This window comes from Gymnoscopelus braueri, assembly GCF_963280865.1.
Source record: "Gymnoscopelus braueri genome assembly, chromosome: 11".
NCBI classification, from domain to species: Eukaryota; Metazoa; Chordata; class Actinopteri; order Myctophiformes; family Myctophidae; genus Gymnoscopelus; species Gymnoscopelus braueri.
The window spans coordinates 23,762,252-23,834,340 of record NC_137613.1 but is presented as its reverse complement, the minus strand read 5'-3'; the positions used below and the strand labels follow the sequence as shown (position 1 = coordinate 23,834,340).

General features: G+C 41.8%; 3 protein-coding genes across 3 annotated transcripts in view; 2 read left to right on the top strand and 1 right to left on the bottom strand.

Annotated features, from left to right (window-relative positions):
• LOC308095540 (bridge-like lipid transfer protein family member 2) overlaps nt 1-4,839 on the top strand; it is a gene marked incomplete at both ends in the record, with an annotated part of 7,113 nt that extends 2,274 nt beyond the window's left edge. The window contains one exon of the mRNA XM_080442595.1: nt 1-4,839. This exon is cut by the window's left edge and continues 1,467 nt beyond it. Within this exon, the coding sequence (XP_080298721.1) occupies nt 1-4,839 (4,839 nt within the window).
• Nucleotides 4,840-8,491: 3,652 nt separating this feature from the next.
• On the top strand, nt 8,492-9,979 carry LOC308094976 (phenylalanine--tRNA ligase alpha subunit-like; the record flags this gene model as incomplete). The annotated part of the gene is made up of 1 exon (XM_080441809.1): nt 8,492-9,979. One exon carries the CDS (start codon nt 8,492-8,494, stop codon nt 9,977-9,979), a length of 1,488 nt encoding a protein of 495 aa, XP_080297935.1.
• An 8,093-nt stretch (nt 9,980-18,072) lies between these two features.
• Nucleotides 18,073-58,794, bottom strand: LOC308095539 (complement C3-like). The gene is made up of 32 exons (XM_080442594.1): nt 58,689-58,794; nt 57,558-57,750; nt 56,781-56,901; nt 55,939-56,015; nt 55,277-55,343; nt 55,055-55,155; nt 53,064-53,184; nt 52,847-52,962; nt 50,601-50,747; nt 46,102-46,293; nt 44,479-44,634; nt 44,201-44,330; nt 40,381-40,591; nt 39,006-39,097; nt 38,619-38,758; nt 37,058-37,274; nt 32,037-32,243; nt 29,900-29,972; nt 29,682-29,811; nt 27,946-28,038; nt 27,032-27,185; nt 26,665-26,750; nt 23,783-23,864; nt 23,510-23,558; nt 22,151-22,241; nt 21,835-21,924; nt 21,504-21,606; nt 20,782-20,871; nt 20,530-20,643; nt 20,342-20,425; nt 19,310-19,451; nt 18,073-18,496 (listed from the first exon to the last, which is right to left on the bottom strand). The coding sequence occupies exons 1-32, from the start codon at nt 58,775-58,777 to the stop codon at nt 18,352-18,354; spliced, it is 3,903 nt and encodes a 1,300-aa protein (XP_080298720.1). The 5' UTR covers nt 58,778-58,794; the 3' UTR covers nt 18,073-18,351.
• Nucleotides 58,795-72,089: the final 13,295 nt, after the last annotated feature.

Here is a 72,089-nt window from a genome sequence, read left to right as displayed (position 1 = left end):
GACAAGAGTCCAGAACAATCCCATGTAGTCTCGGTGTCTCTGCTTAGTGATGAGACTAACCACACTCCATCCTCTGTCCACCTACCCTTGCTTTTCAAACTGAAGTGTTGTCTGGATGATGTCAATGTGTTCACATATTCTAATCTGGCAGGTGCTGTGTCTTTGCGGGTTGACACGTGTAGGGTCCAGTGTACTGGGAAGAGTTCCAGCGTATCTCTACAGGGTGTTAGTTTGTCTCTACTGAAGACACTCACAGAAAACATGGAGACTTGTTACCCGGCCTTGCAAACCTCAAAACCTGTTCTCCAACTTACCGCCATAGCCTTCGATCATAACTCTACCGACTGGACTTTAGAAGCTCAATGTGAGGAGGAGGAGCTCAGTGTGGAATGGACACCATCTGACCATATGTTGTTATACCAGCATGTTACCGAAGTGTGTGCCTGGTGGACTATGCTTTGTGAAGAAAAGGGTGCGGAAGATTCAGTCAAACTGACAGGTATTGAAAGGTCATCAGGCCAGGGCAGGGACCTTTGTGTGTGTGTCTATCTCGGTCACACACACCTGAGGGCCCACCTGAGTGAGTTGCACTACATCATCCTGCACACGCAAGCCCTCTCCCTCTCAATGGATGCCAAGTCCGTCCACATGCACTCATCTCACCTGTACCTCAACTTTGATGGCAATGACATATTCTCTTTCAAAGAGCTCGACGTCCAGACGCACCAGGAGCCACCAGCAGACATGCAGCTGCACAGAGACCCCTTCCCTTTACTCACCACCCCGCAGAACCGCATCTGGGTCTTCACCTGCCCAAGCCTGGCTGTGGAGTTCCCTTACAAGTACAACTTCTCTGACACGTTCGACAAGGCCATCAGTGTGCAGAAGTGGCTTAAGACCATGCACAGCTCAACAAACCCATCCACAATCAACCAAAGCCTGCCACCTGATCTCGTTTTCAAAATCAGCCAGTTCTCCTTCGTCTTCCTGGACAACATTTTCGAAACCAAGCTGCATGACAACTACGAGCTCATGAAAGATGAGAGCATGGAGATCACCAAGCGGCAGCAGCTGCTGGACAAGGAGATGCGCAAGCAGCACGGGCAACTGCTCCCTGCCAGTACAATCAAAGAGGTGTACACGTTGCTGGACAAGGAAAAGATTGAGGTCTACATTAAACGCTCACGCCTTCTCTATGCTAACACGTCCATGAGGAAGTCCCTCCTAGACTGGAGGGTGTCAGAACTGGAGCTGGTGGTCCTGGCTGACGACTCACTACACGGGCCGGAAAAAGTGAGGCATCAGCTGAGGGACATCGATGGGATCAGTCCCTTCCCCAGAGAGGGACTCCCTTTGGTCGTCCAGTGGTGTCGTGTTGTCAAGTTTAAACTCGGTACCTTCATGGTGACAATTCGGGACTACCCACGCAACCTGTTTGAGATCCGAGATTGGGAGCTGTCAGGACGTCTCATTGGCGCACAGCAGGATGGACACGGACAGACTTATTGCAAAGACGTTTTGCCTCTTGGCTCACCGTGGGGAGACGTGACAGTCAACAGAAATTTGCTGCCACTCAAGTTCTACCACGACTTCAAATCTAACATATCACTGTGCACTATTGTGTGGGGACCATGTTGGCACCCTGCTTGTGCTCTGATGGGCCAGTTGCTTCAGATACTGACAAAACCCTCAAAGGATCCTTCACCTCCCCTGGCTTGGTGGGACAAAATACGTTTTCGGCTGCATGGACGATGGGTAATGGATATTGATCATTTCAACCTTCACCAGCTGGCTACAAAGGACCCATACAATACAACTGAAAATATGCACTGGGAATGTAATGAGTTTAACTTTAACTGGAACCCTGGGCAGTTTACTTTCAAAGGGGACATGGATATTAATGTCAGGACAGCCTCAAAGTATGATGACATCTGTTTACTACACCTGCCCAATCTACACATTACCCTCAACCTGCTGTGGCTCTGCCAAGGTAACCCCCATGACCATCATGCTGTAATGCTCTGCTGTGCAGAGAATGTTACATATATGACCTCAGGAAACTGTCATGACTCCTACAGAGCCTTCCGCTCTGAGAACCTCAACCTTGACATCTCCATGGACTTTAACCAACACTCTGGTACAGAGCCTTATCAGCCCAGGATCCTCCTGTACAGCAGCACACTGCAATGGATGCAGACATTGTTGGCCACTTGGACCAGTGTTTCTTGGCCGATCTGCAGAGGCAAGCTCTTCCACAACCTCACGCCCATTGGGAAGAAATTAAATCAACTTTTTAAGCAGTTATCCTTCACTGCTGCCTTCCCTCAACTACAAGTGTGTTACCAGGCCTCCCCTGCCCAGCAGAATGGTATCCAGGTGGAGTGCAAGAAAGGACATGTCTTCACCACAGGAGCACAGACACTTATCTCACCGAGTAGTATTGTGAAAAGAAGACCGATCTCAGAGTGGAAATTGACCCAGATGGTTAGCGAACTAACAGAGCTAACTGTCCACCTGATGGCCTCCACGTTGGATGAATTGGCTGACCACCAGATGAATGCCCAGGTGAACAAGTCTCACCTGCTCAGTCTGTCCTCACTGAGCTACCAGCGACAGAGAAACCAAATGGAAGAGGTGAGTGTTAGCGATGAGAGCAATGCCTACATACACAAGCTGTGCTTGGTGGACTTGCGTGCCTCCTGGACCACCACAAATAGGAACATAGCCATTGGGCTGTTTGATAGCTATAGAAATGTGGCCGTGTTGAAGCGGAACCTCTCCACAGAAGCTCTGAACAGTCTTTGGATAGCCAAGAAGCTCAAATGTTCCAAGGGGTTAGATGGGTCTCTTACCATAGCCCCCACTAACCCCTCCCTGCCTACGGTCAGCCAGCGAGAGAAAAGTCAGAATGAAGGAACATCAATGCTCCAGAAGCTGATTGAGGAGCAGACTGATAAGGTTGTGGTATCCTCAGAAGACGACCCCTGTGTGAGCGACCAGCTGTGTGGCATCGCAGCCTCTCAGACTGACGACATTTATAAGCGCAACTGGCTAATTGAGTTGGTCAACTGTCAGATGATGCTACGTGGCACAGAGACGGCAGGCAGCGTACTGACTTCTGCAGCCAAGGCACAGCTGTTTCAGCGTGAGCATCACCCAGCCTGGTACAGCGACACTCTCAAGCAGAAGACCACCTGGACTTGCATGCTGAATGACATGCAGTACTTTGCCACCATGGAGCCCAACCCTTCTGAACACGAGGAAAGGCAGCGGTGGTTAGAGGTGAAAAACATAGAGAAGCACAGGCAGCATAACCTGGGCTCTGTGCTAGAGTTGATAGACAGTGGCCAGGCTGTGCGAGGAATAGTCAACACCACCACAGACTTGAACCAGCCATCCCAGATCAAAGAGGCCCAGCAGTTGCAACGTATAATCTCCCGCTGTAACTGCTGTATGTACTACATCAGCTACAGCCATGACATTGACCCAGAGCTGGCCACGCAGATTAAGCCACCAGAGCTACCGAATAAGCATGAGAAGGAGAACTTGCTCAAAAAACAGGCCCGGGCTGTGGACACCATCACCCTCATCCATCATGACCTAGAGATTTCCACTAACCCATTCCAGTATGCTATGATCCTGGATATATTAAACAACCTGCTGCTGCCCGTCGAACCCAAACGCAAGGAGCAAAGTGAGAAGGAGCAATGTGTCCGTTTCCAGTTGAACATCTCCAGTAACCATGAGGAGCAGCGCAGCAGCATCTTGCACCTCCAGGAGGAGGTCAGGCAGCACATTGCCCGGATAAGATTCCTGGAGAAAAAGGTTTACTCCAACATCAAGGCCCAGTCTGAGGAGCTGGTAGAGATCAATTTGAGGAAGAACCAGCTCAATGAGGAGAAAAACAACATGCAGAAGAAGAGCGAAGAACTCAACATCCTCATCAGGTGTTTTAAGGACTTCCAGCTTCAGCTGGCACATAAACTGGAGCTACCAAAAACCCCAGAGGATGTCAGTGTGGTGAGGAGAACTGAGATATACTTTGCCAAGGCTCACTGGTGTTTAACTGAGGACGACGGCCAGCTTGGCATTGCAGAGCTGGAACTTGAGAGATTCATGTACAGCAAGTTGAGCAAGTCTGATGACAAAGCAGAGCATCTCCTAGAACTAGGCTGGGTCACAATGAACAACCTGTTACCCAATGCTACATATAAGGATAAGGTAGTACTTCGTCCTCAGAGTCCTTATCTATCAGGCCGCCAGTTTGCTTTGCGAATCTTCAGCAAAGTTTGCCCTCCTGTGGGAATTTCTGTCAATGAACATTTTGAGGTGAACGTGGTGCCTCTCACCATCCAGGTCTCATACAAGTTATACAAAAGGATGATGGGATTTTTCTTCCCAGGAAAAAATGTTGAGGAGGAGGAAGATGAGGAGGACAAGTCCCGAAAACATCCAGAGCATCCTGTTGATGACTTTGATAAGATGAAGGAACGGGCTGCTATGAACAATTCTTTCATCTACATTAAGATCCCTCAAGTGCCACTTAGAGTCAGTTACAAGGGAGTGAACGACTTAAACCTAGTTCTGCCTGATCTGGAGTATTGCAACAAGACCTGGACCTGGCTAGACTTCGCCATGGCTGTGAAGAGGGACAGTGTGAAAGAACTTGGTAGACAGTTCCTTCATTCCTCCATTAAGAAACTACGTTTACCTGCTTCTGGTTCTGATCCTCAGGGAAATGCATCTGAAGGGGCGGAAGCTAGGAAGGCCAGCCTCCTCGGGGTTGGCACGACTGACAAGAGTGCTAGTAAGAAAAGTAAGAGGAACCACGGGAGGTAGCGCAGTTGCCTGGGAATCATAAGGTCCTTGGTTTCTGATTTGATCCCAGGTAACTGTCGAAGTTTGACACAGAACCCCTATAATTGCTCCTGATGAGCAGTCTGGTGCCTTGCATGGTTTCTGCCGTCGGTATGTGAATAGGGGGATGTAAAGGCAAATGTAACTGCACCATTTACCATTTGTCTTCAGCTTTGACATACACATGCACATTCTACAGATTATTACATCCCTTTAGCTCAACAAAAAAATACATATTTCAATTGAGAAAAGGGAGCCACATCTACACATCTTTTTTTCTTTATATTATATAATAATAATATATTAGAATATAGAATATTTCAGGCAATTATGAGTTTATTAAGCTCATTCACACTTGCTTGAAATGACAGTAATTTACTGGTATATTTGATTTCTTGTATACAGTACATCCTATAGTCAAATTGCGAGTGTATGAAGAAAAACGGTTGTTCTATCAACAAAATGCGTCATAACAACAATGTTAGTGTATTGGAGATACTGGAAAAAGCTCTTGTATGCGTTCTGTAGTACCACTATTATGAAAAGTAAGTAGCCTCCTGTACACCGACAGTACCAATGAGAACACTCACATGACGGCACTTTACTGTTAAGGAGAGCTTTATTCCCATCCTACTACTATAATTGAAATGACCTCCAAAAGCACGTCCGGGGTTGGTCAGCACACGATCACTCGATTTGCCTCCAAACTTGCCACAGACTGTTGATCAGTGCTCTGGCTAATACCTAGGCTTCTTTCCCCGCCTTCAATGTACTTACATATTGTACAGTTAATATAAAACTACATTTTAACATTTAGCCGCAGCACCTTTGTTTTGGCCGCTAGGACCCCAGCCTACTGCACATCTCCATATATGGCCAGTTGGATCACTGGTGAAACGTAGCTGTGATGTAGCTGATCGGGTCTAGATGTGAGGGCCGCGAAGCAGCCCAAATCTCTAGTTTATGTAATGGCTTTAAGAGTAAACACATTTAGGAGAGTGTAGAGAGACCGGAAGCTGAGAGCAGAGAGATAAGACATGTAACATGGCTTTTTTTCATTCATTTCTTCAAACAACAATGGTTCATTTATATAGCACCTTATCCAAGGAGATGATGTTCCATTTCTCAGCACTGACATTATGGCCAAAATCCCATTTCAAGGAATTTCAAAACTCAACTCAACTCATTATAGAGCACATTTAACTTGATCAGGTCAACCAAAGTGCTGTACAGGTTAAAAAACAAACAAAAAACAATGCAATTGTCGGCCGACCTCAGGGCTCTGGTGGAGAGTAGTTGGAAACAAGCTTTGCAAGGGATGGGGGAGCCAAAACAACTCAGAGATCACCAGGGTGACCTATTCTCTAAGTAAACAGTTTACGCCATTACATTTTCACGTTGCATATTGCATATTGTCTAAAACAAAAATAAAAACAAAGAAAATAACTTTATTTCTTCTTGATTTACAAAGTTACCACTTGACAGTTTTAGCTTTTCATTTGTGGTCAGGAGCATGTTTATCTGCTGGCCCAGATACTGGATGCCAAACTTGCTGCACCTTGAAAACCACTTGACCTGTTAGATAGTTAGATTAGAAACACAGGACAGCATGATTTTGTCATTGGGTCATTATGTGACTCATGACTCCTTATGATTGTAATTTTGACAGGAAGGCCCATCCTGTATTAAAATTGGCTTAAGGGAGGACGGGACGGTGGACCGGCCGGTAGGTCGGCGGGCCGGCAGACATGACGATGTCACCATGACTCAGCCATAACCATATCAGGTTTTCAAAATGCAGCTACGACCAAATATGGAGTGTGTTGTCTAACCTCACCATATATGAGCATAAAAAGGACTGACAGAGATCTCCATATATGGGCATATCAGCCGGATCGGCGGTGCGACGTAGGTAGATGTGAGGGCCACGTAGCGGCCCGAACCTCTAGTTACTATTATTAACAACTTAACAAGAATTAATTGGATTATATATATATATACATATACACATAATCCAATGTGAGTGTGTGTGTGCAGTGTTGTAGTGCTACTTTTAGAAGTGCACACACATTTTTGCGCACGCGCGCAACACACGCGGACAGGACACGCTCACAATAAAAACATGCAGATGTTTACTGTGATTATGGTAAGCTCACATTTCATATAACACACACCATACAGTAATAACTCCACTAGCACCCCCCAAAAAATATATATATATTTTTTATTTTCATATCTTTGATTCGCGGGACATTGTTCCGTTCCAATAACTCATACCAAATATCGACAACCTCCAAATATCAACAACGTTTTAGAAACAGGTACAAACCGCAACCACCTGTCTTTACAAGCACCTTCACAGAAAAACAAGGGCAATGCTTACAATAGGCAGACATGGCAACCAATCACCCGCCCCCTTTTCACAGCCACACCCCCACCGTATATATATGAACAGAAGTGCACGCCCACAATTCAGTCAGGGTGTTTATCAGAGTCAGTGTTTACCCCATAGAGTTAAAAAATAATAGAGAGGGCATCGGATATCGCCTCCCATCCACTTGCATTGAGTTGCTCACCCAGCGCATGAGGCGAAATCACCCCTTCTTCCGGGTTGGAAAGTGTGATGGGCGTAGCCTATTTGGGGCCACTGTGACACGTTCTGCGTCACAGAAGTGACGCGTTTTACGTCACAGAGGTGCACGGCCCCGTGCACAAGCTTGTGCGCAAACTCGTGAGTCGAGCCCATTGGTCGAAACCGTTTTCTCTCGTACATTGTGGAGTGGCCCCTTCCGTTTAAGCTGCAGTACCTATGAATGGCCAGCATGTCCAATGCGCTTCAATGCAACCACTAGGTTCTGGGGGCTTGGTTTACACACACACTCAAAACCCCTTTTTTTTTTAAACTGCAAAAATAACCATTCCACAAGCTCACTTGTTTTGAAAATTGTTGAAAGAAGTTTGTCGAAACTTTCAGCTGGAACATTCAGTTGACTTACTGTACATGTTATTGCAGTGTTATTGTGTGTAATGATTGATGTTTTGTAGTTTTAACACTGAAGCACTTTTTAAATAGTTTGAAATATTGTAAGCATGGTTGTTTCTGGTAAATTACTGTTCTGCTAACCTGTTACTTAAGTCCCACTTCTATTGAAATAAAATAATTTATGTATAAATTATGTATTTAGCTTTTTATCAGAATGGATTCATTCCCTTTTCTATTCGTTCTGTGCTACATCCAGCTAACAATCAGAAAGACAGAGACAGATTAGTCACAGCTTCAACTTAACAGTAAAGTGCCGTCATGTGATTGTTCTCATTGGTACTGTCGGTGTACATGAGGCTACTTAATTTTCACAAGCACTTGGCGGCCAGTTTATGACGTCAGTCTCTCATAGGACTATGATGTCAGGCATCATCACCATATTTGGGCATATTTCAGCTCAAGCCGCCTGTCCGAAACACCAGTCCCATTGATCTCTGCTGCCATAGTAACCATGACGGCATCAAAATTTGGGGATATGAATAACTGTGTCAGAGGGCTTGCGCATCAATCTTGTCGGACAGATACTTGCGTGTTTCTACAGAGCACTTTCACACTGATTCTCCTTCGCCTTATTTAGCTACGGCACCAGGAATGGCTCACAGCAGTGTGGTGGAGACTCTTCTATGGCAGATTGAGAAGGTGGACGATGGCGTTGACAGCCTGGATATCGCCACTGAGCTTGGGGTAGACCACCAGGTCATTGTTGGAGCCATGAAGAGTTTGGAGGCCCACAGGGAAGTTATCTCATATGAGCTACGCTCCTCTAAACACTGGGAGTTGACCTACGAGGGCAGCGAGATAGCCGAGCTGGGCAGCCATGAGGCCAGAGTCTTCGGTTCCATCCCGCTGGGGGGTACACCCAAGACTGAACTCATGAAGCTAGCCTTTGGTAAGGTGGGCTTTAACAAAGCTATGGCAAACAAGTGGATCAGGGTGGACAAGAAAAATGACAGTATAGTCAAGGCTGTGGAGAACATAGAGGACCAGGTGAGAGAGAAGCTGCTCCTGGTACAGAGAGGCCAGGCCTCCCAGCTGGACGACAAGGAGAAGAATGATCTGAAAAGGAGGAAGCTGATCTCTGAAGTACTGGTGAAGTCTTACTGGATCAGCAAGGGTAATTCCTTCAGCACCACCATCACCAAACAGGAGACAGAACTCACTGCAGAGATGATCGCCAGTGGCAACTGGAAGGAAAAGAAGTTCAAGCCATATAACTTTGAGGCCATGGGCATAGCCCCAGACTGTGGTTACCTTCACCCGCTAATGAAGGTTCGAACCCAGTTCAGACAAATCTTCTTGGAGATGGGTTTCACTGAGATGCCGACCAACAATTTCATTGAAAGCTCCTTCTGGAACTTTGACTCTCTGTTCCAACCCCAGCAGCACCCGGCCAGAGACCAACATGACACCTTCTTCCTGTCTGACCCAGCGCTGGCTCATGAGTTCCCTCCAGAAGAATATCTGGAGAGAGTCAAGAAGGTTCACTCTGAGGGGGGCTACGGATCACAAGGGTACAAGTATGACTGGAAGATCGAGGAGGCCCAGAAGAACGTCCTGCGCACACACACCACAGCAGTCAGCTCACGAATGCTGTATAAGCTTGCACAGCAGCAAAATTTCACCCCGGTCAAGTTCTTCTCCATCGACAGAGTGTTCCGTAACGAGACTGTGGATGCCACCCACCTGGCAGAGTTCCACCAAATAGAGGGAGTTGTGGCTGACTATGGTCTCACGCTTGGGGATCTTATGGGCATCCTGCATCAGTTCTTCACCAAGCTAGGTATCACCAAACTGCGCTTCAAGCCTGCCTACAACCCATATACTGAGCCCAGCATGGAGGTGTTCAGCTACCATGAAGGCCTGAAGAAGTGGGTGGAGGTGGGTAACTCAGGCATGTTCAGGCCAGAGATGCTGTTACCCATGGGTCTTCCTGATGATGTGTCCGTCATCGCCTGGGGACTGTCCCTGGAGAGACCCACCATGATCAAGTATGGCATCAACAACATCAGAGAGCTGGTGGGACATAAAGTGCCCCTACAGATGGTCTACGATAGTCCATTATGCCGTTTGGACTCTTGAGTTTTACTCAGCATTCAAGTTTGTTTAGTTTAGTTTTTGGACAGGTCAATTCCTAACACACGTTAACTGTTCTTTGGCTGCAAACCATGTGGACTCCCCTTTATTCGTAAAATAGAACTGGAAATAGAACTTCCCTTGGTAACCAAGGAGATCCAATCATCTTTTATTCTTGGTCCCTTTACCCTTTCAATGTTAATACCAAATAACCTACTTTTACAGGATAAAAAATATAGCCTTAGCAATATTCAAATAAACACTTTCAATACACACAATCGCCTTTCCTGCTCAACATGCATTACATTGCTGCTTACCTACCTGCAATGACAGCCCCGCAGGCCAAGGACATTAAAACAAAATGGTGTCTAATAACAGTGTGACTTCCCTGTGAATCTCTGACATCAGATTTAGCCGAGATTGATGTCATCGATATGACGTCATCAATCTTGGCTAAATATGGAGGAACAGGTGGATGTGAGCCTATGAATTAACAAAACGAGAGTTATGCATATAACTAAGGTTCTACGAATTCCGGATGACCGCCAGAGGCAGTGTTTTCAACACCTGGATATCCATCACGCGCTCGCGTATGGGTCGAATATTAATACCAACAAAGTCACTCGTGACCTGTGTGCACGCACGCCACCTATATAGGGGCGGGGCACACAGCGTTCATCCTCATGAAATCTTTTCGTCGAGAATGAGATTCCGAGTGACAGTCAACTCTGGCGGTCATCCGGAATTCGTAGAACCTTAGTTATATGCATAACTCTCGTTCTACTTCATTCCTACTGACCGCCAGAGGCAGTGTTTTCAACACCTGGATGACTAATACCAACATAGTCACGAGGAATCTGCGCTTACCGAAGTCGGTTTGCAGATAGAATAAACAGACAACACCACAGCCGTCGCCACAGGATGCGAGACGGCCAGGTTGACTATATATAGGAGCGGGCAAAAGCCCATGAAAGATGAAGCCCAATCGGCTGCATCTCCTGGCCTGCTCCAAGCCTGTATCACTGAGGGAGAGGCTCTGGCAACACCCACAGTCAAGAAAGGCCTTGGGGGAACCTAGAGGCCCCCTGAAGACGTACATTTGCCTGAACGCAGCAATGAAAGTCTCCATTAAGCCAAGGCACAGCTGTGCCCTTCCTCACAGACAAATACAACCAAACTCCAGCCATCACGGCTATGTCCTGCCACAGAGCCCGGACGGGACACAATAGGCAGGTACTAGAATGCAGTTGCTCCACCTCTGGTTGAGGAGCAAACTAACAAATCAACAGGCTAGCTGACGTGAAATGCAGAAAGCCTCTGAGGACGTGAGGAGGGGTCGGCCATATGGTAAACCCCGACCCATCGGAATCCCACTTTAACAGTCTCTGGCAATGGCCAGGGCATGAAGCCCATCTACTCACTTTTGCAGATGAAGCAGTGAGGACAAAGAGTACTAGCAGATAGTCATCTGAGAGCAGCCCGATGTACCGGCTGGGGACAAAGCTTCCAATACCACAGGCAAGCATCATGAAGGCACCCATGCCACCTGTGGGGGCCACACGCGGAGAGCATCTCAATGGTAGAGAGGCTGAACCCTCTATCTAACATCATCCGCAGATATCTAGGGCAGCATAAGCACAGAGCAACGCTCCAACCTATGCAGTGGCCCTTGTCCCGACTAGAGCACAGTCTACACTCGCTGGCGTGCAACGCCCTGGTGTACGATGCACAAAAATCCAGTAATTTTTGGACAATAGTTTTGAATTTCAGTGGTCAATGACGCAGCCGAAGGTTAGGAGTGAGGATGCCACATGCACCTCCCCCCCTAACTGTGACAGGAGATCTTGTCTCTGTGGAGAGGCCAAGGCACTTCATTGAGAAGCTGCAGTAGGCCAGAGCATCTTGCCCTAACGGACTGGTCTGCCCCGGAAGGGAGACCTACAGTCAACAACGCGTTATGCCCTCAAGGCTAACGGTACTACCGCTCTGCCATACCTATGCCCGTGATCCGAACTGCTATCGGATCCAAGAGGCTTCCAGTGGGAAACATGTCCGCAGCCTGGACTGTACACCCAACAAGCTCATTGCTATGAAATTTGCAAGATGAGGCAAGGTCCACGAAAGGAGCTTCCAAGCCTCCTGCAGAGACTGACTGGGTCAAGCGCCCCAGAAGGCAGACTGTTGACATATTGTGTTATTGAACACGCCATAACATCCTGAGGGCCAGGTGCACTGCACGCAGGTCCAGTGCATTAGCGACACTGGCTGGAGACCCTCACCATTCTGTTGCAGTCTTGGGGTTCGAAGCCCAAGCCACAAAATATATATGCACATTTGTACAAGCGTGAAATTTGTCCGCTGTATTTATTTACCCATCCTAGAACTACTAGGAGCAGTGAGCAGCCATTCTCCGGCGCTCATGGGGCAATTAGGGGCTCAGACAGGGACACACATTGACCCACTTCTGGCCTGGCGTCAAACCCGGGACACCCAGAGGCTCTGGCTCATTACCAAAGTAGACAGTGCCAATTCTCTAATCATGCAAGCAACCGCCTAGAGTGATAGGCGCTGTATAGGCGCTGTATAGGCGCTGGGTAGGCGCTGGGTAGGCGCTGGATAGGCGCTGGATAGGCGCTGGATAGGCGCTGGATAGGCGCTGTGTCTGCGCATCAACACTCGCATGCCGGAGGGCCAGGGCGAGGTAGTCAAGGGAATGTCCAATACGTCACATTCCAGCCGCTGTGGCATGGCTTTAGTTAGCAGACCAGCTAAAACTGTGGCCATGAGCAACGGTCATCCAGCTCAACAGCTTCATCAAGTGACACCACCAGAGAAGCAATGTTCATAGTTTAGGCGTTTAGCAGGCGCTCTTAATCCGGATCGACTTACAGTAAGGTAATGTAAGTAAAGTAAGCAATGTTGGCATCAACCACTAGCCTTAGGTCTAGGCCATATTGGGCTGTACTCCCCATGGCTGACCAGTCCTTGGTAAGAGGTTCTGGAACTGGCCCACATGCCAAATCTCATGATGTACGGCACCGAGGGTGTACAACGACGATAGTTGTTGGACGCATCCATTTAGGCCAAGCCGTTATATGGCCAGCTGGGCTATGTACTCTCAACGCTTTCGTCCAGCGACAAGCAGTAGCGGAGCTACACACTCCCAATGCCAGCGGTATATTCCAGTGGGCGCACGCCGCAGTGGCGTGGTCCCTCCAAAAGCGGCAGAGCGAGACACACTCTCAACGCTAATACTTTCCACTCCTTTCTTCCAGCGACAAGCAGTAGCGGAGCGAGACACACTCCTAATGCTTACGCTATATGGCGGTGGGCCGCCCGTCATGGTTTCTCAAAGCGGCAGAGCGAGATGCACTCTCAACGCTAATCCTTTTCCCTTCTTTCGTCGATTGACAAGCAGTCCCCGAGACACACTCCCAATGCTAGGGGTATATTCCATTGGGGGGGCACACCGCAGTGGCGCTTACAAATGCAAAATACAGCATGCAGCTGGTATAACATGACTGTCAGTCATTATTTCTTGTTTCCTTTTTTCCTGTCCTCATCATGATTTGTGTGCATGGGGATCTCATCTTAAACAAGCTCAGTGCTTAATGAGTTTTCCAATTTAGTAGACCTTGTACTGTGAATTTGTACTTCCATGTACTGCTTTCAATACAGTGGCCAAGAGTTCGTCATCCTGACAATTCCTCTAGCTGAGAAAGCATCCAGAGGGCTCAATGCTAGCATCCCTGTGGGAGGCAAATCCGCCCCAACCAGGCCAACCCAGTCGACCTTTCTGCCAGCAGTATGCCGCTGCAATTAGCCAAATATTCACAGCCATAGCCTGTGTCAGGCACCATAGTCAGGACATGACCGGCACAAGTAATGGACCTTCCCTTCTGGGACCAGCAATTGTTGCAATAATCCATGGGCAACAGCAACAGAGTGAGACACTCAATACTACTGATGACGTAGCCGTAGCAAAAGCGAGAATCATTCAGGCTACAGTGTCAAGGACACAGTATGATAGTCAAGAAGTGGCAAAGCAAAACACACTTCAATCGTCATATAGAATTCTTTAAGAAAATTTCACTACCAAGCACATAGTATTATCTGGATAGCAGCAGAGTGACATACACTCAAGCTACGATATCAGTATTCACAGTATACTGCATATGTTGAATAGCAGTAGTGAGTACCAGGTACACACAGTATTAGTGGGTAACAGCAGCAGAGTGAGATACACTTGTGCTATTGGTAACGTAGCCATAGCAACAGAGCGAGAATCGTTCAAGCTACAGCGTCAAGTACATATGTACTTGTTAATGTATTGTGTCTTGGACACAATTAACACAATTAACATTAATGTTAATTAATGTTGTCTTGGACCCCAGGAAGAATAGCTGCTGGTTTCCCTTTTTGCCGCAGCTAATGGGGATCCATTGCCATTCATAAACAAAGCTTATTGATTATCAGTACCCAGAGTACAATGTTACTAATATGTAACTTTGTCGTAGCAAGGAGCGACAACCACTCAAGCCACAGTGTCAAGTCATGTGTCAAGTACCCACAGTATGAAAACCAAGTGATGGCAAGGCAAGACACACTTGAACCATACCAGTATTATAATTCCATTTTACTACCAAGCACAAAGCAGTATAACCTGAATAGCAGCAGCGAGTCACACTCAAGCTATGATACACACTCAAACTGTGAGGTTAAGCACACACAGTGGCAGTATTGGCATATATGCTGCTTAAGTCAGCTGTCATTGATCAGCGAGACCTCTTTTATCCCATTAAGACCTGGAACTGTGTCATTTTTAGATTTGAGCTAAAAGCATTATTTACACTTTGGGCTATTCAAAAATAGCAGATCTACAAGCTCATAGCGCGGCCCAAGTACATGTAGTAATAGGTACACAGTATATCGTCCAATAACGACAGAGTGAAGCACACTATGGATGTCCTTTATTAGCTGCAGCTAAATTATATTTGGACTGGTTAAATTGGGGTTTGAACCAGGGACCTACAGACTTGCAGGTAGACAGTGTACTGACTGAGCCGGATAGCAATCAAGCTAACACGCGCCATATGTCTGGTAGATAGAATGTCTGCGTCAAAGTGAGAACCACTTTCAGCAAAAACATTCACAGAAGAGCGCTCATACAGTGGTGTAAAGTAACTAAGTACATGTACTCAGTACTGTACTTAAGTACAATTTCGCTTAGGTATTTGTACTTTAATGGAGCCCAGTTATCTGCCACTGCGCGCATTAACGCCTTGGTCGTCTCCTCGAGGCGAAAGAACACCTTCTATGAGACACATTAACCAGTCAATCTGGCTCCACCGCCGTCGTGTCATCGAGGCGAGAGACGGTCTTCTCAAAGCGGCAGAATGGGATACATTCTCAACGCTGAATACTTTCCCCTCTTTTACTTTATTTGTCTGTAAACAGCACAATACATGCACTCACCGTCGCCAATGCACAGCTATGGCTCCATAGTTATCCGTGCCAGGTTCAACAACAACGGTGGAGTGGGGAAAGTCAACGGTGTTATTGTCGTTAGCTCCAATGCTAGCAAGCAACCGCTAACTCCATTCACCGTCGCACTTTTTTTTTTTGCTTTTTTTCCCTGTTCCTTTCCGACAGCCCCTATAAACGGGGTAACGTAATTCCATGGTAGCAGGCTACGCAGTCTCTGGAGGACGGACCGTAGTCCGTAGCCCCAACCGTGTTGGTTACGAAACTTCACGCGCAGCTGCAAGTATCGACCTACGCTCTTGGAGGCGAAAAGATGAAAGAGGATGAACGCTGTGTGCCCCGCCCCTATATAGGTGGCGTGCGTGCACACAGGTCACGAGTGACTTTGTTGGTATTAATATTCGACCCATACGCGAGCGCGTGATGGATATCCAGGTGTTGAAAACACTGCCTCTGGCGGTCAGTAGGAATGAAGTAGAACTCTCCTCTCCTCTCCTCTCCTCTCCTCTCCTCTCCCCTACTCTCCCCTCCTCAAGCTGAGGGTGTAATTGGCCTATCAGGAAGGCCTGCCAATCAATCAGTCAAGCTGAGGGTCTGATTGGCCTATCAGGGAAGCCCTGCCAATCAGTCAAGCTGAGAGTCTGATCACTGGGTAAAGAAGCCATCTATTAGCCAGAGCACTGATAAATAGTCTGTGCCTGTGGCAAGTTTCGAGGCAAGTGGAGTGCTTGTGTGCTGACCAAACCCGGACGTACATTGGTGAGGAATACGTAATAGGAAGGATAGGATAGGATAGGATAGGATAGGATACTGTTTTGTTGTAAAGCGACTTTGGGTACAGAGAAAAGCGCTATATACATTTTATGTATTATTATTATTAATATTACTAGAGGTTCGGGCCGCACATCTAGGCCCGATCAGCTACATCACAGCTACGTTGCACCGGTGATCCAACTGATATGGCCATATATGGAGATGCGCAGTAGGGTGCGTTCCTAGCGACCAAGAACAAAGATGCTGCGGCCAAAAAGAAGGAAAGCTGCTGTGGCTAAAATGTTAAAATGTAGTTTTATATTAATTGTACAATATGTAAGTACATTGAAGGCGGGGAAAGAAGCCTAAATATTAGCCAGAGCACTGATCAACAGTCTGTGGCAAGTTTTGGGGCAAGTGGGGCGATCGTACGTACTTTTACCCCAGACGAACTTTTGGAGGTCATTTCAATTTTTCAATTATAGTAGTAGGATGGGCATAATGCTGATCATCATCAGGGATCTCCATATATGGGCATATAAGGAACAAGGACTGACAGATGCAGAGATCTCTATTTATGGGCATATCAGTCAGATCGGCATGAACCTCTTGTTAAATAAATTATGAATACAAAAAAAAAGTGATTTCTGCCGATGATGTCATAGCCTTCCTCGAGCAGCCAAATATTTCAATCCCTATTCTAGGTTAACAAGACCAGGAGACCTGGTTCTGCCAGACCCAGAATGAAGTCCTAGTATGTAACACACCTACAAACCACTTTATAACTGAAAAGCATAAATCATTTTATCATTTTTGTGACATAATAATGATGTCATGAATAGTTCGTGACGAAAGGGGACGAAAGGGGGACAGACTTTTTTGGCTGGGGCCGGGGGACAAAGTGACTATGCCCATGTATGGAGAAAACAGATACAAAGCCTCATGTAAGCCCGACCCCTTGGGTCTGGCAAATATTAGAAACATTTGGACACTTCTCTGGCTATAAGGTTAAAGGGATATTTTCACTTTCAAACATGGTATGGGGTGCAGCATCAGACACGCCCCCTTCCTATACAAACCCATTGTAACTTCAAACTCCATTTTAACCATGATAGATTCATCAGAAACACCGGTCCTTGTGAGTCATACTGCCCTCCTAATGCGTGAGGGGTTAGGTAATTAGGTTCAACATGTTCAATCTCAGCGTTAGAACAGGGGAGGTTTGGCCCGGATCGCTGACCTAGCGGTCCGGGCACCTAGGCTCCAGTGCCGACGACCTTTGCTGTGTCTCTCTCTCCACATTTCCTGTCTCTATATACTGTATACTATCAATAAAGGCAGAAAAAGCTAAAGAAATATCTTTAATAAAAAGAAAAACAGGGGAGGTTTCAGCTGATTACACAAATCCCAATTAACTAATTTATGGTGACGATTGCCCTGTGGTTGCCTTTGCACCCTCTTCCTTCTCAAAGCTGCTCGCTGTTAGCTCACACATTTTATTGTGCAGGAGTCAGCTAGAAGTACATTTGAGGCAACTTGATTTATTGCAACCTTGGTGTTGTTTTGATGTCAAGCAGCACAGTAATTAAAGGATGGTTGAATTGACTGTGGATGAAAAGTGGATCGGCCTTAAGTTTTAATGTACAATGATGTGAATACAGAAATACAAGGCAGATGGAAGGACCCAGATGCAGACTCAGAGACACAGGAGAAGGTAAGTGGGAATTATTTATTGAAGAATTCACAAACTAAGTACAAATGATCACTGTCAATGCAAAACAGAAGCTGAAGGAAAATAGAACAACTGAGAGGCTTTTTTTTTAGCACAATCTCAATAACTCGGTAGCCAGTGTGGTCTAGAATGATTACAGAACACAGTTGTGCATTCTCCTCAGAGCTACACAAAGATTGAGTAGGGCTTCTTTGAATCTATTTCCAATTTCTGAACAACACGTTTAAAGATAATACTGTTTTTGTTAATACTGTATGATCCTGCATAGTATCATGACATAGCAGGACAATAATGACAGGGGTGCTTGTGCTAAAAGAAGACCAAGGTCATACAAAACAACAGCTGTTCAATTGAAAGAACGTACAATCACACTAAAGAAATCAAATCAAATTCAAAAGTTCTGGGAGAATCATTTGGACAAACATCCAAATATGCTTAACTGGTCGTCCAGGTCCTCCATGCCCAAACAGACAGGTCTGTATTCTTCAGTCTGACATTCTTCTGAAGTGGGCCAATACTCTATCCATGTCCTCTCACCTAGCACATACTCATACCTAAGGACAGAATATATGAAACATTACTACTTATATCCAGTCATAACTACAGTATGCTGTGAAAAGGCATTCACCAGTGTAAGATTATGTCTATAGTTAATTCCTCAGTGATATTTCTACTCAAAGTGTCCAAATGGGCCCTTCCCTGTCCGAGTTACAAATGGATACATTAACACTGATGAGTTTACTGTGTAGTATCAATAACGCTGCTTTTATGTTATACAGTATGCGTTATACTGTATGTACAATACATATCTTGGATTTTTCTTTGTTTTAGTTTTAGTTTTTGTCCTTGCTTTCATGAAAGACAACGAAATGATGGAGCTTGCACAACAATGAATTTAACCCACTGAGTTACACCTGTATTCTGATTCTGATTCTATAGACTGGTAAATGATTTACACACACACACACACACACATACACACACACACACACACACACACACACACCGAAAATAGTCAATCTACAAGCTCACAACATTTTGCCACGTGATGCGTTGAGTGATGTCATAGAGTGAATAATGCCATTTGGTTGTGTCACAAAATCTTAGAAAGGAATAAACAAATGAACAAAGCAGTCTGGGTGAAAACCATATCTGATTGTTACAATATACTGCACACACTTGTACCACAAGAGGGTCAAAACAAGAAAAGAAGAAAGAAAAGACACGAAAAATAACAAAATATCACAGTATTCATTTGTTTCACAATTTTGGAACACATTTTTTGAATAACCTTGTCTATGCGAGTTCCTAGAAAACCCTTATATAAAGACAGACTACGATTTTTTTGTTTTTTAAATTAAACTCACACTTGTTTGTCAGCAATCAAGTACAAATCGTCTGCCGTGCCCATGATGAGGAAGGTCTTATCTTTCTTCAGTCCTAAAGACTCCCTGCAATGGGGAAGACTTATAAATGCACGCAGCTGGTTCTGAACTCCCGCATCAGTTCCTGTAACAAACAGAAAATAAATGCAGTAAAGGTGCTTCACACAAATCAGCCTCAACCTCACTTTTTCTGTCATGTCAAATCCAAATGAAAAGAAACGTTGCGCTAAATCAAGTAAAGACAATACTCGTTTTAAAACAAAAAAACATGTTTCTTCTTTGAACATGTAACATGTGATACAGTAGTTTAGTTGCGCATAGATGTTCTGTTCTGTTCTGTTCAGTTTATTTTTAGCATTTGGACAAAGAATACATATGTGTATGTACAGTAGTGCATTTAAGAACAAGATGGTGGCACAATTTCAAACAAGTCCATGGTACAGGTAGGTAGTCAGGTCCATTTGACATAATGAGAGTCCAAGATGCAGAAGAAGTGGACAGGGAGAAGCATAATGCTTATAAAGCCCTGCCCCTGGCTCAGATTGCATAAATACATTAAATCATCACAGTGTTAACAGCACACTCCAAGGATACATGAAGTCAAGATTCATGATGGCAAAGAGCTACTGTAAGCGGAGCATGAGTGTCAGTGTGGAATGCATGGGCGGCGCAGGTCTAGCTAAAAGTATGATAATAACAATAGACCAAGATCAATAAATAATATTAATAATTATGTAGTGACTATATATTAATAGGTATGACATAACTATAAGGTATTATAATATATACAAGATAACACTTATAATACAATAATATAATAGATTTATAATAAAATGATACTAGATTTATAGATATTTATAAGCATAATTATAATTAAGGTATTATAGTATAAAACAATATAGCACTTACTTTAGATGTGTATGTATAGATACATAAATTACAATGACATGTAGTGAGTGTGTGACAAGAAAGACACGGTTCAATTATTAAGATTTAAAAGGGAGGAATATCTACCTTCCTTGAGAACGTTCTCTATGCGCATCTGGTAAATGTCCACAGATGGACCTGCTTGAAAATGTTCCACTTTCACTTTGTACACTACAAGAGAGACAGGTTTCATACTGTTTACGCAACACAAAAACACACATGGATGTATATACATATACACGCACACAGTTACTAATACAGGAAGGCACTCTTACCATAATCTACTCTGTTCTTCCCTTGACGTTCAACGTGGCAGGCCATAGTAATTCGGGCATCATCGATAATTATGTCATCGATAATTTTGTCCTTCTTCTGTTTACTGCAGTTCTCTGGAAATGCACAGGAAATAAAAGGATTCTGATTAAGGTGTAGGTGGGAGATAAGGATAAGGAGATACTGAATGTGGATCTTAGGAGCCTTTTTTGGATAAAGTTACCTGTATGACAATCTCATGCTGTTACACTTACGTTCAGCACATACACATACATCCCCTCGACAGAGCTGTAGTAACTCTCCTTGTGTCCTCTCTGGGCGGTAGTATTTTACACATGGTTTCTCTGCAAAGAGACACAGGGTGAGAGCTATCAATATGTGCCATCCTGGTCTGATTTGTTACTGATTTGTATTGCCTGAAAATGAAATTTGAACAAAATATTCCTTAAACACAATTAAAATCTGAAATGGTCTTCCCCTTGAGATTAATAAGGCATGTGTGTGTGTGTGTGTGTGTGTGTGTGTGTGTGTGTATATATATATATATATATATATATATATATATATATATATATATATATATATATATATATATATATATATATATATATATATATATATATATATATATATATATATATATATATATATATATACACACTCACTCCTTAACTCACTCTCTCTTTCTCTCTCTATATATGTATATATATAGAAAGAGTGAGTGAGTGAGTTAGTGAGTAATTCACTCATGCAAACAGTGATGTGACTTGCAAACGACAAACAAGTGATGGAATACCGATCGAGTGTCATTATACATTCATTGTTTTTTTGGGGTTTTTTTGCAGACACTTTTTGCCACCTCTACAAACTGCCGCTCCAGGCAGTCGCCTGGGTCGCCTGCATGGACGCACCGGCCGCGTGTGTGTGTGTGTGTGTGTGTGTGTGTGTGTGTGTGTGTGTGTGTGTGTGTGCTTACGATTATAGTACTCATAAACAGACACAGCTGCAGATTGCAAGATGCCCACTTTCATTTTCTGGCTGATTCTAAAAGCGATCTCTTCTGGCCGTTCATGAGAAACCTGGATGAAGACAAACAAAATGGTGACATACAGAGACAGACAGTTACAGTGTGCGTGCGTGTGTGTGTACGTGTATGTGTATGTGTGTGTGTGTGTGTGTGTGTGTGTGTGTGTGTGTGTGTGTGTGTGTGTGTGTGTGTGTGTGTGTGTGTGTGTGTGTGTGTGTGTGTGTGTGTGTGTGTGTGTGTTAGATTATGAGACCCAAAGAGAGAGAGAGTGAAAGCATACCTTGTCGAGGTAGATGATGATGGAACCTTGTTCAGACAGAGCTTTGTCAATTTCATACTTTGAAATGGTGCGTGCGACCCCAGTGGACAGCTACACACACACACACACACACACACACACACACACACACACACACACACACACACACACACACACACACACACACACACACACACACACACACACACACACACACACACACACACACACACACACACACACACACACACACACACATATTAAGTCTACATATAATTTTTAAGATCTAAATCTCTGTTGGAACCATGCTCCACTAATACTCTTGTGTAGGCCCTACCGTGTCCAGATCTTTCTTGTCCACAATAAAACCAGTTGGTATGTGGATATCCAAAATTGTCATTGTTGCATCTTTATAAATGTCCTTATACCTGTGGGGATAATGGATATAATTGGTGAAAGAACAAAAGAACAAAGGCTGGTGAAAGGGACATTACTGCCTCAGTTTTTATAGCAATTTATACAGCCTTTTCCAAAGTTTAAGAATCTTTTAACACCACTTGAGATTTTTATATCAATGTATACAGCCCTTTCCAAGGTTTAAGAACTTCTGAACACCACTTTAGAGGAAGAGAAAGAAATGAATCTTAGAAGAACATTTTGAGAATAATTAAAGATGTGTATGGTTGCGTAGATATGGCATTTGAACGTAAAGGTGAAGAATGAACAGGAAAGAGTGAGGACAAAGTGAGGACAGAATGGAAGTAGGGCTTGAAATTAACAAAACCCAAATGCTGGTGCAAATTAATTGCGGTGGGTAACGCTGTCAAGTGTCATGTGAGTCTTTCCTGGATGATTGAGCTTCTATCGGGTAACTAGGTATAATGTCATGTCAATGTAATTATTTTGCCTATTATTGAGTGTCTTCGTTAAATCAGTGTGTTCTTAAGGATCTTTCATTATTACACAACAAAATTCAACAATGGTCGGCACTCTGAACCGACACTATTGTACTATTGTATTCAAATTTGGAGAAATATTGTTTCAGAACTTGTGGCGGTGACAGGTAATCTATCGCTCCAGATATTTCAACCATAGCCCATTACTTTAAAGGTAGCGTAAGTGATTTACTTTGGTTAAAATAAGTGTTAACTAGCTCTATATTCTGATAGCACTCATTGCTAGTGTTTGTTCAGTAAAAGGAGTCTCCCATGTCTCTCCAGCTCTTTCTTAAACAGAAAATGCATTTCAGTGCTCTCTCCTGATTGGCTTAAGTTTTTTCACCTACCTGAAAATGTACTGTATATTATGTTTACTAAAGAGCTGGAGAGACCCCTGTGACCGAACAAACCCTCTGTAGCAATGATTATCAGAATATAGTACTTTAACCTTTTTAACAAAAACAAATACCAAAGAATATCACTTACTGTAAGTCAGCCGTCAAAATATTATTGCTAAATAACAGACAACTGTCTTGGAATTATTTATTTAGGCTACATAATGGGTGTAGATTTGGGGAAGCACTAATCTTCTTTTATATGGTGAAATGGAAAATGTAATCAAATGTCTAGTGGGAATGCTGAGTGATTGATAATTTAATGTAGTAGCCACATCTGCTAACTAATTTCAAACCCTGGAGAGGCATAAAGTTAAACAAATGTGTAGAATGTCAAGACAAAATGCCTTTCACTTTACTTACAAAACCTCAATTTTCAGCATGTATACATCATCATCACCACCTACTTTCTCTGGTGGAGAGGAAAGTGTTTAAACAGGGTATCAGTCGAAAAGATAACATATGCAATAAAGTATACAGTATGGCTGAAAAGACAGATATCATACCAACACATGAACACACACACACACACACCCACCCACCCACCCACACACCCACACACACACACACACACACACACCCCCACACACACACACACACACACACACACACACACACACACAGACCCCATTTCACCTGGGATGAGTTCCACTGAGAGGCTAAACTTCTGACAGTCACTCTCCTTTTCCTTTGGTAGAGCATAATAGAGTGACACAATCTGTGAACAGAGTCAAGTTTAACCCATTAAGACCCGAGGCCGAAATTATTATGTAATTGGCCACCGACCCCATCTCAAAATATTTTGATCCAGGGACCCCCAGAAGCAAAAAAAGATTTTGACACATCTTTTAGCGGGGCACAAAGTAACGCGCTCTGAGCTTGTATATCTGCTATTTTTGAATAGCTAAAATCTAAAATGACACAGATGCTTTCCCGTTTTAATGGGTTAACAATGAACACTAACAAACACTGTGCTCCAGCTGTATCCTTTCTTTTATTAAATTTTTTTGAGTAGCCAATTATTTTTGACCCCCTTTTTCTCCCCAATTTAGTCGTTATGCCAATGAATTCCCACACACATTTCTGTGTTGTCACTGCTGTCGTATCCTACTGACTCACCTGCCAGTAAGGAGCCCCCACCGGGAGGACATAAAGCCTTCGTCCTACTCCTCCCGCCCGACACTCCCTGCTGACAGGTGCCACCCAGTCCGTAGGAATACATGCAGTGACATTTATCACCCTCCCCGACCGGCTTCTCTCCCCTGAACACGGGCCCATTGCGTTCGCACAGACGCCTGACAAAGCCGTATGCACCACGGTGGATTCGAACCCACAACCTCTGTGATACTACTGTATCCTTTCTACTTGCACATTTACGTACTCACGCACGCACACACACACACACCTCGCTCATAACACAAACTAAACTAGAAAAGTGTGCTCCTCAGCGTGCAGATCTCTGCCAGGCAAAGTTGCCTCCCCATGGCATGAGGTGCAGCCACCTGGACACAAGGAAACTGAGGTGATGAACGACAAGACGATGCAATTTGCATTTGTGCAGAAGTGAACTTTGTCAGGATACCAAATATAGATACGAGTACACAGCACAAAAAGCAAGTGGGGCTGAAGAATGGTGCTTACAGTGAGAGTTGCTTCTCCATTTCCTCTGGCGGTCACATTCAGGTTCTGTGCATTTTTCTCCTGTGTGAGTCAGGGAGAGTGTGTGTGGGGGTGTCTCGCACGCACGCACGCACGCACACACACACACACACACACACACACACACACACACACACACACACACACGCACACACGCACACACGCACACACGCACACACGCACACACGCACACACACACGCACACACACACACACACACACACAATGAGCAAATATAAATGATCGAACATTACACTTTACATTGTGTGTGTGTGTGTGTGTGTGTGTGTGTGTGTGTGTGTGTGTGTGTGTGTACAGTGTGTGTGTGTGTGTGTGTGTGTGTGTGTGTGTGTGTGTGTGTGTGTGTGTGTGTGTGTGTGTGTGTGTGTGTGTGTGTCTGTGTGTGTGTGTGTGTGTGTGTGTTTGTGCGTGCATGTGTGCATGTAATATCACTTTTAGTCTTCTTGTGGTATAGATATTGTTTCTGTTGAAGTTGAGATTGTCTGGACGTTTCCTGCCAGCCACTGAGATTTCCACATCCAGATTAACGTCAAGTTCATTTACATCTATATCGGTATTGGTCCAGTACTCGGCTAATGCCTGGTACACTACCACGGTGGCCTAAAAGAAAATCAGACCCAGAGAGAGTAAAATAGTTAGATGGAAAGAGATGTATGTGATGGTACTACAGTTAACCACCTGGCATCCACTGGGCATTTTATTCACAAGCTCACAACTCTTCGCAGTGCGACTGGTTGTGAGAATGTAGATGTGTGCGACAATGAAGCAATGAAACATGAGAGGCAGTTGCCCTTCACAGCCGTGCCAACCTTCTGTGGGCACTGAGGTAATTGAAGTTCTAGACTCATACAAAATCTGGGTATTTTGATTAATGACTACCTCACTTTTCAAGGTTGAATTTGGTTTTTTTGTTTAAAAGAAGAAAAAATTAGGCACCTACTTTAGAAACAATATTTTATTCTCTTTTAAAGCGACTTGTCACTGAAACCTTTTTATCTGGTTGGATTATTGTGATCGTTTGTATATTAATTCTTCCATCAATGTCTGCATATGCTTGACACAGCTTATAATGCTTCCTTGAGGTTCATTACAAACTGTAAAACTCGGAATCATTGTTACTAACACTCTTGTGCAGGATGGCCTGCTCTAACAACTCGTATAGGCTCAGTCATTTTTATTTACAAGGCTTTTCTTGGTAAATAAAAACTGTACTGTTGGACATTACTCTTTGCGTTCTACAGACTTCCTCATGCTTTCCGTCCCACAAGCCCCTACGGAACTTGAGAAAATGGCTTTTGCGTTTTCAGCCACCGCAGCATGGAATGATCTGCAAAGTACCTTGAAATTAGATCAGCTGATCCCGCTAAACGCTTTAAAATCCAGATTAAAAGAGCTGGAGGCAGATTTTATGAACTGTCATTGTTTTGTGGTGCTATAATTGAAATATAATAACATTCATATTTGTTATAGAATGTTATAATTATTCTTATTTTATTTATTCTAGTTTTTCTGTGTTGCTTGTTTTAATTTGCACTGCTGTCTGTTGTGTTCTAGGGCTCTATTGGATTTTTTTTTTAATAGTTAGTTAAATAGTTAGTTAAATAAAGGTCTGCATGTGTTACCTGGCTGTTGGAATATCCTCCATTATATGTCCTGTGTTGGTTCAACCATTTGACGATAGGTTTTGCCTCCTCAAAAGCCTTCATTCATAAAAATAAAAAAGAATAAAAGTCATTAACTGTAGATTGGATTTTCCACTTTCGCAATTATCAAAAAAAATACCAAAGATGATAGCTATTGCACAGCACAATGAGCCAGTCAGACAGCAGAGAATCTCACCTGTGCCTTGACCAGTGCTAGAAGAGCATAGCCTGTAGCTTCCAGGGTGTAAGGTTGACCATTGCTCACGGACCAGTGGTTACCTCCTGAGGAACTCAAACACACAAATAAGTAACCTTGATCACTACTATGGGACTGTTGTTACAATAACTATTTATCATTCCCTACATTAAACAAATGTTAAAAACTGTATTTGATTGGATCGAATTGCATTAAATCAAATAACTCTGTATTCAAATGTATCGTCCCTGAATCATAGTGTAGCCCATGCATGTATCTAGATACATATCGTCTTATAAGGGAGCAATGCACACTATAATGTCTTCTGTTCAGTATGCACAGTATGAGTATGGTTACTGAAAGTCACCTGACGCAAACCTGAGGAGAACGGCCTTGTTGAACTTGTTTGTATCGGCTAGGGCTAGGGCGTACGATGTGATGGCAACAGCATATGTGGTAGTGAGCCCCCGCAGACGTCCCTCTAGGTAAGCCACTGCTTTGTTTATAGATGTTCCCATATGCTGGACACATAATATAAAGGACAGTGTCAAGGAATTCTGGATCAGTCAGTAATCGATGAGGGAAAAGGAGTCAGAACATTGTTTGTGGCTCTGCTACACTAAGTGGAACAGAGCCTTGATTGAGTCATTAGTATCATTGTTAACACAACATTACACACAACATTACACAACTATGTCAATATGGGCTGTGGTGGAAAAAGGTTAATTGGGCCTGATTCACTAAGCTTGTTTACGCCCAAATGTTGTACTTATGGGCTTTTACGCAAATCCCCACGTTACAAGTGTGATTCATCAATCTTTTTTTGTCTGTGAATTTTGACAGGCGTCCGCTTTTTCTCACATCTGATAGACTTACAGTACACGCTTTTTACACATTTACAGCTTAGTGAATGAGGCCCATTGTCTTTGTGTTTTGTCCTGCAAAACTGTGTTTTGTCCCTTTTCTAATCACTTCTCACCGCGGTGGATTGAAACCCCCAGACTCTGCGGTGGTAAGCAGCCACTTTAACACTGCGCCACCCGAGCGCCCGCATAAAAACATTATTTTAACACTTCATTCACACTTTTTTTAAATCATTCTTCCTCCTTATAATAATAATAATAATAATAATACCCAATAATCATGTATTAGGGAGAAATAGAACCAGGGTACCCCATGTTTAAAGCTCCATTCATTCGTTGCTATAAGGTTGCAGGGAGGGGACACGAGAAAGGGAGACAGAGAAATAGTGTTTGTTTGTGTGTGATGTTTATTACTCACCACAGAGGCAATACAAACTTTGCGGGCTTCTAGCATGGCGATGAGCGTGAAGGCAGTCACAGATGTCTCAGTGTTCAAGCCAAAAGGACTCAGCTGAATTTATGTATAGACATAAAAATACACTTCATCACTGTCGGGCAGAAACTATTTATACTTTTGTATACGTTTTTTAAATAAATCATTGCCATATTTTATACTTTGTCAGTGTAAAATCGTGTCAAAGTAATGAAAATATGCCCATCTAAAAGCTCACCAGAAGCTTGCAACGTGTTGTGAGTTTGTAAATCTTCTATTTTTGCTATATTTATTCTTTCATTTATTGTTTTGAAAAGTTTAACTATTTTTTTAACCAACTATGAATACTCAAGGTCAAACTATTTTGGATGATTGCTATATTTTATTCTTGTTGTGGTTTGGACCACCTTGGATCCAATGGAACAAGGGTTCTTTTTTATATATATTTCCTGAAATGTAATGGTTTCGGTTTGTATGTAAAACGTTTTTATCGTGACATGGAAGTATTTTTGTCTCCGCCAGGCCGAAAGGCATGGCGAGAGAGTATATTTTGCCCCCTGTCCGTCCGTCCGTGTGTCCGTCCGTCCGTGTGTCCGTCCGTCCGTGTGTCCGTCCGTCCGTCCTTGTGTGTGTGTGTCATTCTGTCTGTGTACAGCTAATCTCCGGCACCGTTGGCTTGATTGCAGCAAAACTGTGCACACACACTCCCTGGATGACACGGCAGAACCTCTGCCCCAAATTTTATAGCGCCACCAGGAGGCCGATTTGTGCAAAACATATTTTTTGGCAGTACTCCTACAGATTTTGTTCAAAAATCCCGCAAATCGGTACACAGTATCTCTATAGTCATTAAACGAAACGGGTCTTTCAGATTTTTCATATCCCATCCTGATTGGCTAAAAATGTCTTCCAAAGTTTGCAGTTTGAAGAAAATGCCTCAAATCATGAACACAGCATGCAATTTCCGTGAAATTTTGCACGCACATTCCCATTAGGCAGAGGAAGAAATGCCACTTGAAAATGTTCAAATCAGCCTCATGGTGGCGCTATTACAGGCCGATTTGTGTTTTTACCTATAACTGCACCGATATGTGTAAAACTTTGTATGCGCACTCTCTAGAGGTCAAGGAAAAACCTTTGCCCTGCATTTTTCACATCTGCCTTTTATAGCGCCACCAGTAAAACGTATGTAAAACACTTTTTTTTATATTACGCCTTCCAATTTTATCCAGATTTCACACAAAACGGTACACATGATCTCTATAGTCATGTGATCAAGACGGATGTGTTTGATTTTTCATATTCCATCCTGATTGGCTAAGATTGACATCTAAAGTTGCAGTAGTGGCTTGTTTTGAACAAAATGCCGCAAATCATGAACGCAGCGTCCGATTGCGATCACACTTTGCACGCACATTCACACTATGTTGAGGAAAAAATGCCACCCTTTTAACATTGGCCTGTTATAGCGCCACCAGCAGGTCTAATTTAGCAAAATAAATGTTTTGAACAAAATGCCTCAAATCATGAATGCAGTGCCGTGCAAGGCCTAAGAAGAAATTGCACCCTTTCCACATTGGCCTATTATAGCGCCACCAGGAGACCACAATAACCTACCTGACCTGGCGGAGACCTGTGCTCCGAGGAGCAGTTTTTCTAGTTGTTCCTGTTTTATTAGCATCAAAATGAAAGATTTGTGTCATCCAGCATACTGTACTTACAGCATCTTCAAAATAGCCAGCGCTCTTCTGCTGCGTAATGAGCCACCTGACGGCGCCACAAAGCACATTATCATCCAGAGTCACCAGATTTCTTGCCATGGCAAACACCTTGACTACATAGGCTGTCAGCCTGGAAAAAGGAGAGGAGAGTTAATAATAGTTGTACTGTATGTCTACATGTATGTGAGTATATTGGTTATTTGGTTGGGGAAGCTCACCTAACTGTGCATTTACGATTTCCCCAGACTGAAAAACACCCTCCATGGTAGTAGCTAAGCTGTATTGTGTAGCCTGAACAAATACAAACACATGAACTTTTAGTTTTTAGAACAGCCGAACGTGAGGAACTATGCTTTAGGTCCTGTCCGTCCGTCCGTCCGTCCGTCCGTCCGTCTGTCTGTCTGTCTGTGTCATGGCAGCTGGCCAGTCCTGTCTGTCTATTAACTTCTGCTTGTTTGTCCATTAGGTTGGAGCTGCACTCCATAGACATATAAAGGTAGACGCCTCCTTCGGCTCTGAGGCATTGGTATCTTGGGCGCCATTTTAGAGTAGGCAAGCTTCCGCGTGTGTCACAGAAGGGGGCGTTCGGTAGGCCAATCAGAGGCAGGTGGGGGGTCTTTTCGTAAGAGGCAGCCGCGCAGCAAAAGTCAGATATTATGCGTTGTGATTGGCCAGTAGTCTACGCGCTGTGATTGGCCAGTAGTCAACGCGCTGTGATTGATTGGCCAGTAGTCACTTTGAATGGTAGCTTGCCTACTCTAAAATGCCGACCACGATACCAGTCGCTCCAACGAACTGCAGAGGCCAATGAGGTATCTAGGTTTCTATATCTATGCTGCACTCTGGTTGTGGGGAGGTGTGTTCTGGCAATCACCTGGCTGTCTTCCATCTTACAATTACCTGGCTGGCTACTTATAACTGGCAGTGACTGCACGCAGTGCTCAGTGATATCTTCCAGCTAGTGCACATGCTGGTGCAGCTAGTACTAGGTCAGTTAAGGTGTTTGCTTTGCTTAAGAACCAGATTCATTCTTGATCTCCAGTAACACTAGTTCTCATCCAAAGTCAGCCTGACAGCCTCCCACACAGCTCCAACCTGGACAGAAGACTGCAGAGATCTACAAGGAGGACTGCCTTTTGTTCTTTGCAACTTTGGACCTCTTTTGGTGAAATCCACCTTCAGTTATTACTTCGGCTTTAGAAGCCTGTACCTCAGTTATTGAATAAAAAGACTAAGCATCTCCTTGGTCTGTGTTCTGCATCTGGGTTCACTCAATGTCTGCCTTGACAGTCTGTCTGTCCGTTCGTCTCTAAGCAGCTGATCTCACGGGCACCGCTTCAGTCTGGCGTGTGTTTTTTTTCCTCCCGGATTTTTGTAACTTCCCACCGGCCCCTTCAACCCTAGTCCCTGAGCTCAATCCAAGAGGATAGCACTGGCCGGCTTTCCTCCGTGGTGGAAAATAGTGCTCGGCGCTGGCACTGCCTGGGGGGGTGACAATAACTTTCGATTCTGTCCCTACCGGTACATAACTCGGAACAGCGCTGAGCCGGGCAGTCGGCCCTAGTGTACTTTGCAACGTTTGGCACGACGACTCGCTCGCCAGTGCCTCTCGTTGCTCAAGTCCACTTCGAGACGGCGCGCCTCCATCAATGTAACAGTTTTTTGCCTAACTACTTCCTAACTTAACGTTAGGGGCTGTAGTCTGTTCTCACCAAGTGGGCAGAGTGGTTCGCTTCGCTGGGGGAAACACAAACTATCCTTTAACCTAACTTTAATCCTAATAAAATAATTTACGACACATTTTAGATTAGAAAAATAAACAATGGCAGAGGTGGGGATCGAGCCCGGGGCGCTGGTTTTGAGAGTCTAATGCTTAACACTGCACGTCACATAACTATGTGGTATCGCAGTGTTTTGGGAGTAATTTAAAGCGGTCCGCTCATGTGAGAGGCAGTTCCACATGCGTCACAGAAGGGCACATCACCAAGTTACAAAAATCCAGGAAGAAAAAAACACACGCCTTCAGACCTCCCAAAACAAACTGATACGACCACGACCACAAATCATGAATGCCGTGTCCGATTGGCATGAAACTTTGCGCAAACACTCCCAGTAGGCCATGGAAGAACAGGCACCCCACATGTTTCAAATCAGCCACATGGTGGTGCTATAACAGGTTGCAGCATATCCCTGGGTAGGCAACTCAGCTTGGCTGGGATCTGTGCTCCAAGGAGCACACTTGTCCAGTTTGTTTTTATTTTCACCACCACATCATCAAGGATAATCTGGAGGGATGACATGGAGCTCTTATGTTTTAGATTAGCCTAATCCTAAAATATGTCTGTGTATTCTTACCAGTCCTGATGTGTTCAAGGGCTTCAATGCGTTTGCTAAAACCCACATCTTCCCACTTTAGAATTGTATCCAAATATGTGGCGGCAATGACAGGAAAAGCCATATTGCCTATGTTCATCTCGCCAGAGCCACCGGGCATCCTTATGAAACCTTCCATAGACTTTCCACTGAAGGCATTCTCCACCAGCGAACTCATCTGAGTTCCTCCTACACAGAAAACATTTTACCTCAGTCCAAATGGGTGGTACATTGCATGGGTAAGAATAAAGGACACTGGTATTTCTAATTTAATAATAACACACAAATCTAATGAATAGAATGTGTCACCTGTTATTGAGATCTGTGTTTGGGTGGGTGTGTTTGGAACCAGTTCTGTCCTAGGAAATACGTGGTTGACAGTCACCCGCTGTATACCATCTGAAAGAGAAATTGTAGTAAACACTTTACCCCAACTTTAACCCCCCCCCCTTATTGCTATTTTTATACTGTCTTCACTCTGTCTTTTATTAATGTATTACTACTTCTCTGTACTTGTTCTCTAGTACATTCTGTGTTCTGCCTTCACTATGCATACAGTATAGCCACCCTTGCAGAGCTAGGCAGACAGTTAACAACAACAAAAAAAATCTGTTTGGAGGCAAAGTCTTGTTTTGGGTTTCTTCTTTAAATTATCTTCTTTGTTTTTTCTTATTTGTAGAACAGCAATGACATGGAAAACTCATTGAATGGATTTGTTAAAATGTGTAATGAATAATGTTTTCCACAGTAAATATGTTAACTTTTTAACAATGCTTTTAAAGAAATGAATTAACTTGCAAACATGAATTAAGCAGCTAAACATTCACACAGTTGCAATGATATGAAATTAACATACATGTACATAAACACATCCCTGATTTTGCTGGAAATAATAATATGCAAATATCTCCCAATATGCACAAATAAATCACTTGAGTGAAAATAAAAACACAACATTGCTCCCTATAATGGCATTACAGCATTAGCTCAGAGCAGAATAGCCTATAAGCTAAGATGACACACAGCAGCCTGCAGCCTAATGGTAAAGGCTAACAGGCTAACAAGCTAGGCCATATGACTGGTACTGATTAGCAACAAACATGACGTTTTTACCACAGACAGAATACACAGTTGGGCAGTGAAAAAGGTACTAGCAATCATGTTTCATCATTACTGAGACAATACATCACAAAGACAGTACTTACAGACACAGATGCACATAGCTTTGCTGTATGCTAAACAGGAAGTGAATGCATACTGCAGGTGTTGCCAGATTTTGCAAAAAAAAACAAGCGGCCAGGTCTTTGAAAACAAGCCCAAAAGAAGCAAGCAACTAGACTTAATTGGGCTTGCTTTCTATGTTTTTTTTAAACCAGTGGTTCCCACATTTTTTCATGGAAAGGAAAAACAAATTTTTTTTACCCATATTTTTTTGAAAATAACAGATCTACAAGCTCACAACGTGTCATGATGTGACACATTGTGTGCTTGTTGATCTGCTATTTTCAAATGGCCGATAGCTGGTAAAACTGAGCCTAGTTGCTTGCTTCTTTTGGGCTTGTTTTCAAAGACCTGGCCGCTTGTTTTTTTTTGCAAAATCTGGCAACACCTGCAGTATGCATTCACTTCCTGTTTAGCATACAGCAAAGCTATAGATGGGTTTCCGCGCGACGTCATCACAGAGCAGAGTGCGCAATCTGCGCATGCGCGGGGGAGAACGAACCGGAAGCGCCATTCATTCTGTTGTTATTTTCGGGATTTAGATAGGCATAATGCTGCTATTATAGGCATAATAGGCATAATGCTGCTATTATATACAAACAGATCCAACTTCCGACAAATCATTTTTATTGAGTAAAGAAGATATTACAAACTGCATCATTTAATCTACTTTCATTAAACCCGGTGAAGACCATTTCTTTTTATGAATGTACAATGGCCAGAGCTGCTGCGGGTAATAGCGCCCTCTACAGGCTCATCCCGCCACTGCGCGCGCATCATCCTCTCATGTTTACAAACAGGAAACCCATCTATGTGCAGCTGTGTCTGTAAGTACTGTCCTTGTGATGTATTGTCTCAGTAATGATGAAACATGATTGCTAGTACCTTTTTCACAGCCCAACTGTGTATTCTGTCTTTGGTAAAAACGTCATGTTTCTTGCTAATCAGTACCAGTCATATGGCCTAGCCTGTTAGCCTGTTAGCCTGTCAGCCATCAGGCTGCAGGCTGCTGTGTGTCATGTTAGCTTATAGGCTATTCTGCTCTGAGCTAATGCTGTAATGCCATTATAGGGAGCAATGTTGTGATTTTATTTTCACTCAAGTGATTTATTTGTGCATATTGGGAGATATTTGCATATTATTATTTCCAGCAAAATCAGGGATGTGTTTATGTACATGTTAATTTCATATAATTGCAACTGTGTGAATGTTTAGCTGCTTAAGTCATGTTTGCAAGTTAATTTATTTATTTAAAAGCATTGTTAAAAAGTTAAAATATTTACTGTGGAAAACACTATTCAGTACACATTTTAACAAATCCATTCTATGTGTATTTCATGTCATTGCTGTTCTACAAATAAGAAAAACCAAATAAGATAATTTAAAGAAGAAACCCAAAACAAGCCTTTTTTTCCTTTTACCTTCTGATGTTAACTGTCTTCCTAGCTCTGCAAGGGTGGCTATACCCATAGTGAAGGCAAAACCCAGATTTATTTTTTCATACAGTACAAGAATGTTTATTACATTTTCCAGCCATGTTTACATGTTTATAGCATAGCAGATTGTTTATTGTTTATTTTCATAAAGTACAATGTTTATTTAATTTATCAGCCATGTTTACATGTTTATAGCATAGCAGATTGTTTATCGTTTATTTTCATGAAGTACAATGTTTATTTAATTTATCAGCCATGTGTACATGTTTAAAGCATAGCAGATTGTGTATTGTTTATTTTCATGAAGTAAAATGTTTATTTAATTTATCAGCCATGTGTACATGTTTATAGCATTGCATATTGTTTGTTTATTTTCATACAGCACAAGAATGTTAATTTTATTTTTACACTGCAAGGGCCATGTTCTGTCTCAATTGTTGCAATAAATATTGGCATTTTCTATATCACTGCTTCTATCTCATTTATAAATGCTTTATAAGGCATAGATAGTCCTCACTTTAGATGGGCTCACGCTATATCAGTTATAAATGCTTTATAAGGCATAGATAGTCCTCACTTTAGATGGGCTCACTCAAAATACTTAACTAACAAGTAGTAACTACCTTAATAAATCATTCATTGAGTATGAATAAGTGCTTATAAGACATTTATTAACACAATCACTAACCATGTACAAATGTCCACATAAATATACAACCAAGTGGTTTGTATATGGTGTTTACTTAGACTTTCTAAATGATCATATGAACCATTAACAACTCATAAATAACTGGTTTGTAAATTGATATAATACCTATTTATAAATGTTGAATCTATCATTTACAAAGTATGAGAATACAATCATTAAGCACATTAAAGATTAGGTTATCAATGGGCAATAAAACACTTATAAGTGTGTTTACAAATGCTTATTGATGTATTATTAATGCTATATAAATGATGAATTCATGATGAATAAAGTACTTACTTGCTATATAAATGATGAATTAATTATGAATTAAGTACTTACTAATGCTTAACTAATTGTAAATCGTGTTTAGTTGAAAGGTTTATAACTGTGTTTACTAATGCTTAGTAATGTATGAATAATGCTATACAAATGATGAATTAATGATGAATTAAGTGTTTTAATAATGCTTCACTAATACTTAATAGTGTATAGTTGCAACATTTATAACTGTGTTTACTAATGCTTAGTAATGTATGAATAATGCTTTACTAATGATGAGTTCATGATGAATTAAGCATTTACTAATGCTTAACTAATGCTTTATAGTGTATAGTTATTATAAAGTGCTACCCAATAAGGATATGAATTTAAGTTGACTTTAAATTATGTAATGCAATTCTTTCTTTCTCCTTTCCAATTGCCATGGTGCCATGTTAATGAGCACGTACATACATACCAGCGATCAATGAAGTATCAACTCAACTCACTGTGTTTTGAAGGTTCCAGGGATATTGTCATTGGCATCTTTTTCAGTTCCCCTGCAGGCTAGCAAGCATGATAAAACATATTTAGTTGAAAAAGAAATAACTGACAAAAATATTCATCAGGAATTATTACCATTATGTTTGGAAATGATATACAGAACTGTACAAACTAGAAAGGGGCGTTCACTGGAGGACATGTCTCTGCCAGGCCGGGTGGCCAGTCTTTGATATCAATCATCTATGATGTACAACAGTGGTTCTCAAAGTGGGTTCTGAGTACACCCAGAGATGCTTGAGTTGAGATGCTCCAGTTGGTGGTCCCCAGCAAAATGAGTTAATTTAGCATCAAAATCTGTTTAACCATCTTTAACCCAATTGTATACTAAAATGTAGAACTTCTATTTTTGAGAAAATTAATTGAGAAAGATTTTGTATCATTTTTGATTATGGGTGCCCCTGGCACAAAATGGGGGTTCACAGAAATAAATACTGTGTAAATCAATTTTGGGGGTCATTGAAAAGCACATGTTTGCGAACCACTGTCGTACAGTATCTATGATTTATAACTCCATATTTGGGCATGGTTTCAGCCCGATTTGACCGTCATTCACTTCCATAATAACATTTAAGTTCTAAAAAATGACAGCTTGCATAAGTAATTAGCCCCAGAAAGACAGACACACAAGGGCGAAAACATAATCTCCCCCCTGTGTCTGTGTCTTGTGTGCACTTGGATTCTTCAATTCTGCCATGACCGTTTGTTTACATTGTTTCCCAGGGCAACGGTTACAAACTGTATGTCCATTATATATGTAGGCTGATGGCAGCGGTGTGATTGTTTACAGCCTGAAACAGTCTATGATGTCAGAGACCGTGCAGAATTTGTCTCACTTACCACCACCAGCAACTTCTTCTTGATTCCATCTCCAGCATATTGATCTTTAACTGTGCCTTTGACCTCAATGTTGTGCGGGCCTGCCTCCATGGGAATAATTACAAAGGGCACAGCCCGCGTGGACTTGCTCCCAACGACCACCTCCTGACGATACTTCTTCTGTCTAGAGGCCATGCTGCACACATGATCTGTTTCAAGCAGGTCCAAACGCACCTGGTCAGAGAGAACAGAGAGAGAAGAGAGAGACTTTTCAGAATACTGAAAACAATACACAGATTAATAATAATAATAAACTTTATTTATATAGCACCTTTCATGACATAAATGCAGCTCAAAGTGCTTTACAGAGCAAAAAAAACACACACAAAAAAAAGTATACAATACACAATAAAACAGTGGCAAAAAACAATTGCATAAAAATAATGGCTAAAACAATACATAACAGGCAGTGAGGCAGTGAGCAAAACAGTACAGACATGAATAACAACACAGAGATTTAAAAGAGAAAAAATCAACTAAAAGCAAGAGTGAAGAAATATGTCTTGAGCTGTGCTTTAAAACTGTCCACAGAGGGTGCCTGTCTTATGTGTAATGGGAGTTTATTCCAAGCCGTCAGACCGTAGAAGCAGAATGCTGCTTCGCCATGTTTTTTATATGACATTTCAGGCACTTCGAGTAGGCCTGCACTAGAAGACCTGAGGGGGTGGTTTGGAACGTATCTAGGGAGGAGGTCATAGAGGTTGGAGGGGGCCAGACCATTGAGAGCTTTATAAACAAGTAAAAGGATTTTAAAATCAATCCTAAAAACAACCGGGAGCCAATGTAGTGATGCTAAAACTGGAGTAATATGTTCTCTCATCTTAGTTTTAGTTAAAACTCTGGCTGCCGCATTTTGAACTAGTTGTAATCTGTCGGTTGTTTTCTTTGGCAGGCCAGAAAAAGTGCATTGCAGTAATCAAGTCGAAGCTCTCAGATTATACCCTATAGAGCATCGCAGTTCCCGCCCACTTCCTGGTTTTTCGTGGTGCCGGAAGGAACAACTCAATGCATTTTTCCCATTGACATTTCCAAAAATATTTATATCTATTAATTTAAGCCTCGAATCAAGCCATCATGACATGACATGAATCATGACTATAAAACGTTTGATTCTGAGATTTTTTTTTTTGGAAAACGGCAAAACAAAGGGTATTTATTAAATATAGTATATCATATAATTAAATATAAAATTAAAAAAAATCACAGAAAAAAAACGTTTTATGGTCATGATTCATGTCATGTCATGATGGCTTGATTCGAGGCTTAAATTAATAGATATAAATATTTTTGGAAATGTCAATGGGAAAAATGCATTGAGTTGTTCCTTCCGGCACCACGAAAAACCAGGAAGTGGGCGGGAACTGCGATGCTCTATACAGTATACACAGTAATAATTGATTTATACAGTATATGCTCTAGATAGATAGATAGATAGATAGATAGATAGATAGATAGATAGATAGATAGATAGATAGATAGATAGATAGATAGATAGATACCAGAATGGACTGAACTTACTGTGATAGAAACAGCATTGAGGTTGTGCAGGATTGCCTTGATTTCCAATTGTTCTCCTCTGACAGCTGAGTAGGGTAGTCTGAGGTCAATGAAGAATTGCTTTCGCGCAATCACCTCAAATGGTTCGCTCACGCAGATACCTTCATGAGAGCAACAAGAAAAGGATTGAAGAAGTGGAAGAGAACAAAAGAGAGTGATTTCTAACATGAGACAAAGTACGAAAAGCAACATGAATCAAGAAAGAAAAGTGGTCCAATTTCAAAGAATTCCAGAGACAGTTATATTAAGGATATCAAGACAAGATAAGAAATCAAGACAAATGCAGAAGCTGTTGCATGACAAAAGTCTGGTCAGGTGTATAATCTTATTCAAATGAGTGGTTCTTACCATGACTTTTTGACAGACTTATACCAGTTAGCTGCCAGGTAGTGATTGAATCTGGCAGGCGTTTACTTTTCTGTTCTGTTTCTATGTATACACTGAAACATAAAGGCATTTCTTTGAGCATAATTATGTTGCATTTGCATACCGGTATTTGTGTGTCTTTTTCCGCTGCCTTACCATTCAACATTTGAAGAACAATTAGGCAATTGGACCACATCAAATAGCCAGCTCTCATCGAACCTGGTACGTGAAACAATGTCATTGATATCCTCATAATCATCCTTCTCCGTACCTAAGTTGTCAGATGAAAAGAAATAAGATAGCGTCATCTCACATTTTACTTGTTACTTTGTTGTTTATAACCAGCTTTCTCTCCAACTCTCACAGAATAATCGGTTGGATCCAAACCAGTCAGGATTCAAACCAGCCCACTCCACAGAAAGAGCACTTCTCGCAGTCACAGAAGCACTCTGCTGCCTATGCTGCCTCCCACTCTACAGTCCTGATCTTAATCTAGACCTATGAAGTGACCGGAAGTGACCGGTCTGTCAGAAACTGACGGTCCCCGGGTCCCAGTCCCGACCACTTAGGTTCCGCATTGAACTTTGATAACTATTACATTGGACTTGGACCACACACTGACATTTTTAACATTCCTGTATTAATTACTAGTCGATGTCCTATTAGACCAGTATATATAGACCTATTAAGCCAGTATAATCCTATCCTATCCTATCCTACTACTCTAATTCTAACTCCAATTGACAAGACCTCCAAAGTACGTCCGGGGTTGGTCAGCACACGATCTCTCCACTTGCCTCCAAACTTGCCACAGACTATTGATCAGTGCTCTGGCTAATACCTAGGCTTCTTTCCCCACCTTGATCAGTGATCAGACTCTCAGCTTGACTGATTCCCTGATGGGTCAATCAGACCCTCAGCTTGACTGATTGATTGGCAGGGCTTCGCATAACGTTTATGCCGGACTTTGCCGGCAAAGGCTGCCGTCCTGGTTCATAAATATCCCTTACTATAATATAGCCAAAGCATGTTTCCTTCTTTCTTTCAAGAGTAGGGAGGGGTGAGGAGAGGAGAGAAGTGGGAGGAGAGGAGAGGAGAGGAGATGAGGGGAGGGGGAGAAGAGAGGGGAGAGGAGAGGAGAGGAGAGGAGAGGAGAAATTATTATTTTTAGATGTCGCTATGCTCAAGTACCTCACCCCTTGTGATCAGCTTTTGATAGAGTATGCATTTTATCTTTATCTTCCCTGTCGGCCAAGCTGGTGAACGTACAAACAAGTAGCTGCCTTTCCTCTTTCCTCGTGTCTCCCCATTCTTCCCATGTATTCACCGGTTCATAGTGGAGCTATCTGCCCTGTACCTCCCCTGTCTCTTACTGCGAGCAAGGTGGAGGAACTCTTGCTTCTTGTCAGCTCGCTGGCTGGTCAGATTTGTGCAGCAGTGTAGGAAGGCGTCAATACACTCTTGGCCGTCTACGATGTACTCGCTGCGACGCTGGCAGTCATAAGAGAGTGGGATGTCTTTCATGCCATCCACACAACACTTGCGCAACTCATCTTTGTACTGACTCTCTGGAAGGGACAAGACACAGGGGAGGTGGGAGAGAAGGAAGAGCAGAAGATACACAGGGATAAGGTGGGAGGTAAGACAGGTGGAGAAGGAAAAGACCAGCAACAATGATCTTCAAACATGTTAAACTTTTACAGTGCATCCCATTGAATATACATGGATTAACGTTTTCAGTCACGCTGACTGATTTCAGTCATTTGGATTCCAAAGAAGTTAATATGTCTTCCATGGAAGCATGTTGCACAGCAAAAATAGGCTATCTACAAGCGTACTTTCACACATCAGTTATTGTATGAAGTATGGGGGAACAACTATAAATCAAATATCAATCCAATATTGCTACTCCAAAAAGAAAACATCAGAATTGTCAACCATGCAGAATACTACGCACCAACAACAACAATACTACACACCCTAAAACTACATGATCTTAATACTGCAGTCACAATGTACAAAGCACATAACCATCTGCTTTCGTGCTATATCCAGGAGCTGTTTGAGTCTAGAGAGAGTAGGTATAAACTAAGGGGATTCGGTATTTTTAAGGGGACTAAGGCAAGAACCAATAAAAAAGGTAGATGCATAAGTGTCAGAGGGGTGAATCTTTGGAACGGCTTGGACGATAAACTAAAAAAGTGTAGATCAATACATTTAAAAGAATGTGTAAATCTAAATTAATAGATAAATATAGAACATTAATGTGAATTATTAATACTGGAAGGAATATTAGCTTTGTGGGGTTATCTTATTAATTATATCTTAATTCAATATTAATTAGGTATTATAAAGTATTATTCAAATTGATTAATATAGTATTATATATGGATATTGAAAAAATTGTTGTGATCACGTTTGTCTTGTTTTTCTCTGTTGTGTTAATTTTCTCTTTTGTTTGTTTTCTCGTTTGTTTCTTTGTTTGTTTTTTCTTGTTTTTTTTCCTTTACGTATTTTTTTGTGTGTGAAAAGGATAGGCAAAGTAAGCCATTGGCTTAAGCCTACACCTTTTTGGTCTAAAGTAAACCATATAATATGATATGATGAATATATTGAATTTTCCTGTCATGACCAAAATAAATTACTACAACTACTACTATTACAACGCAACGCGTTGTAAGCTTGTAGATAGCCTATTTTTGGTTATTACAGTAGTTAATTAGAAGTGGTAAACTAGCAATACAATACGTGTTCAATCTTCCAGAAAACCCTAATGATCTTGGATATTTCTAAAAATAAAAGGTTAAAAAAACAATCTGCAAACTGGTTGGCTGTATGGCTACCAAAACATTATAATTGTACACATCGCTAGTGTGTGGGGGGCTCTTTTCACACAGTTTCACAAATATCAGATTAGGACTTGGCCATACAAACATTTTCAGTCGTGAGATTTTATTTTGCTTTAACCCATGAATATACTGATTAGTTTACTCTTCTCTAGAGTTGTCAGTCTTACCTAGGGTAATCCTTGCATGCGTTGTGGCTCGTTTCCTCCTGGCGCTGACGGGGCACTTTGGATCTGAATATACCAACATACCCTGACTGTTACACAGAATTCATTAATTTATTCAACCTTTATTTAAAATTCTCTGAGAGATCACTGAGGCAGACCCTCAATTACAATGATGCCGAGATTACACATATAAATAACATAAGACCAACAAAGAAAGATGTTGACAACAATCAGTTAAAACAGTTGCATTTTGACAGCAATCAGTAAAAGAGTAAAACAGTTGCATACAGGTTATGAACGATTATTAAGTAAATTTCCTAAAATGGCTAATAGATGCTTGGGTATTTAGTTTAAGATCTTGTTGCAAGAGGTTCCAAGAACCAGGTGCACCAATGCCGAAAGCAGTCTTTCCCAATTCAGATTTGGTAAATGGAACCAGAAGGACTAGCCATTCACTAGGGCGAGTTAGAATGTGACTAGGTTTCTGACGTAACATGGCTGAAATATATAGTGGTAATTTTCCAACCAGGGCTTTATAAATGAAGAGGTGCCAATGATCATTGTGTCTCTGAGTTAGAGAAGACCAGCACACCTTATCATACAGGACACAGTGATGAGTATTGTAGTTGTCACCAGTATTAAACCTCAGAGCTGAGTGGTAAACTGAGTCCAGTTACTCGTGTCCTCTGTCTCCAGGATGTCTCTCCACAGGCTTAGGCAAATTTGGGGTCTCACCATTGTTTTCAATTGGGTCCATCTGACTTATTCATTTAGAGGTTTGCTGAACTGTTTTGTGAGGACCCCAAGTTGCCTGTATTCTCCACCACTTAAAGAAAGTCTGTCCATGCAGGAGTTTAGTTCAGTGACAGTGAAGTAAGAGGATTAAGAGACATTGTATTGGCCTGGGCCGTAGCGTGACGGTCCAGGCACCCTAGGCTGCAATGCTAGCCTGACAGCGTGTCGCGGGTTCGACTCCCGTTCCCGACGACCTTTGCTGCGCGTCACCCCCCCATCTCTGTCCCCATTTCCTGTCAGCCTACTCTCTAAAAAAATAAAGACATAAAAAGCCCCCCAAAAAAATCGAAAAAAGAGACATTGTATTGAAGCGGCAGATCTAATGACTGGGCCTGGAGCTTTAAAAAAAAAAATCGTCATCCATCATCGCATTTAATGTAGACCGTATTAATCCCACAGGGAAAATTCAGTTATAGCTTCACCCAGCTGATGACTGCTCAGGACAGGTGGTCATATTGAGTGCTCAGGGGGAGCAGTTAGGTGTCTTGCTCATGACATGGACACCTCAACACATGTCGAGGAATGGAACCTGGGAGCTTCTGTTTCCAAGTGGCCTCTCTGCCTATTCACCTATGGCCACCCAATAACCCAGTCTGCCCTGAGCCATGGCTCTGAGACTGCCATTTGTACGCCGCCCAGGGAGCAGCTGAGGTTAGGTGTCTTCAAGACATATACTGGGTGAGCCGAGGTTCAAACCGGTGACATTACAATTCCCAATAGGCCTTTCTATCCACAGAGCGATACTGCCACCCAAATCTAGACAATCTATGCCGGCACAGAGTGCAGAATGCAGGGTGCAATTGCATCAGGGGTGTGACCATCTTCAATTGTACTAGTTGGACAGCTGTTTTCTGGTGCAAAGTGCAGCACTATAGGTGCAACGAGGTTGTATTACGTTTATGAATTAGTCATGGGTGTGATTTGGACATAACATAAATTAAACCAATCAGAGTGTGCTTCGGAGGCACATTGCTATTTAAATGACTGATTGGAGGAGACTCAAACCATCTTCTGCTGAGGACAAGTGAAAGTGTGAAACCATCTAGCAGTACAAAAAATGTGAGGCTTGAAATATCCGTTCACCGCTACTGGGACGCATCTGAAAAGCGTCTGGTGGAATCACAAGCATTGAGTGGATGTGGTCAGGTGCGGCTGCATGCGTCACAGCAAGAACGGGACGCTACTGCACCCGGGGGTATCCAGGCGTGAATTGAAGTTTTCATGAATCGTCTAGAGTGGGGAAAGCTGTCAATCTGGGTGGGCCTGTGCCCATCCAGGTCCACCCTTGGCTGAAGGTGACAGTATGGCAGTGAGCTGCCATTATACACAGAACTCAATGAAAGAAGATTGAGAAGTGACGTGTCATTACCTGTTCTCAAAGGAGTTTCAAAGGCGGTGTTGGTGACAAACATCAGCCCAGCATCATAGAACATCCCTATACTGTCCCTTCCCCCACCTGGTGTACAGCCGGTATCATGCTTCTCCACCATGTCCCACACCTCACACAAACAAACAAACACACAGTTTTATTCCCATATGGACCTATATACAGTATATCTACACCATATTATATATATTATACACAATCTTCTAGACGGCTCAGTCCCTACAGTGCCAACTCTCCAATTCACTGAATGGACCACGTACCTTTCTCTGGGTGAGACGATGTTTGTTGTTGAGGACATAGACACCTTTATCCACAGCTACCAGTCCCACCATGGCTCCTGGGTCTCCTGTTACCTTCAGTCTCAGTTTGTCTCCTGGTTTATAAATGGTATCTCCTGTGGCTGATTCTAGCTTCAACTAAAATGAGAAGGAGTAGTAGAGAGACCTTTATTGATCCTGTGGGATTATTTTTGGGCGGTGAAACCGCCCCTATAAGTGAGATTTGGAAAAATGTACATTTTCCTGCGCTGTGATCTGGGCCCAGGAAATTTGTACAATTATCCTGCGCTGTGATTGGCCAATCACAGTCTATTCAGGACTGTGATTGGCCAGTGTCACATGACACATGTGCATAGCCCTATATAAGAGACCATAACTTGAAAAAAACCAAAAATTTGTTTTTTTCAAGTTATGGTTTCGTCCATCATAAAGAGTGTTTCAATAAATGTATTTATCTTTTGTACATGATTGGTTGACTCCATTCAGTATTGTGATTAGCTAGCAAGACACCGCCCACTTCACACAGGGTGTGATTTTTTTAATATGGCAGTGGTTTTAATACGTTTTATAAAATGAAGTTTGGTTAATGTGTGTAATGTGTATATTATATTTACTTATTTGGCTTATTCATTGTATAATTAATTCTTAAATCTTTAGTATGTCCACTTAGGTAGGTGTGGGACGCCTTCATGATCTATTCTCGTGTTTTGGCTCCCATAGTAAAAGCTTGCTGGCTGGGAGCTCCCGGTGTTGATGGCAGACTTAAGGTCATTACACACCGGCGATTATGCGAATATACGCAAAATTCGGACTCGTTCCGAATAATTAAAAGACGCTTTTTCGCTTCGCTTTTTCGCTCCATGGAAGCTTGCATTGACTTTATAAGGTTTTTAAAAAATACGTATTATTCGCCCCCGGTGTGTAAGGAGCTTCATTCTCCTGGCCGCTATCTTCTCACTCACCCTCGGTAGCCCTACAGATGCTTGTTGGTAACGTCTTCATCCTGGTTGATGTTTAGTACTTCACATAGAATTTTAGTTTAGCACCGATCCAGGGACTTCTGTAGGGCAGGTTTCAGGGTCCAGCATCCACAGCCGTATACAGTAGGAGAATGGACTATAGGCCTACAGTCGCTGACAAGAAACTGAGCTTGATATAGTTCAAGTCCAGCGCTTCCTCATCTATTGGCACATATTTTAGAACCTCCCCACAGCTCTTATCACACTTTGTGTTAGCCTTGGCCCTCCAGTACTCATCCAGGGTGAACGGTCCATCGGGTATGGGTAGGTTGTGGGAGACAGGAGCTATTGGGTGAACCTCCCGCATGTTTATGACAACAGTCATATACATTCATAAAGCTTCCTTCATATTGATGCCAGATGTCATGCCATGGTTATAAGAGTGTCATGTCAGCCTTATGCACACACCTTCAAGTAATGTGTTAGATTTGTTTTCTGATCTGATGATTTTAATGAAGAGCAAATGTTCACAAGTCTACATCTCTAACCTCAATTTTCTTGCCATAGCACTCCAGTTGAGAGTCGAGCTCTATACTACAGATTGTGTCTTTGTGTTTGTATGTGTGTGTCTGTGTGTGTGTCTCACCGAGCCCATGCAGGTATACTTGGCTTCCACCAGGACAGAGTCTGACACCACTTCAGTGGCACTGACGTGGTAATAGACTATGACGCGGAACGAGGGCAGCATCTCCTTGGTAACAGTCAGTAGCTCTTTCATCATTGTCTGTCCTTGTCTCTTTACTCGACCTGCCTTCACTATCTGACCTCCACTCAGGATCTGAAAACATTCATGAATTTGTACATCAAGGGCCAATTATTACAAAAGCAGTATACATTAAGCAATATGGTTTATATTGGACGATGTAACCCCCGATGTAAACTCACTAGTAAGTTGAACGTGCACATGACATGTGGATTTGTATACTTTTTATGGGCAACAATGATTAAGAAGGTTTACACAATTCAATGGTGATTTAAACACAGATTGTGTGGAATGTGCCTGTCGATTAAACATAAAGTACCCACTGTATGCAGTCTATCAGCAACACCCAACTCCTTGCATGTGCACTAGGGCTGCACAATATTAATGGAGCTGTATTCGTTTGCGTGATAAATTATCATAATATATAACCACTATAATGGAGGACAACCTCAATCTCATTTGGTATTGATGATTAGCAGTGAGGCCAATCATGGCAGTTCCACTCCCGCTACAGTATGTAGGAGTGCAGGCCTATAGTATCAAAAAGATGCAAACTGCTCGCTGGATAGACTAATAGAGACTATACTTTTCATTCATTTAACTTTAATTTAACCCAGGTGGTCTCATTGAGATTTTAAAAAAAAATCACAAAGTTACAGACATGGACAAAGTTACAGTTAAAATGTTTGTAATAGATCATAAATTAACAAATAATTACAATGAATATTCCCACTGGTGACAAAATAGAAGGTTAATTCCCCTCAGTTTTTTTGCCTGAAACTCGCTGAGCACATTTATGCTCCTTGGAGGATATCCCTATACTGATTTTGACGACCCCATGACATTTCCTCTAGCGCCACCCTTAGGAACAAAACACCACAAGATATCTCACAAAATAATGGCCAGATTGGCATGAAACTTACTTAACAAGAATGTATACCCCATTGTGACCCCATGGCCTTTCCTAAAGTGCCATCAATAGGCCTAACATTCCACTTGTGCACAAGGTATCTCAAAATGTAATGGGCCCATTTCCATGAAACCATCTGAGCACAATTATGTTATATCAGGAGCTGCAGTGGAAACAGATGGTTCCCGGTTCTATCACGGCTCTCCCTGAGTTAGTTAGCCGCTTTTCCATCACAGCTTAAGCACGACACTGTCCAGTACAGTCCAGAACCGCACCGCACCGCTTCAAAATGTCTTGCGTTTCCATTGCACAAAAGTCCCCACTCGCAAAATCCCCACCCTCCCCTCCCCTCCCGAAGGAAATCAACGCCCCTTTCTTTAACACACCAACTTAGCCTCAGGCTACAGGGTTAGCCTAAATGGTAGCGTGCTTCCATTGAGCTAGTTTGGCTCTTAAGTTATTATTTGGCCATGTTCACCCTGACTTTAATCTTCGCTATTGTTGGGAAGACCTGTGTGGTGTCTAAACACGTTGCCATCACTTATATAAAAAACATTATTAGCGTGTATCGCCGCACATTCATTGTTGCCAGGCTTAGCAGAAAAAAATAAGCAATCAGGTCTTGGAAAACAATCCCAAAAGAAGCGACTATCTATGGCTATTTGAAAATAGCAGATCTACAAACTCACAACGCGTAGCGATGCGACGCATTGTGAGTGTGTGCATCTGCTATTTAAAAAAAATATATACATATATAATGTTGACAAATACATATTAATTTGGGGGTCCTTGACATGAAAATGTTTAAGAACCACTGGTTTCAACAACATATGGAAACAAGCCCCAAATAATCAACTACATTTTAGAAACAAGCAGTGGTGGAAAAAGTACTCAAATGTTTTACTTAAGTAAAAGTATCAATACTGCAATGTAGAAGCATCTACAAGAGAAAGTCTGGAATTACTTGAGTAAAAGTACAAAAACTATTGGTATCAAAATGTACTTAAGGTACCAAAAGTAAGTACTAAAATGTTTGAAAATAGCAGATCTACAATGATGCGATGCGTTGTGAGCTTGTAGATCGGCTATTTTCAAATAGCCTAGGTATAAAATAGGGCTTAAGTGGTTAATGTATGTTTTATAATGTAATCATTTATATCTGAAAAGTAACTAGTAACTAGTAACTAATACGTTTTCAGATAATTGTAGTGGAGTAAAAGTACTACCAATATTTACAAGCAACTTTACAGAAACATAAGCCCAATGTCGCTTATAATAAGTGGACATGGCAACACTGCTACCGTAGTGTTTACATTTTACAGAGACCTGAGTGGACAGACACAGCTGTGAGCCGACCAATCAGTAGCAGTCACAGCTTTAGCCCCGCTTAGCCCAGCTCAGACCTACCCAAGACTGGGTACTTTTTAGGCACCAGTTTAGTACCACTTACACACCACTCTACCCACTTCATTGTAGTGGAAACCGTTGCTGTGGTGGGCGGTGTGGGGTGGGGCTAGGTAAGTCCATGTATATGGAAAGCCGCCAACTGTCCTTGAGCAAGACACTGAACCCCTAGCTGCTCCCAATGAGCTGGTTGGTTCTTTGCATGGTTTCCACTGCCGTCTGTGTGTGAATGACCTTGCAGGATTATGCAAAGGCTAAAATGTAACTTAGAAAGCATGTTATGTAGACAGATGCCAGGTCATTGCTCGCCTGGCATCCTATAGTGTGTATAGTTTCAATGTAGGCTGATGATACTGTAGGTTCTTGCTTTACGTATGTATTAGTTATTATTAGATTATTGGTTTACTTATGTATTATTTTATTATTAGATTACTATTTTTATGCATTTGATGTATTATGTGTATTATGATGTATCATGATGTTTTATCTTGTGTCCTTGCTTACTGTAAATCGCTCTGGATTAAGAGCATCTGCTAAATGCCTAAACTGTAAACTGTAAACTGTAAACTGAATGTGTGAATCTATATTGTAGTGTTTTGGATAAAAGCGCTAATGCACCATTTACCATAATCTTTAGAAGATGAACCCTAACTATTGGAGCGATGACTTACTGTAAACTCTAAGTCCATCCTCACACCAAAATATAAACTTTTCACACAGTATAATAATAGGCATATGCCAGGATGAACCCTATTGATTTTGTGACCCCACCCCTTTTCCTCTAGTGCCACCCTTTGGCCAAATGACAAGGAACAGCACAGTCTATAAGCTATGTTTATATGCTAACAGGGCTTTTAGACTCTCAGTCTTGTTTAAAGAGCTGGTGCCATGTTTTTGCACTTTTTCTGTTGTTCATGTGTCTATGAGGTTGATAGAACTTCATTAAGCCTCCCGGTGGTGGTTTTATGGTGTTTTATGTCTTCTCTGACTATTTGGAGTTTCTTCCTGGAGACTGAAACCTTGAGGGTCAAACGTGCCAATAGAAAAACAGCGCTTTAGTGACATGGTAAAAACATACCCTCCCCCTCATTATCATAACACAACAGGTGTAGGCATGAGGAGGAGGAGGGACTAAGACAGGTGGGTGGTGCTAAGGTGGTGGAGGAGGTGCTAAGGTGAGAACCAGGTATACTTAATGAACTGGAGGCGTGTCCACATAAAAACATAATTTTAACAATTTCTGTAAATTTTTTGAAAAAAATCTTCCTCCTAGTATAACCATAATACCTGATGATTATGTTTTAGGGGGGGGGATCACTGAAAATCACGGCACCCCGTCTTTAAAAGAGCATGTATCACAGAGAAATAATCTAAGATTCAAAGCTTTGTAATAAAATGACACAATGACACAAATAATTAACAATTATGTTAACCTTTATAATAACATAATGTATGTAACATTAGGCTATGCTTATGTAAATATAGATTAATGATGTTGGCTCAGTATTTAGGGGAAATTAAAACTCACCAGATATGTGATTTCATGGTTTTGAAATCCCATCCTGACAAAGTTAATGGTGACTTGCATGTTATTTCCATCTGTTGCCACACCTGCAACGATAGCAAGTTAAGAAATTAATTAGGCAGAAATTAATTAGGCAACCTTACAGTATGTAGTTCTAATACCATCAAAACTACAGAAATTACATTTTTTTCACCATGTAATACATACAGTAGACCATACTGTAGACCAAATTCATCTCTGCTGTAAAGTCTTTACCTATGTGGAGGTCGTGGTTGGAACTGGCTTTGTATGGATGGACTGTTATGGCAGCTGATGCTTGACTGCCATCTGTTGTATTTGCCTGGACACACACACACACACACACACACACACACACACACACACACACACACACACACACACACACACACACACACACACACACACACACACACACACACACACACACACACACACACACACACACACACACACACACACACACACGAGTTACATGTAAAGTAAAACACACCAACACATGCCTGCATAATTCCAGTGACTTACAGTGATTTGCAGGCCTGAGGTCGTTGCAGGTGAGTTGACGGGGACCCTGACAATTCCGTCATCATCTGTTCTGCCTTCCAAATTTCCTGGATTCACCATCACTGGTACACCAGAAGCTGGAGTATGATCGGGGTTTGTAACATGAACCTAACAGAAAAGAGTATACAGTTTACAGTATCACACTATTCTGATATTGATACATTTTATGACAATCTCGAAGTGCCTTTGCCACAATGGCAATGGATTGAGTCACAGGTAAAATTCCAATACGATAAATAAAATCATTAGAACGGAGATGACTGAACTTATCACAGCTATGATTGAAGCATGTTTTATTCATTTCATGTTCATGCTTAGATTGATTGAGTTAAAGTTTTGATTATTTGATTATTATTATTGTCCTCAAAGTGCAAATATTTTTTTTTATAGTAGTTTTTATTTTATTTTACCTTTTGTGTCAAGACAAGAGACAATACAGTGTAAAACAGACGATACCAAAAACATAACACCACCAAAACAGACAAAACAAAACAATAATATTAATGATAATAATAATAATAATAATAATAAAGATGAAACCAATAACAACACATCGCAAGGTTTTACGGAAGCAGTTGCTTTTCTAACACTTTCTAGAGTCTTGTCCTCACATCAGTCCACCTGAGAATATGTAAGGAGTCCATATTTTATCATAACTGTACAACTTTCCCTTAATTCTGTAATGCAAGTAATCTAGAGGTATATTACTAGATATTTCTGCGGTCCTCTGGGCCAGTGTTGGGGGGGAAGGGGCCTTCCAATTTACAGCAATATTTCTTTTGGAAGCGATGAATGCAAGGTTGCACAATTTTCTTTTACCGATCAAGACATGATTACATAAAGGAACATAATATATCCTCTCAAAACGGTACAAGTCTATGGCAGGACCATAACATATGTAAGGAAGACCCCTTTTTTTCCTTACATCTCCAACACAAAAAGGAAATTTCTCGTTGCATAGCGTTCAATTTCACTGGAGTATAACCCATACTGCTCCCTTGGGAGCAGTATGGGTTGGCGCCCCAGCCTGTGTCTTCCGTGAGGAAGAAGCCCAACAAACCCACTGTGAGGCCTTTAAGGAGGGCCTTTCAGGCAAGCCGCAAGTGGAGCTTGCAGTACCACCACGGCCCAAGACACCATCACGCCGGAGTGAAATGTTTGGAGCAGGGGAGTCTGGTGCAACGCTCAGGTCCTGGACCTGGTGAGACGAAGGAGGGGCCCGGACAGGAGGCCATCCAAAGAGCCTAGTCCCTTCACGTGCCAGAGCCTCCCCCAGTCCCGGCAGAGTAGTTCCGAAGAAGCGGACTGAGGGCCCCTGTCTTTCCCTAAGAGGAATGACCGTGGGTAGCTACTGGGACGTAAGTCGGGGCTTGATCAACCCCGGCTGGGTCACCTGGGCAAGGGTGTATGTTGCGAGACCCGAAACACCCGTCGAGCCCAGGCTACAGCACTGGTGATACGTCCCAGGTGCATCCATGTGATGTTTTTATTTATATGTAAGACCTTAAATTGCAAAAGTTTATGTCTCCAATTATATGATTCAGAATGTATGCTTGACCATATCTTTACCTACTCCTCATCATCGATGTCTTCTTTAAAATCGGTTTCCCATTTCGCTTTTGTAGACAAAGTATTAACTGGAAAAGCCTCTAACAGTTTTTTCCAAATGAGTATAGGGTGATAGAGGTCTTTTCCAGTTTAGAAACTTATGAACAGAATCCCATATTTTTACAGAATGGAGTATACACGGATTATTTGTTTCATTCCACAGTACAAGGCGTCGTTTAAATCCAACGGTAACATCGTAATTTTCTATTCTGGCCCATGCGCATGGTTCACTAAACCACTGTCTTAATGACTTTAATTGTGCTGCCCAATAATACAATTTCATATTTGGAACCCCGAGCCCACCCAACTCCAATGGGAGATACAATACATTTAAGCGAACTCTCTAGTTACCACTCCAAATAAAAGAAGCATTGGGAAGCATATGGGAAGTATTTGAAATAAATATAATAATAGTCTAGATAAGACATACATTTTTAGAACATTTACACTGCCTAAAATAGATATTGGAATTGTTTGCCATCGTTTCAGATCTTCCTCTATGAGTTCAATATTGGGATATCATTTATATAGAAAGATTATTAAAGATTGCATGGCTGGCAATTTATCTGAAACAGATTCATTATCCCAGGAAGACATACCTTAACATCAAGGGGCATTCCTGGCTTGTAGTACTTTGATGTCTTCTTGAAATTGATGGTGTAAGGAGATGTGACAATGACGATACCTCTCACCTCTGCCTCCACCAGTTCACTACCTGAGAGTGAATACTGGTGTCATTCTCACAAATATACACATTCACACAAATATAAACATATAAACTGTACACATGCAGGTACAGTCACACAGCCTTCTTACCACTTTGTGTCAGCACACTGACAGTTGCATAGATGGTGCTCTGCACCAGTTCAAGGATGTCAGGGAATATCTGGTTGATGTGCTTCCTTTCCAGGATGGCCTTTCCTTCGCCGTTTCTGACCTGAAAACATAAACCACAAAGGCTCAGACCATGCACAGACAATGGGCTCCTTGTCAAATCACACTCCAAGTCTTGTCTTGCATGTGTCTCCTGTCTCCCTACACTGTCCTATCTAAGAAATAAAGCATAACTACAAAGGTATCTCGGCCAGGCCAGGTGGACTATCCAGCTGTGCATGTCGTGGGCTGCAGCCGCCAAGACCCAAGGAAGCTGCAGGGTTAAATAGCGTTTGTAGAGCCCCTATTGTCAGCTGACTGACTCACTACAGTATATCAGTCAGCGCAACACATTCAGCTGACTGTCCCACCCCCTTGGGCTATGAGATTGAACTCATAGATTGACAGAAAATGGGGAGAAATTCGGGGAGTGTCACGCAGCAAAGGTATCATGCCTATATACAGTATGATGTGGTATTTGCCTTAACCACTCGGCCATCGGCACTCCCTGCGATTCCAACTTTAACAACAACTGCAACAAGGCGTGTGAGGGCCATGTACCAAGTAGCCTACCGCACCCAGGGGACACATGCACAAATCGGTGTTGTTCATCATGCATTTGACGGGGCCCTGGGGCCCCTTCTGTTGTGTCTGACATCAGTGCATGGTGAAAATCTCCACAATTTCTGTTGTGTCTGACATCAGTGCGTGTTGGAAATCAAATCTCCATATATGTGCATTTTGTTTATATTGTGTCTGACCTCAGTGCATGTTAATCTCCATTATGTGGATTTGATGGGGATATATGTGCATTTGACTCCATATGTGCATTTGACCCAAGTCAGTGCTGACTGTTTCTGTTGTGTCAGACATTACTGCTGATGGGGCGCTTGGTGGTCCAGTATGCAATTTTAATATAGGATTTGTTTGATTATAAGTTAAGTGTTCTCATATACACAAACTTTAACCACTTAAAGGAAAAGACCGGACTAAAGCCTTTTTTTCCTACTTATATTGATCCAAAATGCCATGAGGTCTATTTGCAGAATTCAAAAAATCAAAAAAGAATCACTTTTGACCGTGACAAATAGCATAAGTAGCGATATGCTTATGGGCTCCACTCTATGCTATGGGGGCTGCTGGGGAAACTGGGTGGCAGGGGCAATTCTGCAAATAGACCCCACAGCCAGTCATTTGGGATCAATATAAGTAGGATAAATAGGCTATAATGTCATTTTAGTCAGAAATTGTCCTTTAAGCCCTATTGAGAAACTTTCCAAAATAGCTGTTCACAAAGCGTCACATTGCGACACGTGATTTTGTAGATCTGTTATTTTGGACCATTTTAGAAACTTTTTTCGCCTCTAATGACACATCCAAAATAAGGATGCCAGATTGAAAGTGGTTAAGAAAATATAATATACGTTTTTCATTTTCATTAGAAGATGTTTTCACAAAATATGGATTAAAACATTGGTAATTGGAAATCTTGGACTCTCCAAAATCGGGATCAGTACCATCAGTCAGGCTCTAGAAAAGCCAGATACAGACAGACCAAACTAAACCTCACCTGTACTCTCTGGAGAGAGCCAGTGAAGCTTGTCTTTTTATCCTGATGAAAGACTCCAAAAACTATATAGGCATTTCCATTCACTTCCTCACCATACAGATACCTAAAAGCACAGGTACAAAACACTGTTATTGCAACAAAAATATGGAGCAGACACAAACAAAAATTGTCCAAAAAAGAATAAAGAAACACTAACTGCTGAATTTATGCATCATCATACAGTGGTACAGTGAACAGTGAAAGTAAGTATTTTTCATGCAACACCATCGAAGAATGAATCCGGTGAAAAGCATAACTGTAAGCCCCTCCATGCACACACCCCCCACTATCTTCCTTTACTTGCACAACTTCAAGCATACTGTACATGATCAACGTACTTAGCTTCAATTGTGACTTCAAAAGTTTCGCTGTCCACTTTGAAGAAAGTTTTCTCGGGTTTCAATTTAACCTCAAAACTAGGCAGCACTGTTGGACAGGGGTGAAAATTAAATCATCACTTCCATGAGAAGTATGGTCTACGTTTTACATTATAAATGCATATGAAGTTGATAGTTTACTTAAAACATAATAATAATGGTTGGCTCACCGTATTCTTTGATCTCAAATTCAGCGGAGAACCTCTGCTGTGTGTTGCTGGGAATGAAGGCCACTACCTTCCACATCCCGATACTACGCACACACACACCCCAAAAAAAATATTTGACCAAAATAATTCAAATACTATGGCAGTTAGTTGACAAATCTCAGTGATCCCTTCATTTCCAACAACAGGAAGAGACAGACAGGCAGACAGACAGATAGACAGATAGACAGATAGACAGATAGACAGGTAGACAGATAGACAGATACTTTATTATTTTGATGGAGACAAAGAAAACACACCTGGTAATATGAGGAATGTTATAGGCTCCAGAAACGATCCCTGAGTCCAGGAGAACAGTGCCAATTTGAAAAATGATACCATCTGGGGTCTGAGAAACAGCAAATAAATAATAATATGAATAAGGAACTGACTTGTGAGAAACTGTAGCTGTTGGATTAAAGTGGTTGTCTAATGTCTACTGTCTGTGTAATTCCATGCTGGACACTTGGTTCTTCACATAGGAGAAAGTCATACATATTCAAACAATATCTATCCATCTATCCGTCCATCTGTTCTATTCTGTCTGTCCGTCTATCTGTCCATCTACATGTCTGTGCGTCTGTTCATTTGTTCGTCAGCCTGTTAATTGATATCATGTAATGTACCTCTATTTCAATGGTAGCTTTAGAACCCTTCTTAATTGGCTCCATGCCAGGGTTCACAGCAAACATCCTGTAATGAACTGAAAGAAAGAAATTGAAATGTACTGTACGACGAGAGACACACGTTGAAATATACCGTATGATGATACAGTGAGGACATTGTACAAAAAACATTATAGATTCAAGAGGGTTTAATTATCACTCTTATAGAGGTAAAAGCAGCTCAATTGTTTTTTTAAATATTAAAAGATAATAAGAAAATTAAAGTTACAATCAAGTTGGCAATAGTACGAATAGTTAAGAAAGACAGTTAAGAGTAAATAACTCAAGCAGCATTGGGGAGTGTGTATAATAAGGAGGGAGAATATTTTACTGTGTGTGTGTGTGTGTGTGTGTGTGTGTGTGTGTGTACAGTATAATTATGTTACAGTTCATGTGGGGAAACCAGTACATGTGGGAGAAGCAGAACGAGGGGAGCCTGTTTTTCCAACACGGGAAAACAGGCCCTCGGTCACTCGAGGGAAACAAAACTAAATACGTCCTCGGGGCCAGAGTGGCAATTAGCAGTGATTTGCGGACCCATTTGGCCCGTACTGTAGTAAAATTAATCATGTGATGATTGAATATTCAATTATACATTTCATGCTCATAATAGAGACTTAGTAATTGTTATGGAACTTTCGATATACATGTGTTAAATAAAACATGTCTGAAAACCCCTCTACCTTCTAACACTTACAATTAAACACTGTTAATTTAACATTGAGGATTCCACAGTGTACAATGTAACATTTGCAAACTGTGTTCCAGAGGCCTTTTTTGAGTGTGCCATGCGCTGGATTCACCTTTACTGCTGGGGGTGTAGATGGTCTTGTCTGTTTGGATGAAGATGTAACCAGACTGGAAGGAGACCATGACCAACTTCTCCAGCAATCGACCCGGGAACTGGGCTTGGAGGTACACATACTGTGTCACGTTGAGATAATTTCTTAAAAGATCATCTGGAATCTAAAACCAGTAAAGGGAGAATGCATTTACTTTCTTTAGAATATTTGTTAATTTTAGTAGAGTATTATGTGCTTTTCAGCACCAACAGCTGAGGCTAAGGTCATGCACAGTAATGTCTCCAGAGCTACCCAATACTGACAAGCAAAACTAAACTACTTCTTGAGAAGCATGGCCAGGGTAATTGAATGAATAATATCATGTTTATATATACAATAATACATTGTTTATATTAGAAGGATGTTGCTTTTCAGATTATCTATTGTTTTAAAAGTGTCAGTTGTGCTGAATAGAGTGGCAACTTATTTAGACAAGGTAATGCTGTAACACAAATATGGACGGGTATCTACAGTTTTTTTTTGTCAAGACTATGAGCTACACTCACTCTTTTGCCTATGAACAGAAACATTCCGAATGAATGATTTTTCTTTGCGACACTTTTACAATGCCTGTGAATTGTGTTCAGAGAGAGAGAGAGAGAGAGAGAGAGAGAGAGAGAGAGAGAGAGAGAGAGAGAGAGAGAGAGAGAGAAGAAGACTATTGAAGAGATGGTTGTTGGTGAATGTTCTAGTATCTAGCAAGCCTGTGGTGTGGATTCCATTTCTATTTCAACTTACCGTAATTTGTGCCAGTGCCTGATAGTTGTTTTGACTCTCAAGTGTCACGTCGGTTTGTGCCAGAATTTTGTTTCTGGTTGGATGGTACATCACCTTTATGTTGACATTGATGATTCCATTGCAATCTTGACACTCTACAAAAACGTTCTCTGGTGTTTTTACACGGAAAATGTTAGGAGCAGCCAACACCTGGCTGAGAACGGTCAAGAAAGAGAGGGAAGGAAAGAGTGAGAATTGAGGTGAGGTAAGCAAGGTACATCACCTCCCAAACATCTCCAAATTACATCTCATCCAACAAAATGTCCTACGTACGACGTAGGGGTAGGGCCAATCGGTTTGGCCGATACATTGGCCAATTTGTCCAGTTCTGAAACATCAGTATCAGCAATTATGCAGCCAATGTGTCCCTATTTTTAACCTTTAAATAACTGATCTACAACACGTCGCATCAAAATGTTTTAAACAAGGTTTAAGTCGTAATTAATTAACAAAGTTCATTATCATGTGTATTTCTTTGTAACTTCTTTGCGTGTTCATTGTCTAATGAAGTTAAATGTTATTTTCATAAATTGAAGTTTGTTAAAGATAATAATAATAAAGAATTGTCTATCAAAAAGTTATTTATATTTATCTGTATTTGTTTGCTTATAACACATATATACACAAGCCTTTAGTATATTGTAAATCCACCATGGCTTCAACAACGTTCCCTACTGAATAATGCTGGGTGTTTATGGATGTGGTTACCAAAGGTGCACAGCATACCGGTCCTTGCGACCGCACTAGCCGCACACTCATAGCTGAGATAATAATAATGAATAATGATCTATCAAAAAGTTATTTATGTTTATTTGTATTTGTTTGCTTATAAGTCAATCAAATCAAGTTTTTCAAGTAAATTTAAATATTTGGCATCAATAATCAGTAGTCTAGTCAGTAGACTCTCCACAAAGCATCTGACCAAAAATCTGGCATCAGTCGGAAAGCCCATAACTGTTACTTTTCAGAATTCCAATTCAAAAATAGAAAAAATTGCAGATCTACAAGATCCGCTATTGTAGATCGGCAATTTAAATCGGATTATGTAATTATCCAATGAGGCAATGCATGAGATAAAGCTCTCCTACTCACAGCGGACTGAGCGGAGCTCCATCAGCCAGTGAACTGAGAGAAGAAAAGGCCAGAGAGGCCATGCTCAGCCACAGTAGTGTCCCGTCCATACTGCCACCTGATCCTGTGTCTGATGACAGTGTTGTCTCTCCTGTAGCGCCCCAGATAACCTGCCTTTATCCTTCTCCCTCACCCCCTTCCTCATGGTCAACTCCACTCCCCCTGTTCCTGTCTCCAATCCTCACTCACTCATCCACCCCCTCCCCCAACCAAAGTTAACCTTAATCCATTACACTGGACAGTGGAATACAGAGTGAACACTAACCTTTACTAACCAGGCAAGTCATTAAGAACAAATAATTATTTACAGTGGTGGCCTGGCAAATGGCCAGGTAGAGGGGTAGGGGCTAAATCTAGCGTCTTTAATGTGGATATGTTTTTATCGTTTAGCACCAACAGTAGCCTGTACTGCACTGTAAGGTAGCAATTACGACATGAACAAAACTTAGTTTGCTTAGTAATCCAGAATGTTGTTTACAGTCAGCAAACATAATGTTTAATCTAGCAAAAGGCCTTACTTGTCTAATCATTAAACCCAATTTGGGGTCAACAGATTGTATGATTTGTATTTGTAAAACAGAATAGTGCCATTCTATCAACTAAATTATGTTTTTCTTGTTCTTCCTAGCAGTATTTTTCAGAAGTCCATGCCACAATCACACAATATTAAAATTCACAAGTAAAACAAACTGAGCGAGTTTTTAAAATAACTATTCTATCAATGATTTAATTGGTTATCTAGGAAGGTCTTTTTCAAACCACTCTTAGATTCAACTACGGGAGGTAAGGGGTGGTTAGAATTTTGTAATAAAGTGTAGGGCTGGAGATAAGGATACTGCTGTACGTTTTATATCCCTGTCTCCCTCACAGTGCTTCCTTCAGCTAGAGCCTGTTAACCACTTGAGCCCTATTTCAATCTCCATTGTACGATGGTGTTGCACGGTGAAACACGCTTGCAATGTGTTGTGAGCTTGTAGATCTGCTTTCCCTATTTATGAAAATGAAACCCAAAAATAAAAAACCAAAATAGGGACGCCAGGTTGAAAGTGGTTAAAATCAAGTGTTGTGACACTAATTAGTGAGTGAAATGTAGGCTATTTACAGATGTCATTGTTTTCTTTGTTTGTTTTTAACACAAATTGAACTGTTTCCTCTCCCCAGTACCTCAGTCATCCAATCCATCAGGTTTCAACATTATTTAGTCCCTGCCAAGGACTGCCAAAGCAGGGAGCCACAGTAATAAAAACAAATATTTCCACATAGAAAAAAACACAAGGTATAGCTACAAAAGAAAAATGAACCAAGAATTCTGAAAAACTCAGGGTGAAAAAGAAAAAATCAGGGTGAGATATACTGTACAGGTTTCAAAAGGTCACACAAACCAGGGGCAAATCTAGATTTTTTTCCAGATCTAGGATCAGATCTTTAGGGGGGCTCGCCACAATTAATTCCGTTACAACATAAATTATTACAGCATACATTAATACATGCATATCTCCTGAGCCCCTATTAAGGAGAGTTAGAAAACGAAAGTGTCCGAAAACAAACCGAGCTGTTGGGAAATGTTTAGAGACAAACATACACCACGTTGTTTCCAGTCAGCAAACATAGCCTTGAAACTAGAAAAATATATTTTGTCTAATTATTGACAACATCAATCCTAGTGACCCTAGACTGGGGCTTCTATCCTCATGTGCATCAACCCCTACAAACCATTCATTGTGGACGCTGATGCCAGACAGTGACAGGGGCGCTGTGCTGCCCCAAGAGGGGGAAACAGAATGATGGTAGCTCCCTACTACATCTGCTCCCTCAATGAGCGCAATTATTGTGTGACTCAACCAGAGCTGTTGCCTGTGCTTTGGGCCTGCAAAGAAATGTATGCATGGGGCGCCCGCTAGCGGAGTAGTTAGGGTGTACTGTATAACACATTTATTTATTTATCAGGGACAGTGCACATTACTCAACATGTCAGTTTTTCACATCCACGTAAATGAGCCAGCTAACTCTGATGCCTGACAGTGGGTACCATTTGCTGCAAGTCACTCCACAACACTCTTGTTGTTTCCTGTCAATAGCCACTGTACCTATTTATGGGCAGAAAAGCCTGAAAAAATTACTTCAAACAAGCAGAAAAGGAAAACAACTTGTCCCTCACCTGTATGGAAGGAGGTCCCTGATCCGGACCAACCATGTATCTATGACCTGACTCCTCAAACCTGGCTGGTGGCTCTAGATACTAAAAAGGAAACATTTCAAAACACTGTCGCGGTACGTCCTGTTACCACGGCAGAGAAGCTGGTCGCCGAGGTGTTCTGTTCAGTGCACTTGAGGAGCTAACACAGCCTCCAGGGGTGCAACTTTGAGGCCCAGGTGTTCCAGGGCAGGAGGATAGCTGTCAGTTGCTCAGAGTGACGAGGACCACCACTCTCCTGCACCAGAGGTTCTCAAAGGGGAGTTCAGGGACGCCCAGGGGTCCTTGAGGGGTTTCCAGTGGGTCCCCAGCAAAATGAGTTAATACAGTAACATCAAAATCAGTTTAACCACTTTGACACAATTTAATATTTTGCCTATTCGGAAGTAGCCAATCTACAAGTGAGTTTATAGATTGGCTATTCTCTCTCTCTTTCTCTTTCCCCCTCTATATATATGTAATTATTTGTGGGGGGGGGGGGGGGTATCAACACAATCTTCTCTGATGGGGTCCCTGGCACAACACCATTTGAAATGAGGGTCGGTGGCCAAATACATATCAATTAATCCCATCCCAGCAGCTCTCATGTTTGGAAGAGAGCTATATGGACCCAGGCAGTGGACCTAGTGATTGGGCCACTGCCTGACACTATGGGGGAAGCCGGGATGGATTACTTTGCGCAGCTGCGAGAGAGACTGAGAGACACATGAACTAGAGTCCTGCAGGCCCGCCAGAGCCCGCCCACGGCCCGGCCCGCCAAAACGGGCCGGGCTTGGGCTGATTCTGTATTTGACACACGGGCCCAGGGCCGGGCTCGGGCTGAATACCACGGGCCAGGCCCGGGCTCGGACTGATTCTGTATTTGACAAACGGGCCCAGGGCCGGGCTCGGGCTCACAGAACATTTTGCGCAGATAATTGATCATTGAAGCCCGGCCCGGCCCGCCAAAACGGGCCGGGCTTGGGCTGATTCTGTATTTGACACACGGGCCCAGGGCCGGGCTCGGGCTGAATACCACGGGCCAGGGCCGGGCTCGGACTGTAAAATTGCGCCACCTATCGGGCCAGGGGCCGGGCCGGGCTGAATACCATGGGCCAGGGCCGGGCTTGGGCCCACATTCTCGGCCCGTGCAGGGCTCTAACATGAACTGACCCGGGAAGCTCATGCAAAAGCGTGACAGTGGTGGTGACATTGGTGGTGACCCAAATGCAGAAAATCTGTGAGATATACTGTACTGGTTTCAAAGGTCACACAAACCAGGGGCAAATCTAGGATCAGACCTTTAGGGGGGCTCCTAAGCCACTGGATAACAATTAACTTACATTACAACATTAATTATTAGAGCATACATTAATACATACATATCTCCTGAGCCCCTATTAAGGAGAGTTAGGGAAAAAAAGTGTCCGAAAACATAACTGAGTTGTTGGGAAATGTTTAGAGACAGAACTATTTGGACATGAACAACACTTTGTTTGCTAAGTAATCCTGAATAATACATGGAGAGAAAATAAAAGGGGCTTTTCATTATTAGTATCAAAACTAAACTAAGCAACTAACCAAACATACACCATGTTGTTTCCAGTTAGCAAACATAGCCTTTAATCTAGCAAAAGATATGTTGTCTAATTATTGACTACATCAATCCTAGTGACCCTAGACTGGGGCTTCTATCCTCACGTGCATCAACCCCTACTAACCAGCTCGATTCCCAGGCTCGATTCCCAGGCCACCGAGACCATTTGCTACATGTCATTCCACAACACTCTTGTTGTTTCCTGTCAATATCCACTGTACTAATGGGCAAAAACGCCTGAAAGAATTACTTCAAACAAGAAGAAAAGGAAAAGAACTTGGCCCTCACCTGTATGGAAGGAGGTTCCTGTTCCGGACCAACCTTTTGGATACCATCTCTCTTGATAGAGTAGACCTCTCCCTGTGGTGGTCAGTGGAAATCAGCAGAATAGACTTTTAGTTATTCTGAAACCTTACATAAGATCAATGAAGCGCTGTTTTTCTATTAAATCGAAATCACATTTTAATAAAATAAAACTATTGCAAAACCTCTTTAAGGCAGGAATGAAAAAATAACAAAAAAACACTCTTGAGTGTGACATAAAAAGCACATTTATTCTGGGTAACTTTATTACAGGTGTCAACCTAAATAAAACTTTAAAATTACTTAGAACACATACCTTCTGTGTGACTTTATTGCAGTTTCCGCCTCACAAACACAGGCCATGAATGAAGAATGTCTGTCTCTACTCTAATGCTAAAGCATTGCAGCATCCAGCTCCTCCGTTATGGCCTAGCTCCCCTCCAGGTTCCCAGAGATCAACAAAAGGCCCTTGTACCAGCAGTGATGGAAGTAGTACTCAAATGTTTTACTTAAGTAAAATTATTAATACCCTATTGTAGAAATAGTCTGTTACAAGAACAAGTTCAGTATTCAAAATGTACTAGTAGAAGTAAAAAAGTATTGGTATCAAAATGCACCAAGTACCAAAAGTAAAAGTATTCATTGGGCAGAAGGTCCCATTTCACATGTTTTCAAATGTATAAAAATCCTTTGAAAATAGCAGATCTACAAGCTCACGTTGTCAGCTTGTAAATCACCTATTTTCAAATTGCCAAAGTACTGTATATAGGTCTGAAGTGGTTTTGTAATAATCAAAAACTACAAAGTAACTTGTAACTAGAGTTTTCAAATAATTATAGTGGAGTAAAAGTACAATATTTGCCTCTGAGATGTAGTGGAGTAAAAGTCAAATTAGAGAAAATTGGAAGTAGTCCAGGAAAGTAAAAAAAATACCTCAAAATTGTACTTAAGTAAAGTACATGAGTAAATGTACTTCATTACTTTCCACCACTGTGTACCAGTCTCTTCCAGCCTCTGCTAGCTAGACCTTCGGGTTATGTGTATACATTACTCTCTTATCTGTCTGCAATTAATCTCTCAAGAACAGATTCAGAGCTGCAAAGGTAAAAAAAAACGCAGAGGGTGCCGTTTTTCCTTTTTTTGACGATGGGTTCCCAGATTGGTCTGGTCTCTTAGGGTCTAGGGATGGATTTGTAACATAAAGAAATTCAGTTTGAATAACCGGGAAGTTGAGCAATGAGAGGTGCAAATAAGGGAGACCACAGGTTTGGAGCAAAAGGTGCAGGGTGCTTTTACTCTTAAGCAGGATAATATTTACAATATGAACATTACTAAATGCACAGTGCATTAACAAAAAGGTAAGCCACTACCAGGGGACACGGGACACGGGTGTTGCCAAAATAACAAAATAAGCAGCTAGGGTAAAACAAAGACAGACTAACTAAGTATAGTGAAAACAAAAGCCTGCCTACCGAACTACTCTAACCAAACAATGTTCAAAAATGCATAAGTGGCAACCACCCTAGTGTGCTTAACAAAGGTTCTGCCTACGTGGTGTCTATGTATAGAGGCCTCTGTCTTTCCTGTCCCAAGGCAGCAGCATATACAAGCCAAGAAGGAGAACAGATACCTAATAAATACTTCTAATAAAGTCTGCTCTGGGAACATAAATGAGGGCTACAAAACAAGGCTATACAGACAGGGCTAAAAACAGGTGAAATGGTTGAGAGAGATTCAGCTGAGGTGGGGACCCAGCGTTTTATAGACAGCAGATGGTGGTGATTGGATGAAGGTGGGGCCAGGTAACAGGTTGAATGACAGCTGATGAGACCTGTAGAGTGTGACAGAGAGAAGGAGAGATAGACAAGGGGGGAATACAGAATCCCAGACAAACCTACGTGGAACATAAAGCTTTCTGAAATAGTCATTATATGACCTATACCCTCTACGTTTAAGGAAATACTCTGTTGTCACAGGCCAATTTCACTTCAGAATGACATTGTGAGGAGGTCTTCTATTATTCTGGAGTAAAAATTGGTCTGTGACACTAAAAGACATTTCCATTTAATCTTAATCTGAATTTTAGAATGCTTTAAATTTGAAATTCCACTTCAGAATGTCCTTATATTTTCTGAGAGACAACATTCTGTAGGTATTAGTAGTAATGAATTACATTTTCCCAGAATTATTTTTAAATTATTTGGCCACATTCTGCTTTAGTTATGATTACATTTACAGTTCCACAGTCATTTGTATAATGTAATGTCAGGATTAATGAGCAACTCTGAACTACAACATGTTGGACTTTGCTATTGTTGCCCAGTGATCGACCAGTTGTTCTCAAAGTGGGGTCCAAGGACCCTCAGGGTTCCTTGACACACACCTCCCCTCTGCAGTGCTGTGACTGGAGTTTGTCTCATTTCTCTCCAAAAGCCCTTGAATATGTAAATATAAATTGTATATAACACACACCATACAGTAAGAACTCCTCTAACTTTCAATAGCCCAAAGAATTATTAAAAAAACTTTTTTTAGGAAAAGAAAAAGAAAAACGTTTTTCTTTTTTTCATATCTTTGATTCGCGGGACATTGTTCCGTTAACCAATAACTCATACCAAATATCGACAACCTCCAAATATCGACAACGTTTTAGAAACAAACCGCAACCACCTGTCTTTAAATTACAAGCACCTTCACAGAAAAACAAGGGCAATGCCGCTTACAATAAGCAGACATGGCAACCAATCACCCGCCCCCTTTCCACAGCCACACCCCCACCGTATATATATGAACAGAAGTGCACGACCACAATTCAGTCAGGGTGTTTATCAGAGTCAGTGTTTACACACACACTCAAGACCCCTATTTTTTTTTAAACCTGCAAAAATAGCCATTCCACAAGCTCACTTGTTTTGAAAATTGTTGAAAGACGTTTGTCGAAACTTTCAGCTGGAACATTCAGTTGACTTACATGTTATTGCAGTGTTATTGTATGTAATGATTGATGTTTTGTAGTTTTAACACTAAAGCACTTTTTAAATAGTTATTAATATTGTAAGCATAGTTGTTTCTGGTAAATTACTGTTCTGCTAACCTGTTACTTAAGTCCCACTTCTATTGAAATAAAAATGTATAAATTATGTATTTAGCTTTTTATCAGAATGGATTCATTCCCTTTTCTATTCGTTCTGTGCTACATCCAGCTAACAATCAGAGAGACAGAGACAGATTAGTCACAGCTTCAACTTAACAGTAAAGTGCCGTCATTTGATTGTTCTCATTGGTACTGTCGGTGTACAGGAGGCTACTTAATTTTCATGCTAGTGGTAACTACAGAACGCATACAAGAGCTTTTTCCAGTGTATCTCCAATACACTAACATTGTTGTTATGACGCATTTTGTTGATAGAACAACCGTTTTTCTTCATACAGCTAATGTATCTTATGTAAGCACCGTCATGACACTCTGGGTTCGCACTTAGGTGCCGCTATATCAATACAGGCAATTTGACTATAGGATATACGGTATACAAGAAATCAAATATACCAGTAAATTACTGTCATTTCAAGCAAGTTGGCACAAGTACTTGGCTACTAGGTATCACCAAACTGCGCTTCAAGCCTGCCTACAACCCATATACTTAGCCCATGTCCAGGACTTTACTTCTGGTGTCATACCATGTCTTAAGCAAGTACACCTCTTTTATATTTGGGTCGACGAAAATGATAGAGTTGGACGATACAGATAAAGATATCCCGCTAAAATACGAGATAGAAGCTGACTTCACCGCTACAATGGATCCATAACTGCCAGTAAAGGTCACTGCTTGCTTACCCCAGAACGTCACCGTGATTTGTTTATAGCTCTGGTCCATTAGACTGATATTCCGCCTGTACATCTTGCCTGATCTAACTATCATTTCTGTTCCTTCTTCAACATTCAGACAAACTCCAATTACATCGGTAATAGTTTTCTCCTTCATGTCTTTCAGTTCATCTATGGGTATGAATTCAAATGTGATTTTAGGATTAATTATAATTCCGTCACACGGTAGAACCCTGCTCTTCTTATTCAAAATAATTTCATAATCCTTATTCACGGTGGGATACTTCGAGTTAGCAATCCGTAGCGTTGCATTGGAAATACGATATACATTATGTTCCTTCACTTTTAAGAAGAAATCCTCTGCCTCTCTGCCAAATGCTATGATTCGAATTGTTCCCCTTTCATCGCTAAAATTAAAACTAAACAATTGGCCCTGTCCATTGTTATATGTCCAAAGTTCAGATGTATCCAGTACAATACCTTGAATCTCCCAGGTAATTGACAATTTCAGTTTCGCAATAGGAATTATTGAGCAATTGTCTGGTATCTTTGTATTTGTACTCTCGCATATTTTGGTCTCAGTTACTTGTAATGGACTATGTACCCTTGCATTTACCCTTGCACTCTTAGAGCCTGGCAAGTTTATTTGGCATCTTAACATCTGGATTTGAGATTTAGTGATGGCGTTCTCATCTTTAGAAGCGGTCAGTTCTTCTGTGATCAGTTGCATTTGAAGGGCTTTCAAGTTTTCAAGAATCCAACAGTTGATGAGTTTAACTGCCCTAAGGGAAACTCAATGGAGTTACGAGCTGGAATTGCTTGCAATCTATGTTAATCAAAATGAATAATAAAATAGAATTAATCAATACTTCTGGTCATTCATATAATTATAAGCTCTGTGTTTTACAATATATATAGCATCCGTCTTTGTATTCATGACATAATGGTGATGTCATGAATAGTCCCCTATGCCTATTTATTCGTGCCAGTGTCTGAGCGTAATCTGAATGGTTGAACTTCTCTTGACGTATGTGCAGCGTGTGTGCAGTGTGTCCAGCGTGTGTGCAGTATGTTCAGCGGAACAATTCGAATCATAGCATTTTTGAGAGATGCAGAGGATTTTTTCTTAAAACTGTATCGACTATGTATATCGTATTTGTTCACACACACATGGTCTAGGAGTGAGTTGTGGTGGACTAAATCTAGTTAAGATAAATCCAATGTTATATGTATTAAATCATGGTCTGAATAGTAGGTGTCTAGAACATGTGTGGAGACCTTCTGGCGTCTGTTAACATACACATGGTCTAGGAGTGAGCCATCATCTGTAGTTGCTGTAGTGACAAATTGATGAAAGCCATACTTTAGCATGATGTGTAGAATTTCGTGTTGTGGGTCAGTGATGAGGTTATAGTTGAAGTCACCTACAATTACTGTCAAGGTGTTATTTTCCAGTGATTCTAGGAATGCATAAATATTCTCAATGAATCTTGAGGACTTCATTTTCGGTGGTTTATATAGTGTAATCAGGTTGATTCTAGTTTCACATTTGGAGTGTGTTAGTGCTATGTGTTCCACGTTGTTAAGTGACTTATTTAATCGTGTTGGAGAAAGGTGATTTGATACTATTGTCACGATCCCACCTCCTTTTTCTGTTTCTCTGTCAGTTCTGAAGCACGTGGAGTTTGATAGGATGAGGGCATCTGGATCTAAGTTGTGCTGTGATTTCAGAAATGTTTCCACGAAACATAACACATCAAATTCTGTCAGCGTTGGGTCATTTTTGAGGTCAGGTAAATGTTGCAAGTATGATCTGATATTCAGCATGGCGATAGTTAGGGTGGAGGCATGAAGGCAATACGTTGACTTATCAACCTTTCTTCTAACGGGTGCAAATCCTGCAGTTCTCTGGGTATGGGGTCGAGTAATAAGTTGTTAGCCCAAGCCTGTCTAGGGAGTTTCCCTAGTTTAATGGACCGATGACATGTGTGGCAGATCCAAGTGTTGTTTTGCTTGATTGCAGTTGGGTCTTTGTCCAGGAGACTTACAATATCTATCGTTCCTGTATACTTTCCAGGTTTTAACTCTGCCACTGATTCTCTGTAGAGCATTCGTTCACAGGAGACACAGACATAATTGGGTCCACTTTCTGACATCTTCTTTAAGAATGCGGCAGCAGCTTTATCAACTTCTAGTCCTTGTGATCTGTACCGTCTCTTCTTACTGGTGTTATGTGCTTGTTGATGTTGTCTTTCATTACTTGAATACTTTGACCAGTTCCTTTTTTTCCTTTCGATGTTCTCTACAGACTCTTGTACTTTTTCTTCCAGAGATTGTAGCAATCTTTGCTGTGTCATGTTGTCAGCATTTATGGCTAGTCTTCGTTTTTTGTAATTTAGGGATTCTTTGTCTCTGATTAATTTCATTCTTTCTCTCTGTTTCATAGCTCTGTTTAATTTCATTCTTTCTCTCTGTTTCTTAGCTTTGGCCTTCTGCGCCTTTGCGTCTTCATCAGGTTTCAGATTCTCATTTGCTGCTTCTTTAGTTTGCATAATGGGAGTTAGTTTCATTGTGTGATCTCAGCCTCTCCTATCTAAGTTATTTATATATTTATATCACATATTGTGATGTCACGTAAAACTGACCAATGTTAGGTGTTCTCAGAGGAACACACACACGCACGGACGGGTGATTTGTACTGTAAGGTACGGTTCCAATCAAGACTGATTGATCCTGTCTTACCTCACTTCAAAAAACATAAATGGCTTTTTGAAGTGACACACCTATTTATAGGGTTTTATTTCGTCATACGTCCCTCTAGCCAATCAAAGGCATTGGTGTCAACATATTGACACATGTCACGTGGAGCTTGACCAATGTTAGCTTGGCTAGGGGCCATGCTAACACACGGCGGGACGAAGCGAAAACATACTCTCCACCTACGGCGGAGACAATAACTAGAAAATGGGCTCCTCGGAGCACAAGTCTCCGCCAGCAGACCCGTGCTATTTTAATCAAACGGCTTTGCCGTAGGGATATCTGAATTTGATCTTTGACTTGTTGTGCTTCCACCATGTACTGAGCTGCCAGGAGATAGTCTATCTTTAGCAAAACGGCCATCACAATGCAAAAGGCGTTGGTTAAAATATTTTCTGTGTGTGATGTTTTTTGCTCTTTCTGTTTTTAAACCACCGCGGCCATAAGGGTACTTTGATGGGTTTGCCAACTCTTCAAACTTGTCGTCTTGGTAGAATGCGCGTGGTTTTTGGTGTTCTATGCATTTTGGAAGTGAGCTTCCATCACTATGATGACCACTGTGATGACCACACCGCCCACTTCACACTGGGTGTGATTTTTGTCTCCGCCGGAGGTGGAGAGTATGTTTTCGTTCTGTCCCGCTGTGTGTCCCCCCCCCCTAGCCAAGCTACCCAGGGCATGGGCATATCAGTCAGATCGGCATGAACCTCCAGTTAATTAAATTAAGAATAAAAAAAACTGGATTTCTGCCGATGATGTCATAGCCTTCCTCGAGCATCCAAAAATTTCAATCCCTATTCTAGGTGAAATATTAGAAACATTTGGTCACTTCTCTGGCTATAAGGTTAAAGGGATATTTCACTTTCAAACACACTATGGGGTGCAGCATCAGACACGCCCCCTTCCTATACAAACCCATTGTAACTTCAAACTCCATTTTAACCATGATAGATTCATCAAAAACACTGGTCCTTGGTTCTGGTGACTCATACTGCCCTCCTAATGCGTGAGGGGTTAGGTAATTAGGTTCAACATGTTCAATCTCAGCGTCAGAACAGGGGAGGTTCGAGTCCCAATCCCGACGACCTTTGCTGTGTCTATACTGTATACTATCAATAAAGGCAGAAAAAGCTAAAGAAATATCTTTAATAAAAAGAAAAACAGGGGAAGTTTAAGATTACACAAATCACAATTAACTCATTTATGGTAATGATTGCCCTGTGGTTGCCTTTGCACCCTCTTCCTTCTCAAAGCTGCTCACTGTTAGCTCACACGCAGGACTCAGCTAGAAGTACATTTGAGGCAACTTGATTTATTGCAACCTTGGTGTTGTTTTGATGTCAAGCAGCACAGTAATTAAAGGATGGTTGAATTGACTGTGGATGAAAAGTAGATCGGCCTTAAGTATTAAGGTACAAATGATGTGAATACAGAAACACGGCAGATCCAGACCCAGATGCAGACTCAGAGACACAGGAGAAAGTAAGTGGAAATTATTTACTGAAAATTTTACAAACTAAGTACAAATGATCATTGTCAATGCAAAACAGAAGCTGAGGAAAATAGAACAACTGGAGAGGCTGTTTTTGCACAATCTCTATAACTCAATAGCCAGTGTGGTCCAGAATGATACAGAACACAGTTGTGCATACTCCTCAGAGCTACACAAAGATTGAGTAGGGCTTCTTTGAATCTATTTCCAATTTCTGAACAACCCGTTTAAAGATAATACTGTTTGTTAATACTGTATGATCCTGCATAATATTCTAATATTATTAGTATCATGACATAGCAGGACAATAATGACAGGGGTGCAAAGCAGACCAAGGTCATACAAAACAACAGCTGTTCAATTGAAAGAACTTACAATCAAACTAAGGTGCACATCCAAATATGTTTAGCATGTTGTCCAGGTCCTCCAGGCCCAAACAGACAGGTCTGTATTCTCTCTGACATTCTTCTGAAGTGGGCCAATACTCTATCCATGACCACTCACCTAGCCTATACTCATACCTAAGGACAAAAGATATGAAACATTACTGCTTAATATTATGACTACAGTATGCTGTGAAAAGGCATTTACCAGTGTAAGATTATGTCTACACAGTTCTTCAGTGATGTTTTTACTCTGTCCAAATGGGCCCTTCCCAGTTAAAATGGACAGATTAACACTGACAAGTTTATTGTGTAGTATCAATAACGCTGCTTTTATATGTGTTATACTGTATGTAGATATCTTGGATTTTTCTTTGTTGTACTTTTGTTTTTTCTCCTTGCTTTTCCTCTCTCTTTGACCCTCCCCCCCTTTTCTTTCATGAAAAACAACAAAATGATGGAGCTTGCACAAAAAATCTATTTTATGAACGAAATTAAGGGTGGAGCAAATTCACCATTATTAATTTGGTCAGCAAAGTATAAAGTAAATATATGTTTGAGAATGTGTGAAAACCCTCAAAACTGTGAAGCCATTTCCCCTCAGAAATGTTGTTTAAAAAAATGCACTTATATCAGCTCTAGTTCCAAAACGTTTTGGTCATTGTAAGCTGAAAAATGGCATAAGCTGAAACTGATGCCATTTTGTAGCTCTGATCATCTACTTTTTCAATTTTCCACTCTTTAAAGGGGTAGTTCACCCCAAAAGGTCTCCAGTATAGGAGACCCAATTGACCTGCGATGAAGTCTGCTACAGCTACAGTAGGAAACTCC

Bases quoted from the DNA above. Each gene is read 5' to 3' on its own strand.
- LOC308095539 (XM_080442594.1), bottom strand. From the start codon at position 58,777: ATGGACGGGACACTACTGTGGCTGAGCATGGCCTCTCTGGCCTTTTCT. The intron at 53,185-55,054 runs GTACAGTATGCT...TTATGTTTTCAG, and splicing joins AAGCTAAGTACGTTGATCAT to GTCAGAAACGGCGAAGGAAA. The intron at 46,294-50,600 runs GTAAGTCACTGG...GAATGTTTTCAG, and splicing joins CCTCAGGCCTGCAAATCACT to ATCCTGAGTGGAGGTCAGAT.